Here is a 71369-nt window from a genome sequence, read left to right on the forward strand (position 1 = left end):
GAGGCAGGATTGCAGGTAAAGTACTAACCTGTCTAGGCGCTGGTGAAAAGACAAGGGCGCTTGGGGACAACCCCGGTACCTGTTGACTTCCTAACAGAAACGGAAGGCTTCACCTGATGCAGTACAGGTGTGCTAACTGGCTCGGAGCCCGCCCCCTTGCTCTGATTGGTGAAGACGTCATGTAACTCCGCCTCCCCTGCGCATCAGTGAGTTGACTGCGTCCTTACTGCGGGGCGGAGAGGATGTTGTCACCTCGGCCCCTTTCTCTGCGCCTGCGTGCCATCGCGTTGGGAGACCCGGCGCACTCCAGGTCGGGGAGGGCTGCGAGTTTGGCTTTTTACAGCCCTGGACAGCAGACGTGTTGATGCCAGCTTCTCCCGAACCTGGAGGTCATCGGGCCTTAGGCCACCCGCCTTGCCACGCTCCTGACCGCTGCTGAAGCCCTTCCCACCCGCCCCCAACTCTGTCTTTGCAGAGGTGGGTTCCTAGGCTGTCCAGACTACCCTCACCTGGCCACTGCAGCTCAGGCTAGGCACTTCTCAACTTTGTTCCTCGACTATGAAAGGGCCCGGGATTTTCTCTGAATTTAGCTTTTCTCTCCTTGTTTAATCCCCTAGTCATGCTGACATTCCATAGCTGTCTGCCTAGTTGGGAAGGGTCTTGTGACCTTTAGAGACAGCATGCCCATGGCACTCTACTAAGGGTATTTCTTGAGTGCCTAGTACTGCATTGGATGATGCTGAAAATCCAGAGAAGCCCAGACAGGTGGGAGAATGCACTGCCTCTCAACTCAAAGGGGACATGTCTGTGGGAAGGGTCTGCCTGTTTAGTGCTGCCCAGACACCCTGGACACCTCCCCAGCTGGCCTCTGATTTCTGTAAATAAGAAAGCTGCCTTGGATACAAGGCACCTTAACAACTCACTGAGGCAGTGTAAATAGCTCATTGTTTGGGGGAAGGTTTACCAAAGTGTGGCGCGCACGTGTGTGTGTGTGTGTGTGTGTGTGTGTGTGTGTGTGTGTGTGGTGGAGGAGGGGGAGCTGTGAGACTACATCCATTTGAAATTTGATGAAGCCTGTGAACATCTCTGTTCACTTTCACAATGACGTTAAGCTTGAGTATCAGGGCTAGCAGTTACCGATCTGAAAATAACATGATGAAAATGCTGACTGCCAGGACAGAGAACTTGGGTTTTCCTCTGGGTCAGAGGTCATACAGATTTGTGAGCAATCTCAGGGACATTGAACAGGTGCTTAGAACTGGCAGGATCCTGAGCCAAGAAGTCCAACGCCACTGCATGATTACAGCCTTGCTTCCGATTCTCTCACTTCCATCCAAACCTGCCTGGCCCCAATCCACAAGCATTTTGAAACCATGTTTCTAAAAACCAGCCATTTATATTGCTTAGGTAAAGTTACAGGAGTATGTTGGTGTATTTACAAGTGGGTTTGTCCAGATATACTATAACTTAGTGTCTGTATTTAATATTGACAACCAAAAAATATATAAATATCTTCCATCTATACACAGCAGGGCAGGAGTGTCCGTGTCTTCAGCAGTGAGTTCTCAGCCTCCGAGGCCCTTCTCATGGTGATGTCTGGCCCTCAGTGCACAGGAGACTAGAACCTGGCAGCCCAGTTTGGCCCTTCCCCTCTCCTCCCTGCACTCCAGTGCTTCCAACTGGTCTCAGGCAAGGAAAGATTAATTCAGTGGTTGGGAAGGAAGAGATAGGAATGGGCGAATCCTAAAATGGAGCCCGACCCCTATGTGGGGAGATCCAGGCCTGCGGAAGGGGGCGGCAGCAACCACCTCCTGGGGTAAAGCCTCATAGCTCATAGTTCGATTAGTGTGTCCTTGGTCATAGGTCCAGCCCTACAGATTAGCTTGGTGAAGAAGGCATGTGTCTGGACAGGGCTTGGTCCCCACCCTCAGGCACTGAGCCATTCAAGGTGAAGACTAGGGTGTGAAGATAGGAGAGTGGCTGATAAAAAAAATAACAAAATCAGTAATAAAAAAAAGTATAAAACCTGTTGCTTATCTGAACAGATGTGAGCAACAGTCTTGCTTTCATTAAAATTCTGGAGCCATCCAAGTCCTGAATATTCTTCCGGACATCATCGCTGGCTGAAGAAAGGCTCCCAAGCCCGGCTCGCCTGAGATCTGTCAGTTTGGAAGAGGTCTCATCTAGCTGCCTGTGCTCCAGAGATCCTTGGGGCTGCTGGAAATAGGCCGGGCTGGGTGTGGGGCTCCTCACACTTGGGAGTCAGCCCCCAGAGGGTGGAACAGCTCTTCAGGTGTCTTGTCACTTTGGCTTGCACCCCCCTGCCGGAAGCCAGAAGCGATCTCATCGAAGGTTCGGCCTTTGGTCTCAGGAACTTTGAAGTAGGTGAAGATGAAGAAGAGCACCAGGAGCACCGTGAAGATGATGAAGACATAGGGGCCACACAGTTGCTGGAAAACAAACACCGGTCACCATCTCTGTCCTGGCTAAAAGGACTTGACCTCTGAGCTTTTGATCTGAAGAAGGGGGCTGTTACCACACACCCAGGAGTACTAGCAAAACTAAGAGACTGCTCATATCTGACTTGTGACAAACTCCAGAAAAGGCATGAAAACTAAGGGAAGAGCATGGGCTGGGCAGCGTGTGGCCAGGTGACATGGGCTTCTGAGCCTGCTTGTCAGCATGACGCTTGAATAACAAGAGTGAGCACTTGAGATAGCATGATGGGTCCCTACATACAGCTGGGAAATGGACAGAAGATGTTTTCTCACCTCCACATACTGGAAGCACATGCCCACGATGAAATTCGAGGTCCAGTTGGAGAAGCCAGCCACAGCAATAGCAGCAGGACGGGGTCCCTGGCTGAACAGCTCGGCCACAATGAACCATGGGATGGGACCAGGGCCTACTTCAAAGAAGGCCACAAAGCCAAAGATGGCCACGATGCTCAGATAGGACATCCAGGGCAGCTGTTCCTGTGGAGGGAGATGGGGTCAGGTTAACTTGGGATATGATGGCTTCTCAGAAGGAAGAGAAACTGCTGAAATTTCCAGTCTGGGCTGAAAGGTAGGAGGCTTGGGGTCCCCCAGATTGTTGCAAAATCCAATATGGTGGTTTGAATGAGAATAGCCTCCAGAGGCTAATGATTCAATGCTTGGTCCCCCAGTTGGTGGAACTGTTTGGGAAGGGCAGGGGGCGTGGCCTCTTTGGAGGAGGTGTGTCATGGGGAGGGGGCTTTCAGGTTTCAAAACTGAAGCTATTCTCCCTGCCTCTTACTTGTGGGTAAGGATGCAAGTAAGCTCTCAGTAACTGCTCCAGTAACATGCCTGCCTACCTGCTACCATGTTCCCTGCCATGATGGTCATGGGTGAGTCCCCAAATATAATGCTGTCTTCTCCAAGTTGCCTTGCAATAAATAGTAACTGAGACACCCCAGTAGCCTATGCTGTGTCTCAGTTTCACAAGGATCTACTCTGTGTCTATCTTCTAGTGCTCAGACTATCCCTGGTGCTTTTCCACACTTGGTTTGGACAAAGGAGTGTGTGTGTATGTGTGTGTGCACGTGCACCTGCAGGGTACAGGTTGCCATTAGTGATTAGCGGTAGGCTGAGGACCAGCTGACCTTTGGTCAGTTCTTAGCTTCATTCCCTATCTAACATGGGGCCTTAGTTTGAATAAGGAGGCTGAACATCTCTAATCTGAAAAAACAAAAATGCAAAATGCTTCAAAATCTGAAGTTTTTTGAGCGCTGGTAACATGACCCCAGAAGTGGAAAATTCCACACCTGACCATGTCGGTCATGATTAAAAAATAAATAAATTCACCAGTTATGTGTGGAAGGAGCACATAAAACAGAAAAGAATTTTACATTTAGACTTCAGAATTAGTCTGAAAGTAACTCATTTGTATATGCAGATATTCACATATCTGAAACTTAGGCCTATCTGGCCTGAGCACTTCAGGAAAGGGATGTTCAAGCTACAACATCTAACTGCACAGCTCTTGGTCTGGAGAATGGAGACAGATGTGTTTGTGTACCTCTGTGGCATGGAGAGGACCATTATACTGCTGAGGGTTGCTGTAGAGATGAGTCAAGGCTGTAGGCAAAGGCTTTGCGAGGTTCAGTGTTGGGCAAGGCAGTTTCATATGTGCTGGGGCAGGAAATCCCCAACCAGGGAAGAGAGGAGACAGCCCGAGGAGCACAAGGCCCAGTCCAGAGGCAAGCCCACACGGGGCAGGCTAGGTTGCTATCTAAATCCAGGTGGAATCTACAGCCATGGGTACCTGGGTCTGTGGAAATCCAGGTTCCTACCCTGCCCTGGGCCTTCCAGGGCATGGTCACTCACCAGCAGGGCCAGTGCGATGGTCATGAGTACAGCACAGCCTGCCATGCCAGCCAGGCCAATGAGGTGCAGAGTCCGTCGTCCAGCTCGCTCTACCACGAACAGCTGTAGACAAGGAAAAAGTCATGTTCCCTCTGCCTGGTCTGATGCCTCTTGGAGCCTACCTGCACAGAGGTGCACTTCAGTAGCCAAATACAAGCCCTTGCACACACTAGTGGGGGAAACACTTTTCTCCACCGTGCTGAAGCTTGGAGACCTCACAGGGGATGAGGACAGAAATCTGCTCTCTCAGTCCACCAGTAACAGGGTGGAAGGTGGCATTGGCGCTCAGACAGCAAAGGCACCCTGGCTGCGACCTTGGGAAAGCACTTGCTTTCTCATCTCCCTGGGTGTCGTGTCTGCTGCGCAGAGTGAGTAATGACCCATACAAGTTTACTGACACACAAGCCTGGCTCCCAGGAGAGACTGTCACTCTGTCATAAGGCCCTGAGCTGGACTCTGGCTGCTGACCAAAAGCAAGTGGACTCACCGACACCACAGTGAAGGCTGTGTTGACGATACCGGAGCCAATGGTGGCATACACAGGCTGCTGCACGCCTGCCTTCTCGAAGATGCTCGTTGAGTAATAGAACACCTGCCGGAAAGGGAGACAGTTGGTGATCTGCCATGCTTACGGCTTCTCCTGCCTCTATACTAGTTACCAAAGGGTGTGGGACTCAAGGTGAATAAGAGCGTGTGGTGGTGGTGGGGTTAGCAGGTGGATACTGCCACAGGTTTTGGCTCTGTAGGTATACTACTTTGGCAGAACTTGCTTATAGTTGTGTTTGGGCTTCACTCACGGTACACTTGAGCCCGGACTTGGCTGGGACCACAGGAAGGGTAGGTGGGGTACTCACAGCATTGATGCCCGACAGCTGCTGGGACAGCTGCAGCACCACGGCAATGAGGATGGGCTGGCGGTAGGCGGCGGAGCGGAACAACTCCAGGATGGTGACCTTCTTCTCCCTCATCATCTGCCGACCCTCTTCTTTCATCTCCTGCAGGTCTCGGGTCACATCGGCTGTCCCTCGAAGCTTCTTCAGCACTGGTGGGACCGAAGGGAAGGCGGGGTGGCTCAGAGCGGGGACAAAGGACTGAGCTCAGGGGGGCAGGGAGGAGGGCAGGGCCCAGCCCGTACCACTCTTGGCCCGGTTCTCCTCGTTGCGATTGATGAGCAGGAAGCGGGGGCTCTCGGGGCAGAAGGGCAGCAGGATACACTGTAGCAGGGCTGGGATGAAGATGATACTGAGCAGCAGAGGCCACAAGTCTGCATTGCCCATAATGGAGTCCAGGCCGAACACCTGGAAAAAGAAACCAGGGACCGTGAGTGCCCCTGCCCCAGCCACACTCAAGCACCCATCCCACTCACCAAGCTGCTTTTCCTGCCCACCAGCTGCTAGGAGAGAGGAAGACCTTGATGAGCCTGTTGCTCATCTGTAAAACTAGCTCAAATTACTACAAGGACAAGGCCACACGGAAATGGGTCTAACACAGCTGGTGGGGATTGTTCCTGAGCTACAGGAGGATTAAATGATGGGATGGAGGAGCCTTGAGGAGAAAAGGTACAGCATGCATGAAGGCTTATAGGCCTGGAGGCCCAAGAGTCCAGCACATTGAAGTGGGGCCCCTGTGATGAAAGGCGATGAGAAGGCCAAGGACTATGCTGTTAGGCTGGTGCGGGGTGGAGGCTATGTGTGCTCTGCTCTGCTGGACTGTGACCTGAGGCCAGAGCTATGGGCAGAGGCAGTGCTGGGTGGGCAGACCCAGAGCTGGCTTACCTGGGCTATGAGGATGCCAATGACGATGCCCAGCTGGTGCAGCGTGCCTAGGGCTCCACGAAGAGCTGTGGGAGACACTTCTCCCACATACATGGGCACAAAGCCAGTGGTCAGGCCACAGTACACTCCAATGATGAAGCGGCCCAGGATCAGCATCTCAAAAGACTTGCCCAGTTTGGAGAAGCCCATGAGCACAGCAGACACAAAGGCCAATAGGTTCATCATCAGCATGGAGTTCCGCCTGGGGGCAGGTCACAGGTCAGCCGGTTCCGAGGACCCCCAGACTCCCCAGGGATGAGGCTGGTCAGGCTATCTCTGCCACCCAGCTTCCGCCCAGAACTCCCTGGGCAGGATGGTATGGGTTCCCCAAGGCAGGGCCGGGGCCTTTCCTGCTTACCTGCCAAAGCGATTAACAAAGAGACCCACAGAGAAGGAACCAATCATGCCTCCTACGGAGAAGATGGCCACCGAGAGGGACCAGAGCGTGGTGAGCGTGGTGGGCACGATGGGCTCTCCATAGCGGTGGACCCATGTCTGGTTGTAGAACTCCTCGATTACCTGCAGGGAGAAGGTTCTGGGTGAGTGGCCCCTCCACACAGAGGGGCTGCTCCACAAGACACTAGGGTTTAGCTCTTCTGCAAAGTGTTCTTCACCTGTTTCTTCCCTTTATGCGGGTTCAGTTTTTTTCTTGGAGAAGAGAACTTCTCCCAAGGCGCTCAAGACTTGCTAGGGAAGATGGCCAAGGATGACAGATCCAGTTTGGGCACAGATCAGGAAGGAACAGGGAAAACGCATCTGCCCGTTTGCTCCATTTCAGATGGCTCCCTGTACACTCTAGGCCACAGCTGCAGGCCCCGGGCTCTCTCCCAACCCCCAGTGGGGGAGGAAGCACAGCTGGACAGACAGGTTCTGCCATCCTGAGGGCCTGTGGGAAGTACACACTCACTGACTGCATTTTGAGCCTGGAGGACGAGAGGACATGCTCTAAGGCACACTGTCACATTCTGTCTCCTAGGCCAGCTTCCCTGTGGCTGGCTGGGAATGCCACCTTGAAGGAACCATGGCCTTCTTCCCTTTCTAAGTGCTCAGCTGGGAGGTTCAGGGAATGGCCCTGGGCAAGGAAGTGGTTCCAGGAACTGGAGACATGTGTCCTGCTGTGAGCCTGCTCACTAGCCCTGCCCCCACACCGGGGAGGGCCTAAACTGGTGCCAAGGATGTGGCCGTAGGCAGGTGGCACTGGTTCTGACACACTCACCACACTGTCAGGCAACACTGACAACACCCAGGGCCACCCAGCACACATGCAGCCATTGACAGGCCCCAGTACGTACAGAGAAACAACTTTCTGTGTACACGCCCTGACATGACACACATTATACTTTTTTCTCTTCACTTTCTTTCTCTTTGAAACAGGGTCTCGGGAGCTCATAGTAATCCTCCTGCTTCAGCCTCCTGAATGTTACAATCATAGGTGTGAGTGGCAGTGCCTGGATTGTATTTTATTCACAAGGCTCTCAGTTTTGGGCAGTCACAACCCCTCCTCCACCCTTATCACCTGCAACTCTTACACAATTCCACACCGACACAAGGCATTCCCTGCCCAGGTGCACACTACAAGAGTCTGCACACAGAGCAGCATATACTCTCTCTATAGTCATTGCTTCAAGTCCTGATTCTAAACACTGAAGCATAGCAGAAAGGATGGACAGCGCTCTTGCCAAAGGAAAAGGGTGTGGGGTGGGGCAAGGGTGGGGTACCCACTGGACCCGGGCCCGCCCTGCTGTCATGATTTGTGTGTGCAAGTCCAGAAGCCTGACAGAGCCAGGCTCCAGGGTTTAGGATAGACTGACTGGGAAAAGGATCCAAAGAGCCCACACTTGTCTGTTGTAAAAAAGGGAGGCCAGATGGTGCAGAACCTAGTTTCAAGTGGATACACAATCAAGTTTTGACCCCAGGACTATTCCTTTGCTCCAGGTTGACTGTGGGCAAGTTCCAGCAGCTCTGACTTCTTTCTGCCTCTTCCTCACCACTGACTTCAGCACTGCAATCATGCATCACTTAATGGAGGTACATTCTAAGAAATGTGATCAGGCGATTCCATTATGCAAACATCAGAGTGCATTTAGAATAAACCCAAATGGTGTGGGTTATTCAGGGGCTCTTGATGCAATTGAGATAGCAAACATGAGATACACCAGGATGCTTCTGCACAGCCCAGCAGGCTGTCTCAGGGCAGGCTGTTCTAGCATGTAGAAGGAACTCACTGTGAAATTATGATAAAGGAAAACTAGATAACATAATAGCTACCTCTATTGTCATTTTATCATTTTTAAATGTCTTTTAAATTGTATTTATGTATCTGTATGTGCATATATGTGTGTGTGTGTGTGTGTGTGTGTGTGTGTGTGTGTGTGTGTGTGTGTGTGTACGCGCGTGCGCTTGTGCTTATGTGAGCCAGAAGAGTATCAGATCCCTAGGAGCTGGAGTTACAGGAAGTTGTCAGCTACCTGGTATGGGTGCTGGGAACTAAACTCGGGTTCTCTGTAAGCGCAATTGTGCTCCGTACCACTGAGGCCTCTCTCTAGTTCCTATTGCCATCACTATATATGGTATTGTTCTTTGTACATAACCATGTGTGCTAAATACTTTATTTCTGTGTAGTGAAGACTGAGCATGTGAGGCAAGGGCTCTTCCACGGTGCTACATCCACAGCCCTGGGTTAAACTGGTAGCATGGTGGGTACATTTACAGGCTTGAGAGCAATGATGGTATGCCGATGTTTCTAGACCACAGGAATATTTTCTACATGGCTTTGTTCTGTGGTGCTAGGGATAAACTCAGGGCTTTGTACATGCTGGTCAAGGGCTCTAGCACTGAGCTACTTTCCAGCTGTTATGGTATTACATGACGGCCACTGTGAACACACACAGTCTGTATGTGGCACGTGACTGCCTCCTTTCCAATACTAGGAGAAACTGAGGAAACATACTTATGGTACCTACTGCACACAGTACTGGCCCCAGTTCAGTGAAAGTCATTTTTGACTATACTTTCCTGGTACAATTTAACATCAAGAGTCATGTTCCGTTAATCCAGCCTCCTTTCTGACAGCCATTGTCTACATTTTACGTCCCTCCCTGCTGTGACTCCTGCTTTTGAGATCTAGCCTAGAGATTTCCAGACCCCCAGGAGTTTGTCAGGGGCCACAGCCAGTGGTAGGGATACCTTGGGTCAACAAAAGGGTCTTAGGTTCTCTTCCTAGAAACTCTTGGCCCTACAGGGGCAGAGACCAGGCTGACTCCGAAGAACAAAACAAAGTGCTTGTGCTCTTCAAGGGCTAACACACCCCAGAGAACTGCAGGAATGGCAAGGCCCTGTTTATCAGGCTCTGCAGAGAACAAGGCGTTCTGAGTAAGGGAGTCCTATAGATAAATGACGATTCCTTCTCCAGGGCCCACAACTGGGAATTAGGACTCTTTCCCTTTGGTCATTCAGGGTGACCAAGCAGACCCACAAAGTAGAATTTAAAGCTATTGATGTCCCTGTAGGCAAAACACTCATAAACATTTAAAACAAAAAAAAATCAACTAATAATTTTTTGAGGCAGTTTTTCTATGCAGCCCTGGTTGTCCTGGAATTCTCTATATAGACACCAGACTGTCCTTGAACTCAAAAATCCACCTGCCTCTGCTTCCTGAGTACTGGCATTAAAGGCACAACTAAAAACTAATTTTTGAAGTCAGGTACTGGATCTTATCTGGACTGTGTGGAAACAGTGGATCTGTGCTGAAAAGGGAAGTTAAACTGCCCAGATGGAACTTAAGGATGGGCACCGAGCTTCTCTTCCCACAGCTCAGGCTTTAGCTCACCTCACAGTGCAGGGAGAGGCAACTCTGAGTGATGAGACGCTCGCAAGCTCTCCCACATCCTGGCTGGTCCCTGGCTGGACTGTGAGCTGTGAGCCAAAGTTCACACTACTCTCCCAGCTCTACGCTGCTAAGTCTCTCTGTTGAGCATGAAGAAGTACGGGCAGCCAGCTTCCTATACTTCAAGCACCAGTAGCCCCACAGTCAGGGACAGCAGAGTCTGAACAGTGAGCTTCTGCTCAGAATCAGAAACTGTGTCCCGGGCTTTCTAGTCCTCTGCCGCTGGAGACTCCTTTTGGAGGGGTCCATATGGGGCTCCAAGCTGACACTTGGCTCAGGAAAGAGCGGCCCCAGAGAATCCTAATTCTGTATGAGAAAAACTTCTAAGGTTACCTTCTTTTCCATTCAGCCATTGCCCTCAGGATCACCCTGGGAGAGTGAAGGCGTCCCCCAGAGACAGAGTGCCTGCTCCCCTCATAGGACCCATGGAACAGCCTCCTCAGCCCCAGCCTATGTTTGAGGTGAGGAGCAGCAGCTGCCTGTCCCGAAGGCTCCTAACCCTTGTGCCAATCACAAGCCCAAGAGCCATCTCCAAAGCTGCCACTGCCCCACCCCACCATTCCAGGTCTGCAGAATCCTGTACAGCATCTGCCTCAGGTCTAACCTGTGCTCTGTTACAGGCTAACAAACTAGCACGGCTCTCCACTCCTCCCCGGGAACATTGGAAGCAAACTGGTCTATAGCAGGAACAGGCAACAGTTTAGGTTAAGTAGGCCTATTCAAAAGTGTCTAAAGCCACATATGGCTCATTTGCCTCTCTCTCTTGCCCTTTTTGAGACCGTGTTTTGTTGTGTAACAGCCCTAGCTGTCCTAGAACTCACTCCATAGACCAGGCTGGTCTTGAACTCACAGGAATCCATATCCATATATCTGCCTCTGCCTCCCAGCACCCAATAACAGCCCACAACCATCTGTAATGCCAGTTCTAGGGGATCTAGGCTCCTTTCTAGCCTACATGAGCACATGTTACACAGACATATGGGTAAAATAAAAGCAAACAAAAATAAAATGTGAAACCATTTCTTCATGGGTTCATGTTGAGGAGAAAGGGAGGATCCCAGTCAGTTGAAAGACCTGTCACGGACCTGGCCTGTCACGAGAACTGAAGTCCTAGTGATACTTTTGGTTAGTGTAGACAGCACCCAGGCCCATATGTGCAGTTGGGGTCCTTGGGCTTGGACAGCTTACAAGAAAAAGCTATTCCTCACCAGGCAGCTCCCTAGGGATCAGGGGAAGAAGCTGCACATGCACAAGGGCATATTGGGAATCCCAAGGTCACACTCTTACCAGGCCAGACAACTGTGGGTGAGCATGCCTGCCCTCTATGGAGGAAGTGCTCACTTCCTCTCTCTGGTGGTGGGTGGTGTCAAGGGACGTGAGGCAGAACACGTAGACTACACAGGAGAAACCGTTACTGATGTCACTGTTGCTCCCAAGGAGAGAAGCCACCTTTCAAAGAGAATCTGGAGGGGGCTAGGGTGTGAGACTAGACTGAAGAATACTTACCTACCATACACTAGACCCTAAGGTTCAAGCCCTAGAACAGCAAAAACAAGCAAATCCAACAAAAAAATGAGAACCAAGAGACTCAAACAAATACATAAACTACAGAGGAGCATGTGACTTAGGGCCCCAGCCCACATTGCGAGGGCAGACGACTGTCATGTAACTATACAGGGCAAGAAGAGCCCCAGGAAACACTGACTCAGGGGCCCCAGTGGCTCTGTGGCCCAAGAGGGCAGAAACCCAGGTTCCTAGGTTTCTGAGAAAGAGGCTCCCCACCTCAGGAGTGGAGTTTCTAATTGTGGGGAGCTTGCAAGGCAAATCAATCCAGAGTTGTGAGAGGAAATGTTTATGTAAAGGGTTAGTCTGAAGCCACACACAGCCTCTGTCACTTGCTTCTTTCAATACGTTCAAGGTATGAATCCCATTTTGGCTCACTGGCTACATAAACATGGGTGCTGGCTAGCTTGGTCATCCATCCTGCTGACCTGACCTAGGATTCTAGACTGCTGCAGAGGCCTCTGGCTGCTCTCAGAACCCATCCTTTGGACACTGTACTTTCAGGCCCAAGTCTTCTCCCACATTCTAGCTCTTTCTTCCATGTTCTATGGGAATAAAGGGGATAAGGCCGCAGCCTTCCCACTCTTCTTACAAGGACAGAGAGGTCAGACTGTCCCGCTCAGTCTCTCGGCCTGGCCTTGACCCCCTACTCCCAGCCTCTCATCTTCCCAGAACGATGGCCCTGCATCTCTCCTCCAGTCCCTCAGCCCAGAGCTCGTCTCTGTAACAATGCAGCTACACCCAAAGGTCAGTTGTGAACCCGGGGCCAGATGTTCCAGGTGGGTCTGGACAGGCAGTCAGTCCACCTACTGTATGCCCAGAGGCCCCTCTCTGAAGCCGGGGAGGAAGAGGCTCAGGTTAAAGCTAGAAGCAGAGTCAGACCATGCAGGCTGCTTCAGAAGATCCAGAAGAGGCCTTCCTCCTCGCCAAGGACAGGCCTCTGCCCTTCCCTGCTCCACAGCCCGCAGGACTTCCCATGTAGACACAGCCCTTTGCCTCCCTGTGGCAGCAGCAGCAGGCAGAGCCGTCCCAGGACGAAGTGTCCCTTCACCAGCACTATGACTCACATCCTTTCTGGGCAGTGACCCCACATCTCCAAGTGTTCTTTCCCTTCCATCTGATCACCTTTTGGGGAATTCGAGTCCCCTCTGGGACGTCCTCCTGGCCAGCACCCCTTCTTCCATTAGAGGGGTTTTCAAACCAAGTTAATCTGCCCCTCAGAGAACGTCTGTCATGTCTACAATGCCTGCTGGTATCCTACTGAATACAGCAGAGCCCATCACAATAAACACCAAAGAACTACTCAGTGCAAAGTCCTCATGATGCTAAAGCTGAGGAAACAGGGCCAGCTGCCACCTCTGCCCCGACTGTGCCATCCATGTTTCTCTCGCTGTCTTCAGACAGCTGACTAGAAGGCACTGTGATCTAGAACAAACCAGCATGATCTGACACATGTCACTGGTGCTGGGCACAGGGAACCAAGGGGGCTTGCAATGATGGGCTGTGACGGTGTGAGAGATTGTGTAAGAGCTGTGTGGGAAGTTCTTGAGGTATCTGTACATGACTGAGCTTGACTCAGATCTGAGCTCAGAGCACAGTGGGCCAGTAGTGTGACAACTGTGAGAAAGGGTCCAGAGGCAGAGGCGGGGATCTGTGTGAGTTCAAGGCCAGCCTGGGGGGTGGGAGGAGACAGGGAAAGAGAATATGTTTAGATGCCACCCTTTCTCAGTGCCTGTCTCTCACAAAGGCTGAGCATACAGCAGAACCAGTCTCTCTGGATTCAAACTCCAGCTCTACTGTAGGCTGGCTGTGTGTGTCTTTGGTGTCGTTTCTTCACTTAGAAAATGGGGTTACGGTGCCTACTTGATGAGGTTACGATGAGAACCACACTTCCTCTGCATACCAGGATCCTCCCTTGCCAAACAAGACGCGCTAAGCTGACGTCAGGTCCCTCCCAACAGCCTCTCCGGGTTCCACGGGTGCCTCCTTCTCAGATGTGCTGGGTCTTGGCCCTCATCAAATGGAGAGGCACTGTGTATTCAGTCCAGGGTAGCATTCAGGGTGACACTGTGCAGTCACTGGCTTCCCATGGCCAGGCTCACCTTTTCCACCTCATCTTAGAGAGATTGGCCAGGAGCCCAGCCCCTTCACTCTCTGGGTGCCTTTTCCCAGCCTTGGTTTCCTCATCCACAAAAAGGAAGCCAGCCTTGCCTGCCAGGCTTACAAGGTGCTGGGAGAGGAGGTAATTTGAGGGCAAGTGCTTTATAAACATTTAAGATATAATATCATGATTAATTACCACTTCCGGGTAGAAGCCTTTCAGGTCTGGTTTATGGCAAAGAACAAACTGCTGGTGATGAGTGGAGTAATTTCTACTCACTGTGGGCAAAGCTTCAAGAGCATGGCCACCCAGCCGATCCCTAAGAGAAATACTTGGAACAGACCTGGGAAGCTGGAGTGCCCAGTGCAGATGGACAGATGCACATCAGGGGACCAAGTCCTTACACACGTTTTGCCTGGGGATCTGGCCCTCCTCGCTGCAGGCCCAACCTACCCTTTCCAGGTTTGTGTGCCAAATCCTTCATAAAGTGCCTGTGGTGCTGCCCGCCCCAACCTCTCCTTTTCTTTTGAAATCTGTGGGTTCCACTAGCTGGGGAACATAAATATTTGTAAGGAAAACTGCATCTGTGCTGACTGTATGCAGACTGTTTTGTCATTAATCCCTAAACACTGGCAAACACTGACAACAACATCTATGTGGTCTCAGATGCAGGTAATCCAGGATGAGTGAGTGAGAGTAATGATGTACATGATTTGGGCTGTACGGTGCTATTCCACGTGGGGTCCTGGAACCACCCCTCACAGATCCCCACACCCTCCTTTTCTTAAGGTCTCCCCCATGCCTCTAGATGGGGTGACTTTAGAAACCAGAATGTGTTCTGTGGTGTCATAGCCACGTCTCCTTGCTGCAGAGCGCAGGGTCTGGCAGAGAGGGTTCTGGATAAGTCCTTGTTGAATGCCAGTGCTGGCAGAATCAAATCACTGTGCCTTCCTTGGGCAATGGAATCAAATTTACCCAAGCATGGTGGCTACTCTGTGTGCTACATGCTGGCTGAGCAACCCGTGTGTCCTACTCTTGCATACTTCGATCCTCTGTTCATATGATAAATAACCTGCTTGGAAAAATTTCAGCCTGCCAAGCTGGTGAGAAGTGTCTGCAAAGTGCAGAAAAGGACAGACTAACATCACTATGTTTGGCACAGAATGGCACTCCCCCAAGTCTGGCTCCTAAGGTGACCTTTGGACAACAGGTGTCCCTGACTGCTCTCATGGGTGCAGTTCACTGTCTGGGCCCTCTGTGTGGCTTACCTGTCCTCTGACACCATGGTCACCTCCATCCTAGCACTGGCCTTCCACCGTTTCTTACTAGCTAGGAAGCCTCCAAGGCAGACAAACTAATTCACATCTTCAGAAGTATCTTGTCCCTCCTTGCTAAGAGCAGTCTCCCAGGCTCCTGTTCAACACGGTAGCTGCTACAGGCTCCCTGCACTTACCCCCTTAGCTTTTCCCTCTTCCCCTCTACTGATGCCTTACCTCATGTTTGTAAATGAAATCTGGAATAAAAACAAAAAAATCCCAACACTAGCAACAACCTTCTGTAAGCCTTCCAGCCATGCCGGCCAAGTCTCCTCAAGTCTCAATGCCTGCTGGGAGTCTAGGTGTGCATCACCATGCCCGGCATGCCTCTATGGCTTTAGGTGCCGTGTCCTCTCCCTAGGGCCCTCTCCATCTGTCACTGGAAATAGCCTGATGAGCTAAACCTTTGCTCTCTTTACTTCACAGACCCTCCCCCATGCCCATCTGGATAGCAGGGACCATCGTTCAATCACTCAAGTCTTGTGTCCAAGAAGCCAACTCGGATGCACGCACACCTCTGCACATCTTCAAGGATGGACAGCAAACCAATTCCTGCCACCTCGCACCTACTAGCTCCTCCCTAAACCAGAAATGGGAAAGTCATTTTTGAACCCCTCTCTCCCTCATGTTCTCATATTGAACTGATTTTAACTAAATCCTGTCTATCTCTCCTTCCCAGATTAAAAAAAAATAATATTTTTTTGTGTGTGGGAGGATACGTGTGTTTTCTGACATGTATGTGGTGATCAGAGGACAACTTATAGGAATCTTTTCTTGTCTTCTACCATTTGAGTCCTGGGGACTGAATTCAGGTTGTTAGGCTTGGTGGCAGGCACCTTTTACACTGAGCCATCTCTCCAGTACCCAGCCTTTGTTCTTACGCCACTAATCCATGAAGTGTCTGACCCCAGCTCACTCTCGGATTCATCCCATCACTCCAGGTGCCTGAATACTTCCAAAGATGCAGACCTGATCAGGCCTGTCCTCTATGGGCTTGAAGGCCCTCATGGTAACCTTCATCTGTCCACCTGGCTGTACCATGCCAAGTTGGGGGCTAGCTATGTTGCAGGTCCAATTTACTCATGCAAAGACCTCATGCAAAGACTATAGTGGTTCAGTTCTGGCTTGCTGTGAATATCCAACTTCTCTTCTCCCCTAGTCCATCTTCCTGACATGCCAGAATATCCATCCTTCAGAGGATGTAGCTCTCTGGGCATCCATCTTCCTGCCTCCCCAGCTCACTCCACCCTGTCTGTGTCAGGAAAAACTCCTCCTTATCCTGCCTTTAGAGTTCTAATTACGTCACTGACTCACTGTGACCACAGTTAAGACATTGCTTAACCCAGTACTTCTCATCTTCGGCTACCCATCAGAAACAGTTGAGGAACTTCCTCAGCATTCCAGACCAATTACTTCAGAATCTGGGGGTGTCGAGGGAATCCCAATGTGCAGGAAACTTCCCTGCTTCCTCCTATCTTGTCTCACAGGCCTTCCATCTGCACAGATTCCCAGAAAGAGCCCGCTCCAAAGCACGCACCTTGGTGAGAACTGTTCTGAGCCCTGATTAAAAAGGGGGTTTGGCTTTGTTCTAAGCATGGGCTCACAGTCACCATGTCAGATCCTGGAAAAATCCCATCAGTGCTGCTACAACTCAGTATGACTCAGCAGCCAAGCTTCCTAGTGACCTAGCACCAGGCGTGGACCCTATAGCCAAGCTCCACCTACTTGGAAGAAGTCCACACAGTCTGGTGCCCCAGCTGGGCCCCGGGTCTTGGGAGCCGCTCACACTCACTGTCTAGCCTCATCAGCCCGGCTAGTGAGCATGAGCCCGGCAGGAGGACTGTCTACTCTATTTCACCATCCCTGAGAAAGTCTGAACTGTTAAACGACAAGAGAGTGGGTTAGGAAGGTAGCCTGAGGCTTTGGAAACAAAGAGCTTGGCCTCAGATGCCACCATTCACTAGTATATGACCTTGTTCCCATAGGTCATTTCATCAGCCCGGGCCTCATTTTCCGGGTCTATAAAATAGAAATCACCACCCCGCCTTATAAACACATGCGAAATGCCCAGTGTAGAGGAAGGACTGTGGCAATCTCCATTTCTGTTCCTAACCCCTTTTCCTCCTCTCCTTCCAGAACAAGTAGGTAACTGCCTGAGTCCTTTCCAGTCTAGACACCTGGAGAGCAAGTGGGGACAGATTTGTGATATGCAAGGGGGAGAAGGAAGCCAGGTCTCTAGCTCCTGCAGCGCCTCAGGGCAAGGTGCCATGTTTGCTTAAATTGACATGGGACCTCCAGGGGGAGGAAGCAGTTTCAGTCTGGAACTGGACTGTGCTGTATCTGGATGGGGTGTGAGAACATAAAGACTGACTCTGGACACCAGCTCTGTTTGACCACCTCAGTGGCACCGGGGGACATTCCTACACTGACCATTTTCCCCACCGCCTGCCCGTCCGCCCTGCAGCTGGTGTGGAGCCCTCAGGAGCAACTTTACTGATCACTGTAAATGTCTGTGCTGGCTGGGAAACTAGTCAAGATGGCCTACCAAGATCCCAGCATTCTGTGTCCCTGCGATTGCAGGATCTCAGCTGCTGTTAATGATAGACACCCAGGAGGTACCATGAGTATGTGTGGATGTGGGGGGATGTATGGGTGGGATGGCAAAGTACTTACCTTCTGGGGCGCATTGATGACGCCAGTGTTATAGCCAAACTGCAGGGATCCGAGCACTGCTCCTCCCACAGCCAGCAGGAGGCGGCCCGTCACTTTCTGCAGAGGAAGAAATCACAGGGTTACAGGCATGTCTGGGCCCAGAGTACTACAGAGCAAAGCCAATGCTGGCAGGGTCTCATGTTCAGATGTCTTGCCTGGCTCCTGGCAACACACCTACCCTTCTCCCAGGAAACTTGGCTACTTCCTGGTCTCGGGTGCCCAAACCTGCCCAGCTGACTTCTAGACTTTTGTCCGAGAATAGAGGAATCAGGGTCTTCTCTACGCAGTTGGAGAGGCCTTGACTTTCCAAGGTTTCATTCCCCAGGCAGAGTGATGCCTGCACTTCAGGTGGCTCCAGACTCTGGGAGGACAGGAACCAACCTTCCCTCTTATGCCAAGGAGGCCAAACTAAATGAAAGGAACAGTACAAATGGGGGAAAATGGCTCTGGATTCGAAGCTAAAAGCAATGGCCTGAGTCTAGCCCATGGAAACTCCCAGCAGGTTGGGTCTCTCTGCTTCACTGTGTCCCTACCTTCTATGTGCCTATCTGCAAAATGGGAACAATCACATTGTTCAGCAATGGAGATATGACCCTGCCCTTCCCTGCCCTTCCCGCCCTTCCCGGGGCAGGGGAAATAAAATCTCAGAGCAAGGAGCCAAAGCTTCAGTCTACTCAGGGGTCTTCAGCAGCATCAGGATTGGAACTCAGGGCCCTAAAGATGTTATTCAGTGCTTCTCACACCAACATCCCCCACCCCAGACCATGAGGCTCAGACGTGTGTCTGAATGAAATACCAGCCAGAAATACGATTCAAGTAGTACATGACCCAAGGTGACTAAGTGTGAATTCTAAGGGTTGTAGGCAGCAGGTAGGGAAGAGGCCAGCAGGTGAAAGGGCCTGCTTACACAGAGAGGAAAGGCCAGGGAGGTGTCCACCTGGACAGACAAAAGTAAGGGACTCTTTCCAGCTTTTCAAATGAGGAAGCCAAGAAATGTGACGTGAAGCAGGTCGTTAACTGACTGTGGTAAAAGAGCTGGAGAAACATGCCAAAATTAAAAAAAAAAAAAACACAAACAAACATAGAGCAGACAGGCACTACTGACATAGTAGCACCTGCACCCTGCTGGGCTGGGCACTGCAGGGCCAGGAGTAGAGCCTGGGACTCTGAGTCATGTGAGGGTTTTGGCTTGTGTGGGTCTCTGGGTTTCTTTCCCCACAGCACACAGAAGCGGTATTGACTTCTGGGTTGTTAGACTGAGCTGGGTGTAGCTGTTAAGCAGACATGTTCCTAGGTCTTCTCATTTCCAGAAGTCCATAGAACAAGGATTGCCAAAGTGACAGTTGTCACATCAAGGCTGAGAAAGAGGAAGGTCTGTGTCTGCCCCCATGTGCAGCATGTTGAAGCCTGCCTTCTAATGGCCTGTTTGCCTGTTTCCCCTTGGCTGACCTTGTAAACCCATCCTTTACTGCAGCCCCCCAATTCCCAACCTCTATGGACTAAAGGGAAGGCATGGTCCCTCAAAGCTCCTTCCTGCCTCCCAGCTCTGTAGCGAGCCTCCAAACCCATGGCTGCTGGTTGAGTGGGCAGAGCACATGACAAGTTTCTGGTGAGCTACAGTCAAGCCAAGAGTCATCAGGTGACTACTGGGACTTAAGAGACTGGTAAACGGTCAGCGGCAGGGCTCAATGGTGACAGCTGGGCCTTACCGTGTTCCGGGCTGTCTGGTGAGGGACATGCTAAGAGTTGTTCTCAGGTGTCTTAAGGCATGCAAATATTCATTTTTCTAGTACACACTAGAACAGAAATGAAATTAGAACACACCTCTCTAAGGGGCTTTGCCACTGGCAGGTCAAGGTCAAACTCCATTGTAGACGACCCGCCTGCCAAGCATGGGACTACATCTACTTAGGCAGTCTGCCTTATTAGAACTTACTAAAACACAGTGACCAGGTCCAGTTGCCATGTGCAAGATCTGGCTCAGGACCCAGTAGGCCCATGCCTGAGCACCCGTGTGGGGAGACAGACCCAGTGACCATCCATGGCATCTGGATTTCAGGAGAGGTGCTCTGGGGGCAGAGGAAGATCAAACTGAATTCCAATAGGTGACATTGGAATCAGTTTGAAGGGCAAGCACCCAGTCTGCCAAGTGGGAAAGCAGTAGCAGAACTACATTCCAGGTAGACAGAACAGTATGTGCAGGGGCAGAAACAGGGACAGCTGACATAGCCAGCTTAAGAAAATGAGTGTTTAGCAAAGTTCAGTGTACGTTGAAGGGGAGGAATGGAGTTCCTGCCCCTTGGTAGGCACACGGCCCTGGGATCTGCTCCCTGCCCCCTTCCGGAACCCTTCCTCACTTTCCACACCCTGTTTGATCACTGACTTATAATTATGAGGAATAAAGCTTGGATGCACTTCATTTTACCTTGTTAGGATTTGAGGCAGGCTCTACCTCTGAGCCTTGATTTTCTAGGGCCTGGGAAATCTCAATCAACAAGTGTTTGCTGAATGAGGTCAGAGCAGGAAGCCAGCCTCAAATGGGCCACCATTGTCCATCTGCTTCCCATTAGTCTGCAGATGAAATTGAAATCTACTCACTCAACGTGTTTATGTTCACCAGGCTGTGACGGTGGTGTCTTAGGGAAGGGATGCAAACCGCACCTGAGAATGAGGCTACCTTTTAGAACAGTCCACGTCCAAGTCTTTCCCTTGGTGTGTACTCACAGCTGCTAGCTTAACATACCCATCTGCCATCAACTGGGGACTCTGCAAAGGGACCCTAGCTTTGCTGTCTCTGCAACAGAATAATGCCAGGGGTGAGAAGTGAAGACACCCACAAAGGCCCATCTCTCAATTTATTATTTGGGTAAAACTAATTCCATGTATGTTTTTGTCAGAATGAAATCCTAATGAACGCTGGAACATCAGAGCTCTGCAAAGTGGAAAAGGCTGATGTCCTCTGAGGCATGCCCATGGAGATACAGGAGACCATCGAGTCAGGTGAGAGTTCAAATCCCTCAGGTGCTCCATGGCTCTCAGTTCACCTGAGCTCAGGTACGAGCACACAAGAGGGTCTTCCATGTCCCCCTCCTCCCTATGCCAGGAAAAAACTGATGGAAGTGTTAGCTTCAGGGACCTTTATTCCCTTTAGCTGGGATGATGAGTGAAGGCCTTTTAAGCCCACTTGTGTGCCCTTCCAGCCTGCCTTGTACTGTAGCAGCCTCTCCGTCAATATTGGCAGAGGGTGCTGCTTTCTACATGGTCTTCGGGAGTGCTGGAGCACGAATCACCCAGCTCTTTAGCCCTATGGGGCAGGGAGGAGGCTCAGCTCCCTTTATCCATTTGCTTATTATACATATATTTCTTATATTTTTGGTTGTGAGCCTAGCCTTTAACGGCTGAGCCATCTCTCCAGCCCTGTACATATATTTCTAAAAATGCATTTGAGCAAAGTTCTGGGTATTTTTCCAAAAAAAACTCCTGAGATATTGTAGACCCATGTGCAATCTTCACTTGATAGACAAGGAAACTGAGGTTGTAGAGCAGGGACCCTGGTTTCTCAGTAAACAAGAAGGCCAGGGGTAGGACTTGAGTTCTCTGGACTCCTAGAACAGTGATGGTCTAAATCCAGAAGGCTGACCTTCAGGTGACCTTAGGTTCTGATTCCTCTTGAATAAGTTTCCTTAAAGCCTTCTAGTGATGGTAAGACTTGCATGACTGACTCCTGGGCACTCTGTGGTGGCACCGGAGGCAGGCGGTGCTTTTCGGTCTTTGGGGGGGTGAGTGGGAACTGGGTACATATCAGCAACACCAGTAAGGTACCAGGCACCCTGCCAGGGGCTGCTCACATCCTGGCTTGACCACCAGGAACCCACTCTCTCTACTCGAGAAGAGACTGCACCTACTTTCCCAGAGAATGGAAGGCTCAGAGGCCAAAGCTCCTACCAGGGTTGGGGTTCAGTGACTTCTCTGAAGCTTCAGAAGGGGGGTGGGTAGGTGGAGCCTCTGGTACATGCTCTGTCCTTCCTGGTCAGGTTCTCTACTTCCCAGTACTGGTTCCTGACAGAAGCAAGGTTTCTACCTGGCGCTTTCTATGTAGGTCAGACTCCATTCCAGCAGCTTTCTAGGCCTTGTCAATTCTGAAGCCAGCAGCCAGGGTCTGGGAACCTTCTGGCCATCTTTACTGGAGTTTACTCTAAGCCAAGGTTGGCTGACAATCACTGTTGGGCTAAGGGACCACATTCCACCTACCAGCTAAGAATAGGCTTTACATTTCTAAGGGGTGGGGTTGAGTTACATTAAATTAGAATTTCCATGACCTTTAACAAAATCACACTCATCTACGTATCTATTTGTGGCTTCTTTCTGTGCCACAGTGGCTCAGCTGTAGCTGAGGCAGACACATCTTGTGGCCCACAAAGCTAACAATGTTTACTACCCTGCCCTTTATAGAAAATCTGTCTTCCTGAAATGTAGGTCCTTGAGCTGCTGGATGAAAAGTCAATGCCTGAACTGTGTGGGATTTTCAAAGCCTTTTCAGGCAAAATTTGCACCACCCTCCTTAAGGAGCTGAAAGGGTACTCCTGTGAGGAGCAAACAAACACCTCCATGGCCTGTGGGAATGAACCTTCAGTGAATAAAGGGACCCTGAAGAAGCTGACACCCCTAAGGTGCATTCAGTGGTGCGCTGGCACCAATTCAGCAGATAAAAAATTCATTTTTAAATATATAATCTATTTTTATTTTATGTTCATTGGTGTTTTGCCTACATGTATGTCTGTGTGAGCTTGTCAGAAGCCCTGGAACTGGAGTTTCAAATAGTTGTGAGCTACCTACCATGTGGGTGCTGGGAACTGAATCCTGGCCTTCTGGAAGAACAGTCAGTGCTCTTAACTGCTGAGCCATCTCTCCAGTCCAGATAAAATTAATTAAAGACTGGGCATAGATAGAGGTTACTGTCACTCGCTTAGCAAGTATAAGTCCCAGCTCTTCCACTTTTGAAAATCCTTTCCCCTACAGCTTCTATCCTCTGTGAGGGTTTCCTAAAACATTACTGAGTGAAGCCTGTGCCTGAACACGTGCTTCCCGTTACCTGAGTGAATGGGATCCAGTTATAAATGGAATCAAATCCCTGTCTATGCAACTTCATATTTTAGTTGACAGGCAGAGCAGAAAACATATATATATATGTTAGTGCAGGGCACTGCTTCTTAGTCACAGAGAAAGAAGTATGTCTGTGATAGAATATTATGCAGCTGCTGGAAAGAATGCAAAACATCTGTATGTGCCTGAAATGAAAAGATTCACCCCCCAAAGAAAAACCAAAACAAAAGCCCAAGACACAATTACATTGTGTGAGGAAGAAAGAGTTAATGATCTAATGATCTGTGCAAGGACATCTGCTGTGTAGACCTTAATCCCAAAGTCCCCTGGGCTGCTAGATATAAAGTCAGTGCCTTAACTGAGTAGGACACTGAAGTATTTACCTTGGGCTGGTGAATGGATGGGGTTGCACAACAAAGTGTGAACCATCAGCAATGCTGCACTCAAGGGCATGAATATATACATACACAAGAGGGGTCATGGGAATAAACACCAATCGTGAAGACCGGGAGAAAAGATACCCTTGCCTTTTTACTTTTATGGTTCTCTTTAGTTTGCCCCATTACTTCTGTGTTATTTTTTAAACCCAATTTTATTCTCCAGTCACATCTGGGAATTTTACTGGACACAGTGCCAGAGCCAGGGTCTAGCAGGCCCAGCACACTGTCTTCAGAAGTATTGGGGGCATGGTAATCCCCTGAGGTTTTACATAGCTGGGAGACAACTGCTCCTGGCTGTTTGAACAGATCAGCTCTTACAAGTAAATGTTTAGTGGAGAGAGAAGTGCCCATTATGGTGGGGTAACCCCCTGGTCAGGCAAGAGGAGGGCCAATAGAGCAGACTAACTCACAAGACCCAGTACTGAAAGGCAACTGCCTGTGGTCATGACACACGATTTCTGCTGGAGTGAAGATATCCTGGAATCATACTCTGGCTGTTGGGGTCAGAGAGGAGCTCTTTACGGAGAAGACAATAGTGGTCCTGAGACCAGAGTCCAAGTGTCTGGGTGAGGTTGAAGATGGTCACTACGGCCACACAGTACAATGCTAGCCCAACGGATACAGCCCACAGTACGGATAGCAAGCTGCCTAACAGGTCACTAAGGCCCACACGCAGGCCAGAGCCTAACTGAAGGAAATTTCCTCAGCAGCTAGCACTATTATCCAGGGAGCTGGTGCTGAGGACTGCCATACCACGCCAGCCTTATGGCTGACATGGGTACCAGAGGCAGTACCCAAAGCTGTAGTAAGGAGGTGAGGTGAACCTAGAGCATCATGGACATGGGTTAGGACCCAGAAGAGTCACTCTGGTACACTGAAGGGCCACTCAGAGCCACATACCAGGAGAGCTGAGCAGGAAGTCACGGCTCAGGTCAGGAGGACAGTCACAGCTTGATGCTCAAGGAAAGCTAAGAGGCACTGTTTCTTTCTTCCTTTTAGCCAGGCTCTCTATCCCAAGAAAGCCCGCCCCCTCCAGCAGAGGGGCCTTCCAGCCACCTGACCCAACACATACTCTGCTGTGAAAACACCTGAGATCTGGAACTCCTCAAGCCTGCTGCACAAGGTGGCTTACACCTAACCAACTTGAGTGTAGCTGACCCACAAAGTGAGCATAGGCTGGGGACATATGACAGGGCAATAAAGCAGTTTCGGAGTGGTCCTTCCCTGGACACTCCTAATTTCAGGACAGGGGACATGAGCTGTGGATTACACAGCTTGGACAGATGTTCTGTCCAGCAAATGCAGACACAGTCAAACCCTTCACTGGCTGGGGCCTGGCAAGAATGTTCTGCCTTTTCTGGGTATGGAAACCTTGGGGTAAGCAAAAGACAGGTTCGAGGCCCATGAGCCTCTGGCTCAAGTTACTGCAAGAGCTCAAGTTTATGCATAAGCTACTGCCAGGCTTGATGGCTGAATGACAGAGCCTCAGGCTCCACTCCACCCCTCCCTGGGAGGGAGGTAACAATTAGAGATTTGTTTTGGGCTAGGCCAGCCTGGACACAACCTCTCTCAGCCCTTGGGTTCGCCAGAAGCTTTCCTGGCCTTCACCATCCTGGGACAGTGGTTGCTAGACTGAATTGCTTTGTCACTTCTGTACCCAGGAGAGAGGTGAGGGGTGAGGCTGCAGGCCCCAAGCCAATGCTGTACACTTTCCCCTTTGTTCCAGACCTCCTAGCTCTGCCAGTCTGTTGGGGGGAGGGGGGCTTGATGTTTATACCCTTGGTGCTAGAGCAGATCTCTGGCTCCGATGCCCTGTGACCAGGCGGCACAGGGCAAAGCTGCCACTGTCACAAGCTGATTAGTGGGGGATTTGGGGCTGACACAGCCATGGGGAAGGTAAGGCAGAACCCAAGGGTAGTTCAACACTGGACAAGGATGGTCTTGGGGCTGTTTACATTGTTTGTGGATCTTAGCTGGCCCAAAAAAAAATTCTTTCCACTTATAATAGCTAACACCCTGATTGAGGACATGGGGACAGTCTTATCCACAATTACCAAAGAAACGGAGGCTCCGGGAAAGCTACTTCCCTTCACAGAAGCGTCCATTTATATCTAAAGCCACCCAGAAATGGCTGTGAAGGCCTGAAGCTCCAGGACTTCTGCTCACTTGGGATGGGTGGGAGAGGATACAACATGGGATCAGAGGGGGGAAATCTGTGAACCCCACAGATCACAAATCTCCACAGTCTTGGAATTCACTGGCCTCAGTTTCTCCTCTGTAAAAGAGAGGGCTAAACCATAGTCAGAAGGTCTCTTCTTGATGAGTTTCCTTTATCTTCACACTACCTGCAAAGGTTAGCAGCATGTTTCTGTGGGGTAGGCTCAGCACATAACCCTGACGAAGTCACGTTTCTCTGAACTTTAACGTCATCATGGACTCCCATTTCCCCCATGGTGCAGTTGTGACGACCTCAAGAGAAAATCGACAATAAAGCAGTTGTGTCTACTACTTTCACATCACAGGGATGGAACCCAGGGCTTCACACATGTTAGGCAAAGTCTCTACCACGGAGCTGCGCATGCCCAGCTCTGTGAGATGCTTTCCTAACTACCCAGTGCTCAGCAGATAGCTGAAACAGAAGCCCAAAGCAGGGCAGGCAGCCACACTAGATGGCTTAGCTCTGGGCCTGGCACCCTGAGCAACACACACACACCCAGCTATCTCCACACAGCAGATTCCAGACCAGTGGGAGCTTTAATGGCTTCCCGAGTAATACAACTCAGCATCCCAGTCCCCCCAAAGCACATGCTGCTAGGATGCAGGCTGAAGGTTACTGAAGGTTACTCAGGGCCCAGCATGTCATGGAAATTCAAGGAAACAAGGACGGCTTAATCTATAGGGACTGGCACACATATTTTGGATTTGTGACCCCTGCCCCAAACTCTATTTATTTATTTATTGGGGGGCCATAAACAAATAAAATATATTTATTACTGTGGCCTTAGCTACTGGCTGAGAACTCACCATACAGACAAGGCCAGCATCAAGCTCAGAGACCCGCTGGCAGGCCTGCCAGATCTTTTTCTATTTACTTATTTGTGTAGGGTGGGGAGAGACACGACACATGCCAGTGTGCTTATGGAGGTCAGAGAACAAGACCCTCAAGCCCGGCAGCAAAGTGCCTTTACTGTTGAGCCATCTCTCCAGGCTTCCCCACCACTAAGTTCTAACCATCTCATGATTAAAACTGCTGTGACTCTGCAGGTAAGGCAACTAAGCTCCATGAGGATTCGAAACCTCACGGTGAGCCTCAGGTAACCGTGTTCTTCTACCACTGGATCCTGAAGAACTCTTGTGATATTTTTTAGTCTTCCATTGAATGAAGAGAGTGACCAGTAAAGCAAAGGGCATCAGGGACTAGCCTATGGGCTAGCCTCGCCAGGATGGCCAAACGGTGAAGTGAGACTTGGTGAAGGTGAACTCCTGCTGGCCAAGAGCGGCCACCCACCCCTCTCTGCTTCCTACTCAGTGAGGCAGCACAACTCCTGGAGTGCACCAGAGACAGGCTGGACTTTTAACAGCGCTCCAGGATTCAGCTTTAATACACAGCACAAAAGGCTTTAGCTCTGATTGAGAAGTCAACACTCTCCAAAGGAAAGGACTTTTACCCAGAATGTACACAAGATAATTAAAACAAACCTAAACTGGGCAAATGCAACACCTTTAATCCCAGCACTGGGAGGCAGAGGCTGTTGGATCTCAATGAGTTCAAGGCCAGTCTGGTCTACTGGTCTATACAGTGAGTTCCAGGACAGCCAGAGCTATGTGGAGACCCTGTCTCAAAAAAAGCAAAGTATTACAATTGTTCTGTTGTGCTTTCAGCATTGTTTTATTTAAGCACAAAATCTATTGGTATAACCGTTCAAGTACGTGAACTCATCAGTACAGATACAAACCACAGGGAAGGAGGCATCCCAAGATTTACAGATCGAGCCAGTAGGGAGAAGTTTGGGAAGCACCTTGGAATGAAAGCATTTGCTCCAGATGCCACAAGGGCTGTCTAGAAGTTAAGCAAACTCTCCCTGCTGCTCACAATTCAAGAAATACCAGTGAAAAGGGACAGTGAAAACAGCCCAGATCTTAGGATCTGAGCGACTTTAGGAAACTTACTTCCCGTCTGTGTGCTCCTGGTGAGGAAGCACAGAACGACATGGAAAAGGCAGTTTAGCCATGAGCCAACGGCGGCCGATTTTCCCCTTCACTCTTCTGCATTCATGGAATCCACTCAGAAAATAAATATTTAGCCAAGTATGTGGTAGTGCCCAGGAGGCAGAAGCAGGCAGATCTCTGTGAGTTCGAGGCCAACCTGGTCTACATAAAGAGTTCTAGGACAGCCAGGGCTGCATAGTAAGACTCTTTCTCCAAAACAAAACAAAAATCCAGGGAAGAAAGGTAGACAGACCGAACCAGATCTGGTAATTTAGAGTTTAAGACTGCTTTCTTTTGAAGAAGTGGGAGAAAAAAACTCTTTATGTGGAGAAAACTGAAGTTCGATGTTTAAGTGGCCTCTGAAAGACTCTGGGCCTCAGTCCTTCGTTTTTTTTTTTCTCCTTTTTTGTATTTTTATTAAGTTACACCCTATCATCGTGGTCAAGGAACAAGTCACAGGAGCTCATCAGGCATGGGGAAGCCTGGGCTCACACTACTGGGTCCCATCACACACACACCTCCACTGCCCATAGTAAGGGCAGCCCGGGATTTAGCCCGTGTTCGCTCCGTACTTAGCTTTACAAAGGGAATGGGGCGGGGGAGGGGGGGCGTGAAGGTGCGCATCCTTGTGCCTCCCTACTATTCTAAGACCGGAAAATCCAAAAGTTTAAAAATTTAAAAAGCGACTAAAACAAACTACACAAAGCAAAGGCGCGGCAGGAAAGAAACAATGTCGCACATCCTGGAGGGGTTCAAGTAAATCGGCCCCCTGCAGGGCAAGCCTGTTCACAGGTGATGAGAGATCCTGTCTAGGCAGTGGCTACCCTAGAGGAAAGGCCCCACATCCCCGGAGGACAGCGCAGCGTGCCGTCCCCAGACCCAGGCCTGGAGGAAGTGCCTTCTCCTCCTGGCCACCCCCCAAGGCCTGGGTTCCGGGCGCGGCGAGGGCTCCGGGCGCGTCCCGCCTCCTCCGCGCTCTGCCGGGGCCCGGCCGGGGGCTCGGCCTTCTTAGCCAATGGGCGCCGCGCTCAGGCCCCCTCCCCCGCGCGGGAGGAGCCGCCGAGGTCGTGCGCGACGTGCGGCTCCAGAGCCCCTGATCCGCGGCCCCCGCCCCGGCCGCGTGAAGAGCGCGGTGGCCGCGTGAGGAAGCGGGGCCTCGGACGGGCACCCAGCCCGGCGCTCGGCAGCATGTCCCCGCCCGGGGCGCACAGCCCCGTTACTCACCTTGCTGCTGGGCTCCATGGCCGCGCTGCGATCGTGGCTCTAGTTGTGCCGGCTGCGACAAAAGGAACGGGCGTGCTCTGACTCTGCGTCTCCCGCCGGATCTCCACGCCTAGGCACTCTTGAGACCCAGTAACCTAAACCAGCACTCTACGAGCGGCTTGCGGGAGAGCGCGCGGAGCAAGCCTTTTTATAGGACCGCCGCCATTGGTTGGCGCCGCTGGGGGGGTGTAGGTGGGCCAGGAGGCGGAGCCTGAGCGCTACGTCCGGGGCGGTGCTCTGACGGGGCGTGGTTCTATTGGGAGGGGTTGAGGGTCCTGACCAGAGCGTGGCTCTAGATGCTCAACTTCACAAATCTCAGGAGCTCCCGTTGGGGGCGCTCGCTGTGTGACTCTGGGCTGATGCGCGTACCTCTCTGAGTCTCAGCGGCCGCTAGCAAAATGGTAGCGCTTGGTGCCTCGATGTAATGCCAGCGCTGGGACTCCGGCTTCCTCTCTCGGCTGCCGGATAACTTTGGTAAACTGGGAATAATAATAGTACAACCTCCTGGGTTGTTAGGAAGATTAAGCGAGTTAATATTAGGAGCATGTTTACAATCGCGTCTATTACGGGTAAAGTGGTATTGAATTTATTACAGAGACCGCCCACTGGAGGTCTGGCTCCGAGGTAGGGTTCTCCCTCTCCATGCTCTGTATTTCTGTTCCCAAGCCCAAGCTCCTCTTTTGCTCCTAGAAACCATGCCCATGGTTTCTCTAGGATATAAAACCATCACCTCCCTCTATAGTGACACCTAAGTGTGAGGACTGTAAAGGCTGGGTGCCTAAATGGTTAAGGATACAGAACACCTTGTTACTGAACGAGCTTACCTATAAACCAGCTCTAGCTGATCCTGGACAAACTCCAGGACAGTGAGTTACCGTTTTCTTTTGGGTAAAATGGAATTCTTATCAAACCCTGTGCTCAGAATTACAGGTGAGCTCCTGAGCATGACAGCCCACAGCCTCTATAATGGTGGTACTGTGGTCATCGGAGTTCACTCTGTTTTCTTTTGTGGAGGCCATGGAGGGAAGGCCCTCCAGTCCCAGCTTCTCGCTTAGGTTCAGCTGAGGGCGTGATCGGGAGAAGTTGGTTTCTGTTAGGAGGCTGAGCTTTGTGCCTGTTGCTGGCCTAGGGGGCACCCTGGTTGGGCAGGGGTCTCTGAAAGGGAAAGCATGGGATGTGGGCCTGGTCAGTTCAGAGTCCCCCCCCCCCCCCCCTTTGCATCACCTCACCCTCTTTTCTCCCCTGCTGTCTGTAAAACATGTCTCTGCTCTTACTCCCTCCGATCTGGACCCTGTTTCTTTCCCTCTGTACATCTGATGTCAGGGCTGCAGCAAGGCCCAGGCCTGGTCACCCAGGCTCTTCCTTAGGGTACCAGTTCACAAACTCCACCTCACCCATCGTAAAAGCACAGTCTCTCAGCCAAGTCACACTCACCAATCAGTTACTTTTTTCCCCCCCTGCAATGGTCCTGTGCTAGTCAATTTCCCAGGAAGAGAGGCATAAGAACATATTGCTAGCTTCAGGGAGTCCCTAAACTGGAGGGACAAGAGCAGGGCCATGTAAACCAACACCAAGGGAGAATGCAGGGTGAGTCTCCAGAGAAGATGGGGGCTGGGCAGGAAGTAGCTTTTTGGGAAGGGGGAGGTGAGGCAGAGCAGGGTTTGGGAAGTAGGAGTTCAATAGTTGGCTAGGTGGGAAGGCCTTTCTTAGCAGAGGCGAGAGCAGATACAAAGGCAGCAGTGATTTCAGAAAGAAAGCATATCCCTAGACAGTACCCTGAACCACAAGTTTCAGACTTTGGAATCCCAGCTTTGCAATTTAATATGACAGCACATCTTCCTTCCTCAGCTTCAAAACGCATATCTCTAAAATGGGTCTAACAGTCTCCTGGGATGGATATGGGTCTGTCAACATAATTGCAATAATTCTTTGTGTGTGTGTGTGTGTGTGTGTGTGTGTGACAGAGAGAGAGAGAGAGAGAGAGAGAGACAGAGAGAGAGAGACAGAGAGAGAGACAGAGAGAGAGAGAGAGAGAGAACAGAGAGAGAGTACTGGCTGTCCTGGAACTCTCTATGTAGATCAGGACAACTTCAAATTCACAGAGATCCACTTGCCTACCAAGTACTGGGATTAAAGACTTGAGCTACCAGACCCCTGCTCAAACTGCACTAATTGTTGGTGTCAGCATTTCAGCCCAGTCCCATGGTCCCGTGGCACTCAAGGAAAAGCAGAGTAGCCAGGAAAACAGCTTTACTTTTCCCCATTTCACCGTACCTGCCCAGACACAGACCCCATTGTCTGCTTGGAATTCCACTTCTCTGTCCTCCTCTGTAAATGTTTTATGGCCCGTGGAGGCTACTCTTTAGAGGCAAATTCACTGGGAGCCATGGACACTGGCTCAGAGGTTAGATTCTTAGGTGGACTATTGTCTTGGAGACCGAGTCCTTGAAAACAGAATTTAACCCTGTCTAGGGGGAGAGCACCCGAGAAAGCCTTTAAGATGTAAATAAAGCCTTAGCTAGAAAGGTGTGCCACAAAGGGAGGGATGTGGGCAGAAGCCAAAAGTAGCTCCTTGTAGATTGGTTCCTAGGAATTGGGGCGGGGGGGGGGGCAGGGAGACGAGACAGAAGAGGTAGTTATAAAGACTCCTGGATGCCATCTAGGCAGAGGCCAGAGCTTTATTTATTGGGTGGGCAGTGGGTAGCCAGAGGGTTTCAGAAAGAGCCCGAGAGGCTGAAGAGGTAGTTATAAAGACTCCTGGATGCCATCTAGGTAGAGGCCAGAGCTTTATTTATTGGGTGGGCAGTGGGTAGCCAGAGGGTTTCAGAAAGAGCCCGATGATATCTTGGCATTCCCAAATCCTTCCCTACCTGAGGCTCCTAAAGGGGGATGTGAGAAGGAGGTGGGGTCCCATAGCGCTACCCCCCCCGCCCCGACCTAGTGAGACTCTCAGTCTGTGCCTACACTGGCAGCTTTGTTCCCTGGAGGCTGACTCCAGCCCTTAAAGGAACGCAGTCTTCTGGGTTGCTTCCAGCCCCAACCAGTTTGGAAGAAAAAAAAGCTCTCGGGACTGGAGGGGAGTTGCCAGGTGCACAGGATGATGCGGGCAAGTGCCTGCCTGGTGCGTGTCTGCTAGCACGCCTCTGGGCCCGGAGTCTTAGAAATGGGGCGGTGCTTTGCGGGGCGGGTCCTAGCCGCTACCGAGTAAGAGTGAGTAAGACAGCCCGGAAAAGGCTCTGTTGCCTTTAAAGGCAAGTGTCCCCGGTAGGGCGAAAAGGCTTTGCTGAATCAGTGGCAGCTGATGCAAGGGGCACAGGTGGGGGCTGGGATGGGGAACCCCTAATCCGAAGGTTGTTTTGCAACTCAAGTCCTCCTGTACTGGAGGTAAACATAGTATCGGACTCCGTGAGGGCGTGCTGGGTCAAGCAGGACACTTCTGTATGTTTAATATTTGCTCTGATTTGCACACCTGCTCCAACCACCTGCTCCCAGCTCATTGGTCGTCCCTTCCTTATTCTTTTGTGTGTCCCTCTGCAAGTGCCACCACTTATTCATTGATCTGGGGGATGCTGAAGGAAATACCCCCTCCTCCATTTTGAGCTGTTTGAACTGTTTCTTGAGCTCCAGAGTTGACTCCAGGACAGTGTTCTGGGTATCCCACAGGTTGGAACACTCACCATGCTTAAATCTATAGACTCATCACTGCACCCCTACTCTCCCAAGTACCCAAAAGATGGTACCTCCAAACTATCCTGCCCTGCCCCCTAGACTCCCCAACCTGATTACCCTAGCCCAGCCAATTATGTGGCTTTTGCTATTCAAAGGGCTATGGGCCTCCCTCACTTCCTCTCCACCCCCACCCCACCCCCATCAGATAGAGCCATTTCTCAGGCATCTTCCCACTTGCCATGACCTCTGTCTCTCAGAAAACGTCACTCCCTGCTTTTAGCATCTTTCCGTGGTGTGTGTCAACATGGCTAATTCTCACAGACATCACATGAAGGGCCATATGCAAAAGTGTGTGCTTACACACACATAACATGCAAAGCATTCGTGAGCTCAGAAGTCTGGGGAACAGTTCTGTCTGGAAGGGAGGGGCTCCCCTGCGAGGGGGGCTGCTGGGTAATCAGGGCGAGGCAGCTGGAGAACTAATCAGCTGTCTTGGTGTTTTTCTCTTTGCCCTAAGTTTTTATATGACTCAGCACCTCCCAGTAACTAATCCCATCTTTATTGAAAATGGTGATACTTTGTCATCATGGGTTTTCTTTTTTTTTTCTCTAGTATTAGTTTTGATTTCTCAAAAATATGTTATTAAGGACTGGGTAAAGTGTTTGCTGAACCTGGATTTGATTCCCCAGCATTAGAATGGAAAATTGCATTATCTATCTTCACAACTGGGTTTTGGGGCACCCCTGCCCACCCCTGCCTTGAACTTTACTTGGGAGGGAGGGCCTGTGTCACCACACCCGATTCCTGACCCTGTTGTAATGTAATTCATGGGGATGCTGGTTACACAGGTGTGTTCCATTTGTGAAAATATTGAGCTGTGTGTGTTTCTGTGTGTCTGCATTTGTCAGACTGCCCATCAGGCTTCTGTTCGTTTTCACTCAAAATCTTTACGTGGCTCTAGGGAAATGTCCCTTGCTGGTGTCTTCCAGTGTCCCAAGCCCCCAGCCAGTAATAGCTGTTACACACTGCATCTCTTAAGATGTTTCTGTTTTATTTGGAATCTTTTTCTCTTGTTTGTTTTCCAGACAGAGTTGTACTCTGTCAAACTCGCATTCTTCCTGCCTCAGCCTCCAAGTGAACCACTACCTCTTCCTTGCTTTTTGTAAGTTTGTTAAGTGAAACAGCACAATAATCCAGTTGATTTCATGTCCTCGGGAATTCTATGAGATGAATGTTGATTTCATGTCCTCAGGAATTCTATGAGATGAATGTTTGTCTCTCCGTTTTTTTTGTTTGTTTGTTTGTTTTGTTTTTGTTTTTTGGTTTTTTGGTTTTTACGAGACAGGGTTTCTCTGTATTGTTTCGGAGGCTATCGGTCCAGCCCGGCCTCGAACTCACAGAGATCCGCCTGCCTCTGCCTCCCGAGTGCTGGGATTAAAGGCGTGCACCACCAATGCCTGGCTGTCTCTCCGTTTTTTAAAGGAGAAAAAGAAAGGCTCTACACAGCAAAGAAATTTGCCCAAATCATATAGATAGTAAATGTGAGTTTTTAGTACCTAGATTTTAAAAGCATGGAGCCAGTGAGATGGTTCACTGGAGGAAAGTGCTTGCTGTGCAGGCCTTTGCTTGAGTTCAACCTTAGAACCTATATAAAAAGCCAGAGGCTTCATCTATAAACCCAGCACAGTCAAATTGAGGGGAAGTGGAGACAGAAGCTTCCATTGGCAAGACAGCAGCAGAAACGAAAGACCCTGCCTCAAAAGCAGGTTAAAGGGAGAGAAAGTAACAAACTTCATTAGAGAGAGAGAGAGAGTCTCTCACAGAAACACACATACACACAGAAAGAAACATAAAATTTAAAAACAAGATAGAAGAGAACAGACTGCTGAAAAGTTGCCCTTTGACCTCTACATGCTGTAATTCCCACACTCACACACAAATCATTAATATAAATAAAGACTGGACCAGGGGATGGAGAGATGGCTCAGAAGTTAAGAGCACTGGCTGCTCTTCCAGAGGTCCTGAGTTCAATTCCCAGCAACCACATGTTGGCTCACAACCATCTGTAATGAGATCTGGTGCCCTCTTCTGTCGTGCAAGCAGGCATGCAGACCGAACACTGTATACCTAATAAGTAAATAAATCTTTAAAAAAATACAAATAAAATAAAGACTGGACCAGCGGCATTTGTCTAGGCTGCCAACCCAGTACCAGCCAAGCACCTGGCCTGGTTCTAACCATTTAGATTACAGTTATTTGGCCCTTATCTTCCCCTGAGATAATTATCTCTCCAGGGCAATCTATCATTCCCATCTTTCCTCCGTCCAGCAAGTTAGTTGGTCCTGTAAATAACCTGTAAATGCTTAATGAGTGACAGATAAAGGAGGAGGTGACGAGATGTGGAAGGCTGTAAGGATTCGGAGAGACAGACCTGCTTCATGGTGTGCCTTGGGTGTGTGACCTAACCTGAGTCTCCCCAACACATCATGGGAAGACCTCCACCTACAGAACTGATTGTGAATATGGATTGAATATGGATTCAGAAAGTGGCTGTTGGGTGATAAATAGTCTCCACACCCAAGTACTTGGAGAATGGTAGCTGTTATATCCAGGTTTTTACATCCTAAAAGCCCTGTTTACTCCCAGGTTGCAGGCTTCTGTCTTTTGCAATTTCTATATGTTGTTTCCCCACCCCCCAAGGGCCTCTGAGATTGGAGAGAGGGTTGGATGTGGCCCCAACACCACTGTCCCTCAAGCCTCCAGGAAGGGCAGAGTGCTAGGAGTCAGAAGTTTGGTGTTATTGCTGGAGGTGTTGTCTTAGGCCTGTTACTCCTTCCCTGGGGACTATATTGTTCTCTCTCTAAAATGGGTCCTGAATACTCTTGAAGTTGCCAAGCTCTGAGGTGACTTCTATGTCTTGCTCAGGGTCTAGCACACAGTAGGCCTTCTATGGACCTAGCACACAGTAGGCCTCGCATGAAGATTGGGTGTGAGGAGCAGTGAGGAAGAGACCCTGAGGAGCTCAGAGCCGATGGGAAAATACAGCCAGACTTGACTACCTTGCTCTGAGAACTGATTTCCTCAGAGGTGTGGACTGGGCATGTGTTTCATGCCGACATAACTAACAAGACACCTTCCCACAAGGCTCTCCCCCTTCCCCCTTACAGGGAAGCAAGACAGGCTGAGGAAACTGTAGTGTGGACATTAAGCTGCTGCTGGAGGCCATGGTGAGGGAGGAATTTAGTAGCAAATGGAAGACACGAAATGTGGGCATCTTCACTTCTAGACTCTACCATGCAGCAACTTAGACCCAAAAGAAACACAAAGGTCACCCATGAAGGAGCAGGCTACCCTGTGTCTATCCTTCCTGGTTGTCCCCAGAGACCCCCACCTGGATGTCTCCTGGCAGTCAGAGGCTTGCACGTTCATCAGGAAGAGCTGGGTGACTCACCCTGATGCTGGAGCTGACTCATATTTTATAAGAGGGAGAGTGAGATCCCATCTTTATGGAAGTTTGAAAAGAGTGTTGCCGATCCAGGACAGTTTAGTGCCTAAGACAGGGTGAATACTGTGGCTGGGAACTCAAGAGGAGGGAACTTTGCTTGGATGACAAGTTGGCTGGGTGACTTCAGGCTAGTCATTGTCCTTCAGACTCTTCAGCTTTATAATGAAAGTGTTACCACAGGTGACCCCCTGTACCAGCCACAAACAAAGCAGATGGGGCCCTCCCTGCGTGGGGACCTGGTGACTCATGTCACACAGGCACATGTGTACTGGCTTAAAATGGCCAATTGATATCAATCAGTTACCATGGAAAGGAAGTCAAAATATTCTGGAGTGGGAAAAGCAAGTTACAAAACTGTCAGTTTGCCATAATTTCAATCGTAAATCATCCAAGCCAGGCAGTGGTGGTGCACACCTTTAGTCCTAGCACTCAGGAGTCAGAGGCAGAAGAATCTCTGAGTCCAAGGACAGCCTGGTCTACAGAATGAGTTCCAGAACAGCCAGAGCTACACAGAGAAACCCTGCCTCGAAAACAATAACAACCAAAAAAACCATAAATAATCTAGGTGTAGTGATTTGCCTGTAATCTCAGAAGTTGGGAGACTGAGGCAGGAGGATTGTCCTTAGTTTGAGGCCAGCTTGGGTTACGGGGTGAAGCTATACTTGTACCTCATAGTTAGAGTTCTATAGAAACAAACTAAATGTCAACTGAAGTTATCTATGGGTAGTAAACTAGGGATCATTTTTGTTTTCTTCTTTTTAAAATAATTTTTCTGTTTTTTTTTCTATCAAGAATGAGTAGCCATGGAGTAATTTTTTTTCTCACAGGAAAATGAAGACACACACACTACATATATATGAATGTTTATTATTATGTTCACCATATATATGAATGTTTATTACTGTGTTCACACTGGTGTTAGTGAAAGCTGGGGTTGCTCAGAGCTCTGTCTCCCTGGAGCTCACAAGGGTGAGGACTTACACAGAAGCTATTTCAGGAGAGGTCTGTATGTGCTCTGAAAACTAGATGTGAGAACAGCAGCATGCTTCAGCCACATGGCAGGAGAGGACGAACCTCCAAATTTAGTGGTTTTAAACAGCAAGGATTTGTGGCTTTGGGACCCACTGAGCTATTGCACATGATATCAGCTGAGGTCACTCACGCAGCTGTATTTGTAGACACATGGTTGGGTCCATCTTTCCACAGGTATTGTATCCTTCTCTGTCTGTTGCATGATAGCCCAGCTTCCCTCCAGGCTGGCAGCTGCATGCTAGGAAGACAAGCCCCAATGTAACAAGCTTATTGGTTCATTGACCAGTTATATCAATGTTGATTGTTCTGGGTTTAGATAGCTGTCACTTGACCAATAATGAACATGTCTCTGCAAGTAGAAATTTCCCAAATATATATATTTGAGACAATATCTTATGTTGCCCAGGCTGGCCTTAAATTCTGTGTAGCCAAGGATGACGTTGGATTCCTGGCCCTCTGGCCTCTAGCTCCCACGTGCTAGGATTATTACTGTGCGCCACTGCATCAGGCCTACCACAGTTTTAAACAACTGACAGTCTATTGTAGATGGAATTGAGGCGTCACTGGAATACTTTAGGTAGTTTTCATCTTGAGGCAATTATGAATAACTTTATAAAGGAAAATATAAAATCCCAGCAACAATTTTTATAGGAGAGGAATTACAAAGTGAAAATATATAATGTAATTTTAAAGATTTTGACTTGTTATGCTTCAAGGACTATCCATTTTTCAGGGTGTGGTGGCTTGTACCTGTAATCCTAATACTCAAGAGGGTGAGGCAGGAGGATTATAGAAAGCTTGAGGTTGGGCCAGGGCTACAGTTAAAACCTTGTCTCAAAAAATATCTTTTTTAAATATCTTGTTCTTCTGCCTGCTGAAGTTTGAGCTATATGTTTTCCTTCAGATCTGACATGCTGCATGGTGAATTTGCACGCTAGAGTTATCTGGGAAGGGGACTCTACGTTGAGAAAATGTCTTCACAAAGCCTGGAATATAGGCAAGTCTCCAGAGCTGTTTTTAGACAGGTTCTTTCTATGTAGCCCTGGTTGTTCTGGGGACTCACTCTATAGGCCAGACTGGCCTTGAAACCTTAGCGATCTGCCTGCCTGCCTCTGCCTCCAGATTGCTGGGATTAAAGGGGTGTACTACTATGACCATCCTGCATTTTCCTTTTCTTTTTCTTTTCTTTCTTTCTTTCTTTCTTTTTTTTTTTGAGACAGGGTTTCTTTGTATTGTTTTGGGAGCTGTCCTGGAACTCACTCTGTAGACCAGGCTGGCCTCAAACTCACAGAGATCCGCCTGCCTCTGCCTCCCGAGTGCTGGGATTAAAGGTGTGCGCCACCAACACCTGGCTTGTCCTGCATTTTCTTGATCAATGATTGATATGGAAAGGCCACAGCCCACCTGAGTGGTACCGTCCCTGGACAGGTGGCCCTAAGGTATGTAAGGAAGCAGGCTGAGCAAGTCATAGGGAGCAAGCCAGTGAACAGTATTCCTCCATGGCTTCAGTTTCTACGTTCAGACTCCTGCCTTGAGTTCCTGCCTGACTTTCCTCAGTGATGGAGTGTGACCTGAGAGATGGTAGAATAAGCAGACCCTTTTCCTCCCAAGTCGCTTTTGGTCATGGTCAGTTACCCTGCATGGCTTGGTCCTGGAAACCTGACTGGGGTGATGAGGGGATAAAGAAAGGACAGACACACATTCAGAAAATCTGGGTTGGGGGGGATTGTGGGCTCTGATGGAATCATATTACCACTAGCAGCAACAACCCAGAAGCTTGACACTTTTATTTTATCCCTCTGAATCCAGGAGGTAGGTTTCTGGTATTCAACTGAACTAGGAGGTGGGTTTCTGTAGGAGGTCTCGGTTTTGGTACCATCTCAGGCTGCAGTTGTCCTGGAGGAGGAAGCTGTGACTGATAACAGTTTATACACACTGGTCAATTGTCCATAAGCACTCATACTTGGGCCAGGGGAAGGCTTTGCTGTCCCTCTGAGCCTCACTCACGGACAACTTTGCCACTCCCATGAAGCACTGGGGCCTTTGTCATGGCTGTGCTTATGTCAGTAACATTCACGCAGGACTTCATCTGTTCATTATACATGGTGTTTTATCACAGTAACAGAAACCCTAAGACACCTCCCTTTCACAATCCTTATCAGCATTAAGTGTCCTTTGTGTTTTCAGTCTTTGACAGTTGGATTCATGAGAAATGGAGTCTTATTATTCTTAAAAGAGAGACGATTCAAAGTGGCTCTGAGCCAGACACAGGTTGGTGAGTTGGTGATGCAGCTCTGTGGCAGAGGGTTTGCCAATCCCCAGCTGGATAGGCAAGCTGGAAACAAACAAACAAGAGCACATGAGTTTTTTAGTTAGAGACCACAAGACCAAGTACGTGACACACAGGAACAGACTGGGAAATCAGTGCTCAGTGCTGACAGCCGAGCTACAGGCAGTGGGTCTAAGGTCACTGTCTTAACTGTACCAGCTATTGGGACCAGCCCACTGATTTCCTGTCCTGTGTCTGTGGGCTTTCCGGTGGGAGCAGGGCATGTGGCCTTACCTGCCACACCTCTCTTGCTGTGACTGCTCCTGCTGAGTCAGTCTGGAGGACCTGGGCTGCAGCTGGGCTTCGATGGCCATTACAAAGGAGAGTGTAACAAGGGGCATACAAGGCGGAGCCCTGGAATAAGTCTTGTCCTCAGAAACCTGTGGACTCTCTGAAGATGTGGCTGGATGGCAGATGTTCATTGAATGAGAGGAACCCTGGTACCACAAAAACAAAATGACAAACACCTCCCGCCCTGAGGACTGCCTTCCTGAGTGCAAGCAGAACTCCTGAACTCTGCCTGCTTTTTCCGGACTGTGGAACAAACCATGGGACTGAGGCCAGCGAGGTGGCCCTTCAGTCAAGACTGATGACCTGAGTACAGTCCCCAGGACCCAACAGTGGAAGAAACCAAATCCCGAACATTGTCCTCTAAATGCCATATGAGTGTATACACACACACACACACACACACACACACACACACACACACAGACACACACACACACACAGAGAGAGAGAGAGAGAGAGAGAGAGAGAGAGAGAGATGACAGATAGGCAGATGAAAAAAATCATCAAAAACAAAAGATGAGCCTCAGTGTCTTCATCTAGAGAAGAAGGGACAAGAGTTTCAAGGTCTGAGATGTGCTTCCTCATAGGAACCCTTGACGGCTGGGAACGTCCTGTCCACTTTACATTTGAGCCAAATGAGAACCAGAAAAGCCAAGTGGCTTGCCTGAGCTCCCTTGGGAATGATCAGCAGAGCTAGCTGGTGATGAACTCAGACTTATCGGGAAAACTCATCTGGCCCTGTGTTGATTGGCTGGTCAAGGGAGAAAGTGAAGAAACTGGCGATGCATGGCTCGTCCAACACTCGGGAGGCAAAAGCAGGAATCCAAGGTCATCCTCAGCTATGCAGTGAGTTCACAGCCCCATGGTGACTTGAAACACCACCTCAAAACACAAACAAAAAACAGAGGAGACTCAGAGGTAGGGGATGGGCTCTGAACCTTCTCAGAATTCAAGAGCATCTTTGGAATGACATTTGGAAGCCTGCTGTCACTCACTGGGTGAAGTAGCATTACCCATGTCTTTCTCAGCCGGTAAGGCATGATGGCTGGACTGGGAGCCCACCATGGAGACCAGACAAACATCTCTGATAAACTACCCCATGGGGGCCTTGCATTCCACAGAGGGAGGCAAGGCCACATCAGTTGCTAATGGAGATCCTGCCCAGTGCTAGTGACCTTTAACGGCATGGCCTCCTTTCCACCCTTCAGGCCTTGCAGTATGTTATGGTTCCTCTTCACTGGATGAGGTCCAGGAAGGCCCCAGCAAGGTTAGATAAATGTCCAGCACTACCTGGCTGACGCGGGACCCCCTTCTTTCTAAACCATTGCCCAAGAATGAGGCAGTTAGAGTGGGACCATCAGTATGTAGCCCACCCTCACCCAGTATCTCATCAGGTTCTCTCAAAGCCCTGGCGGGTGCCATAGCAGAGCTATTCTCCACCTTTCTATCGGAGAGATTGAGGCCTGGGGAGGTGAAGAGGCAGGTACCTTCCCTTGCCTCCGAGGGCTCAGTATGGAATGCAGGCTAGGGGACTCAGGGAAGAGCTTGAGCATTTCTGGATCCCTGCCTGCCTGGGAAGCAGTGACCTCTCGCCAGGCCTGGCTGGCCTCGCTTCCAAGGAATCAAGGTGGGGCAGGATGAGTAGGGAGTGAGGTCAGAGGGGAAGCAGGCATGGAAGACAAGAAGGCAAGTCCCTGGGGTTTGTGGGGGGAGAGCGGAAGGGAGCCTGGCTAGGCAAGGAATTGGGGGTCAGCCCAAAGTAACTTAGCAAGGGGACTGTGGGGGAGTGTGTAACCCCTGGGTCAGAGGTTCTTAAATGAAAATGTTCAGTTTGGGCTAATGATCTCCATGCACTTCATTGTTTCCATCCATAAAAGAATGGAAACCCAGTGGGGTACCTGGACTGTGGCCTGGGTTAGATCCTGGCTTTCCTACCTGCCATGTGACCTAGGACAGATGAGTTCACCCTTTTGGATCTCAGTGTCCTTATCTGATAATAAAAATCATCCAATATCAAAGCAGTGTTGTGAGGATGGGGGGTCTGGCAGACTCTTTACCTAGTACTTACTGCCCTCCTCCCCATCACCACCACTTGTCACTGTCATCACTATTGTAGTCATTGTTGCCATCCATCTCAAGGGCTTCTAGGGAGGCTTATGCAAAGCAGCTTGTGCTAGTTGTCTAGCACTGGTGGTATTAAATAATCACAGGCAGAGTGGCAGAGGCCATATGATCAGGGTGATGGGAAGAGACTCACAGTGACAGGAAGAGTTCTGCCTGGTAGGATGATGGGGAAGGCTGCCCGGAGAAGGCAGCTCTGTGGCTAGGCCTCGAACCTGTGGAAGGGTGAGAGGCAGACAGACTACTTATGTGACACATTGGTAAGAAGAGAACCTGAAGCAAGGCAGTGGTGGCACTCACCGTTAATCCCAGTACTCAGGAGGCAGAGGCAAGCAGATCTTTGAGTTTGTGGTCAACCTGGTCTGCAGGGTGAATTCTAGGACAGCCTGGGCCACACAGACAAACCCTGTCTTAAGAAAACAAAAACAGGGGCTGGAGAGATGGCTCAGAGGTTAAGAGCACTGACTGCTCTTCCAGAGGTCCTGAGTTCAATTCCCAGCAACCACATGGTGGCTCACAACCATCTGTAATGTGATCTGGTATCCTCTTCTGACCTGGAGGCAGAACACTGTATACATAATAAATAAATTTAAAAAAAAGAAAACAAAAAGAGGGCTAGAGAGATGGCTCAGTGGTTAAGAGCACTGACTGCTTCTTCCAGAGGACCTGCTTCAATTCCTAGCACCCACATGGCAGCTCACACCTGTAACTTCAGTTCCAGGGAATTTGGCACCCCACACAGACACATGAAGGCAAAACACCAATGCACATAAAATAAAAATACATCGTGAAAAAAAAAACAAGTGGGGCGTTGGTGACGCGTGCCTTTAATCCCAGCATTCAGGAGGCAGAGGCAGGCGGATCTCTGGGAGTTCGAGACCAGCCTGGTCTGCAGAGTGAATACCAGGACAGCCTCCAAAGCAATACAGAGAAACCTGTCTTGAAAAAACAAACAAAAACCCCAAAAAACAACAAAAAAAAAAAAACAAATCAAACAAACCAAGCCCCCGCCCCACCCCAAGTGGAGGGAACCTGAATGGGTTTCGTGGAACAAGGAGCTGTTTCATGAGACAGCGAAGGGCAAGGCTTCACCTAGCTACTCGGGCCAAATCTCCAGGGGACTGAATGCCGTGCTGAGAGTGCAGCTATGAGCTCTCAATATAGCAGTGTTGCTTGGGCCACTGGCAAACAAGACCAGTCCCCGGTCCAAACCATCGACTTTGGAACCAGCAGTTCTCAGGTGAGACCGAGGACTTCTTGTTGTGGAAAGCCTATGTCCCCTAGGTTGAGGTCTGCTTTTCCTCTGTTCCAGTTGTTTCTGTGTCCCAGCAGGTGCCAGGCCTCTCTTAGGCCTTGTAATAAGGTGCAAACAGGTAGTAGGTCTCTTTCTGCCCACCCCAGGACTTTCAGTCCCTTTCCTTCAGCTCCTATAAACTTGAAATGCTTTGTCACCTGGAGTATGACTAAGAAGGAGAGGACTGAGACAGGAAACTCACCCTGGAAGTCAAACATCTGCTTCAGGGCCCACGGGTCCTGCCTCAAGTCCCTGAGGCTTCTTGGTCCCTCTTTTCCCTATCTCTTCTACCTGGCTCTAGCCTCCCCGTGGGACTCCCATACCCCGGCCTTCCAAGGTCCTGGTGCTCAGGGCGGCAGCAAACTGTGCAGCCCACTCTCCATCCCCAGCACACCCAGAAGACAATTGTCTTGGGCAAGGTCCGAGTTGCTCTTCCCAAGGACAGGGTCAGAGATCACTTCCTCACAGGATAGCAGAAGCAACAAACATGAGGAAATGACAAGGATTCCGGGGATTTTAGAGCACAGAGCTCAGGTACGGGATGGACCCCTGCAGAGAGCTGAGGCTAAAGCCCCTCGTGGCAGCTTCCTTGCCTCCCTCCTGGAGCCGGCTCCATGTCTTCAAGCTTTGTCTGTTCTTTTATCAGGGTCCCTTGCCCACTCCAACCCCCAAGTCCGTTCCTGCCTCCAGTCACCTGCTATCACCGATTGCCTTTCATTCATTCCTCCTCTCTCCATCAGACACTTAGTGACGAATAGAGATAAGAGCCAGACTTAATTACAACTAGCAGGACAATATGTCCTCACCTGGAGAAACAGCATAGCCAAACAGCTCTAATCCACCGTTATTACTGACACCATCATGTTTCATGTATAGTTTTATAAAACCAGGGTGTGGTCAATGGAAGACTGATTGAAGAATGAGCAGGGACTTGAAGGACAGGGAAGGCAAAGGCCCAAAGGTGTGAGCGGCTGTTTGCCGTGGAGGGAACACAGGTGAGGTTCAAGAGTGCACAGGGAGTGGAGGTTGAGTCACCAAGGGTAGCTGGTGAAGGGCCTTGCATGCCAGACTGAGGAGCTGGCAGTGGGTAGCCATTGGAGGAGCTGGCTGCCGTGTGTGTGTGTGTGTGTGTGTGTGTGTGTGTGTGTGTGTGTGTGTCCAGCTTTTCAGTTTGGAACAGTCAGGTGGAAGTCGGGTGGAGAAAGGGTGAGATGCATCAGCAGTGTGGGGTCTGTCTCAGTAGAGAGGGCTGTTGCTGGAGCGGGTGCATGGGCTGTAGAGCTGGCTTCACTGAGGCCGGGGGATTACCTGCCTGTGGCTGGGGCAAGCAGGAACTCCTGAACTTTGGGTTTGAAGATGCTGGGAGGGAGATGCCGCTGTATCTGTGGACCATCCCCAGAAGCCCACCTGGGAACAAGGCTAAAGGTCAGGCCTGGAGCTTTCACAGTCATGAAGGATGTCAGCTGGGTCACTGAAGTGAGAATCTCAGGCACGGGGCTGAGGACACCTGACTTTTACACACGTATGCACTGACCTCTGCGTTTTTTTCTTTTCTTTTTTTTCTTTTTCTGGATGCTTGCAAAGATGAGTCACTTATACCTGGGACATTTCAGGAGCATTTTTTTGCTCTGTGGCCTCCCTCATAAACTCCCCTCAGGCTCCTCATTTGGATTCCAGTTGCCATCTGCTCCAGACTGGAACTTAAAGTCTGTCTTACTCTTGGCTCTAGGTTCATGTGAGGATAAACTCTGGCTAGGCTTTACCTGCTTGGGTGACTTTAGGAACATGCCCACTTTGCCAACCCCAGGAAGATGGTCTAGGAGGACACCAGAGCTCACTCCCTGAAGCTCATTGGCTAACTGGTTATCCACACTATAAACCCACCTTGTGAGCTTGCCTGACTTTTGGGTTCAGGGACTGAGAGCTACGTCCCGTCCATAGGTTGACTCCAGTTTCATCTGTGCTAGAGGAATTCCAAGTTAAAGGAGACAAACATTCAACACAGCAAGCCTATTTATTACAGAACAACACAACCAGCACAGCTGCCATGTGTCCTCTGACCTCCACCAACACCGCGCGTGCGAGCACGCACGTGTACACACACACACACACACACACACACACACACACACACACACACACACACTTTTTTAAAAACGGAAGGACCTAGCCTCGGGAAGATGCTTCTTTGGAATGTCAGCAGTTAGAGGGGAAAGGTGGTGTTACATGTGAATCGCCTGCTTCGTTCCTGCCTCTGGAATGGACACAGGAACAATAGTGTGTATCTCTATTTGAAGGACCAAAAATTAAAATCAATAAAAGTTTAAAAACCTGGGCTGCTGAACCTATACAGAGAAAAAGGGAACTTCTGATGGCAGAAAGAATTTGACCCCCTAACAGGGAGCCTAAACCCAGCTCTCAGAGAAAGGGAGTTACCCCACCACCATCTGTGTCAACATTTCTTTGTTCTAAAGAAAACCAGATAACCACTAATTGTCAGTTGTAAAAATCCTCAGGCCGAGGGGTAATTGGCAAACTCATGCCCCTACGACCCTATGTCCCTGCCCTATCTTGCTCAAATGTATCTTGGTAAAATATATAGTTTTTGCTTTACTTTGTACTTTGTATGACCTTGAGTAACCTTGGAATCTTGTGGCCTTATAGTCTTGTCCTATAAAAACTCCCTTCAGTTATTGTTAGGGACCCCTACCTCTTCTGAACAATAAAGAAACCTTTGCTTTTGCATCGGGATAGTTGGCTCCTTGTGGAGGTCTGTTTGGAGTTCCATGAACCTGGCATAACAGCTTACGTAAGACTAAAATTTATAAAGAGCCTAGCACAGTGCCAGGATGTGACTGGAAATGACAGTAGTTGGATGCTTACTCTTGGATTCTTTTTTTTTTTTTTTTTTTTTTTGATAAGGTTTTACTATGTAGCCTTGGCTGTCCTAGAACTCACTAAAACTTTGTAGACCAGGCTGGCCTTGAACTCACAGAGATCTGCCTGCCTCTGCCTCCTGAGTGTTGGGATTAAAGGTGTACACCACAATGGACCCGGCTAACCCTCAGATTCTTAAAGTCAGAGAACTGAAGAATTACGAACTCTAGACCTTTAAAAACTTAAAAATAGGACCTAACTAAAAAACCATTAGTGCCTACAATTTTTAAAAATCATAATAAAAGTAGACTGGGAGTAGTGGCATACCTTTCATCGCAGCATCGGGAGGCAGAGGCAGAGGCAGAGGCAGAGGCAGAGGCAGAGGCAGAGGCAGAGGCAGAGGCAGAGGCAGAGGCAGAGGCAGAGGCAGAGGCAGAGGCAGAGGCAGAAGCAGAGGAGGCAGAGGCAGAGGAGGCAGAGGCAGAGGAGGCAGAGGCAGAGGCAGAGGCAGAGGCAGAGGCAGAGGCAGAGGCAGAGGCAGAGGCAGAGGCAGAGGAGGCAGAGGCAGAGGCAGAGGCAGAGGCAGAGGAGATCATTGAGGAGAAGCTTTTACTGTCCCTGTAGATGGAAGTGAAATTTCCTTTCCTGCCTCGGGGTCCACGGTGGCTGTGTTCAGTTGTTTGAGTTTGTACTCTATGCCTCTGGAGAAGGCTTCTCACTCAGACTCATGTGAATAGAGTCTCTTGAAACCAAAGACATGTTAACATGAAAGAAGACCCTCCTGTCTGCAAGAGAGGCCTGTTAAATCTCTAGAGGCTCAGCTTCATCCACATATAGTCTTCATCCAACAGAACATATTCACTGTATCCTGGACCACGATGACCCGAGTGGGATGAAATTAAATCTTGGGTTTCATACAGAAATATCACTCCCCCAAGCATTCTTTTTTGTTTGTTTGTTCGTTTGTTTTTTCCAAGCAAGATTTCTCTGTGTAGCCCTGGCTGTCCTGGAACTTTATTTGTAGACCAGACTGTCCTTGAACTCAGAGATACACCTGTCTCTGCCTCCTGAGTGCTGAGATTTCAAGTGTGTGACACTAAATCCAACTTCCCCCAAGCATTCTTTTTGGGTTTTTTTGTTTTGTTTTTGTGTTTTTGTTTTGTTTGTTTTTTTGTTTTTTTTTTACCCCCAACCATTCTTAAGAGTAGACTACAAAGGTTTTAGAATGTTCTAGAGATCCTGCCATCTAGATGGTCGATGGGATATGTTCCTTTTCTCTCCATCTTAATCCTTCTCTTCTCTCATCTCAGTTTGTTCCTCAGGAGCTCAAATATACTCAGGCTTTAACTTGAGCTGTGAGATATCTACTCAAAAACCTTTACCAAAGCACTGTTCCCCCCAAATGAAGCCCCTTCTTTTAAAGCCATATATCTAAATGTTAATTTAAAATTTTCTCATTCCATTATTTGTTTCGTTTGCTTTTCCAGACAGGGTCTTTGTGTGTGTAGCCCTAGCTGTCCTGGAACTTGCTCTGTAAACCAGGCCAGCTTCCAACTCTTAAAGATCCATCTGACTCTCCCTCCTAAGTGCTGAGATTAAAGGCATGTGCCACCACCACCCCGGCTGAGTCAAAAATACTGGTATAATTGGGGATAACCTTAGACTTCTTATCTTTCTGCCTCTACCTCCTCCACCATTTTTGAAGGAAACTATGCCAGACATAGAAAACGAGGTTGGAGGGGCTGTCCTGGAACTCACTCTGTAGACCAGGCTAACCTTGAACTCACAGAGATCCACCTGCTTCTGCCTTCTGAATGCTGGGATTAAAGATGTGTGCCACCACCGCCTGACTTTTTAATTTACTTTTGAGGTAGGGTCTTGCTTATATGATGAAGACTGACCTGGAACTCTATGTAACCCTTACTAGCCTTGAAGTCATGATCTTCCTACCTCTATCTCCCGGGTGCTTATGATTACAGGCATGCTCTACCATGCCTGGCTTCTTACTCTTTCTTTAACTTCTATCTTAGCATTTCCATCACTCTGCTTACCTTGCCAGTTTGTTGTTATATGATGTCTACTTTTCCATGACTGCCCTGAGTCTATTAATTAACTGTTTTGAGTTCCCAGTCTGATACTTCCAGCATTTTGTCACATCTGACTCTGGTTCCAATACTTGTGTTTCTCCAAATTTATTTGGTCTTTGGTGTGTGTTAGGATTTGCTGCTCCTGAAAATTGTCAAGTGTACTTGATAAAAGGAATGTAGTATACTAAAATAGGTCTTGAGAGTGTGGCAGCGAGGTGTAAGGCAAAGGGAGGTATTGTACAGCTGTGTCTTAGCCTAGGGTGAGGCTGAGCTCCTGGCTGAACTCTCCTTTTGTTTTCAGGGATTCCCCTCCTTTAGGTGAGATGGGGTGATGAGAGAAGGCTGAAACTCTTGTCTCCTTCTCCCGAATGGAAGGATAGGAGAGGCTGATGTTGGATGTTTCTTTTCCCCCAGGCCGACTAGGCTTTGCCGCAATCCCTAAAGATGCACTCTGACAAAATAGTTTCTCTTGAATTCAGGTCCCAGAAGGGCAGCATTCTCTGAGATATTTCCAAATATCGCTCTTTCCAGGATGAAAACGATGCTTCCAAGTCCTGCCTCTCTTCTTTATATTATTTTATGTGTGGGGATTTTGCTTACATGTGTGTTTGTGCACCTTATGTGTGCCTGGTACCCAGGAAGGCCAGAAAAGGCCATTTGGGCCTCTAGAAATAGAATTACAGATGCCATGCACTGCCTCATGGGTGCTAAACGAGCACTGGCTCTCTGGAAGAGCAGCCAGTGTTTTTAACTGCAGGACCATCTCTCCATCTCTAGCCTCATATTTATCCCCCTTTGAGGCAGGGTCTTAAATAGCTCTGGCTGGCCTCCAACTGATATGTAGTTGAGGAGTGATCTTGAACTCCTGATCTGCCAGCCTCCAGCTCGCAAATGCTTAGTTGGGTTACTGGCTTGTACCATTACTCTCGATTTATACAGTACTGGGGATTGAACTTGGATTTTTATGTATTTTAGACAAGCATTCTATCACCTGAGCCTATTTCCAGCTCCCAAACTCCTTCTAATGGGACATCTGAAATCTTGCTATGGAGTGTTGAACACTGATGTGGAAGTAAACACTTTAAATATTATCTTACTCATTAATCCCACAAAGTAATGCCACTACCCAATCTATGGAATTTATTCTTACAGCTCAGTAAGAACTAAGCGATTTGCTACAAGTCATATAGTTAGAAAGTAGGATTTGATCCCAACACTTGGGAAGCAAAGGCAGACAGCTAGATCTCTGTGATTTCAGGGCCAGCCTGATCCACAGAGTGAGTTCCAGGACAGGTCAGCCAGGGCTATACAGAAAAACCCTGTCTCAAAACAAAACAAAAACAAAAAATAAAAACAAAAGCAAAACCAACAACAACAAAACAGAATTTGAACTTGGGTCTGTCTGCTTACAAAACCTACACCTGTCCTGCACACCTAGCAGACTCAGGATAGGGTTTCAGGGCCAGAGGCAAACACATGCCAGATTTGAAATCTGAATTCCAGACTGAAGTGAAGGGAGAGAAGCAGAGGCTAAGAAGGTTCCCAGGTCTCATTCTTAGCCTGCCAGCCACAGGACTCTGGAGGTTAAGTGTCTAATCCTCCCAGTTCTTCCCCTTTGTAACCCATCACTGGGCAAGCTTCATTACCTCTCCTAGCCCCAAATTCTTAGCAGGTAACTCAGAGTCTGGCAAATGGCAACTGCTTTATAAAAAAAGTTGTTTTCCTTGTTGGCGGTAGGTGATGAGGTCAAAGCTGAGAACACCCTGAGCAAAGGAGGGCGCTGGGGAGGAACTGGGCAGGCCTCTAGATCATTCTAGTGACATCATGAGAAGTGATAGGCCTGGCTTCCCATGGCCGTGCTGACGGTCTCCTTTCTCAGACTACTGACCTGTTAGCACTCAGTGCCTGACAGCTTCAGAGCACAGTGGGGCTATAATCCCTTTGGTCCTTGGAGTCAAGTGTCCCAACTGCTGAGAAGCAAAACAAAAAACCAAAACCACAAAACCCAAAAATCCTCATGGCTGTAGCTCAGAGCCAACCCTGACACTTGTCAACCAAAGTTGGGGGCCATGAACCTCTGGCCAGGGTGGCATAAGACAGCAGGCTCACACTCCTATCTGAAACTGTTTAAACAACAAAACAGGCCGAAAGAGTGGCACTGCAGGCAATCCCAATTAGGCAACGATGAACAGTGATCAACAGCAGAAAGGAAGGAAAACAAGTGAGTCCCAGGACTGACTTATTGGGAAACCCATCTAAGGTTACGGGTCTCCTTACGTAAGACGTGCCTGGGAGTCAGGGAAGCCCATGATGGAGAGTCTAAGGGCAGTGCATTGGGGAAAGGAGAGCTACAGAGAGAGACTAGAGATGCACAGGAAGAGGAGAAGGTCGGGTGTTCAGTTGAGAATTGTCAATGGATACTGCCCAAGGCCAGGAAAGGCCCGCCCAAAAAGACAACAGGGACGCTCTTAGAACTCACACGATGCTGGGAAGCAGAGCTTGCTTTTGAGAGGCAGAGAGAAAGCTTCTTAGCTCAAGGGGCAAGGGTGAGAATTCCTAAAAAGGGCCTTGGCTGAGAGGTGGGGATAACTGGCACATGTGGTTGTTCCATGGTATGGTTAAGGGGAAGGCTTTTGTTGTAGGTATGCCAGGGAGGACAGTCAGAGGTATCTGAAAGACTCCAGAGCAGAGAGAGAAAGTAGACTGGACGTGGCCAGGGCTGTCAGTGAGAGAGGGGGGAGTGATGGGGAATGGAGAATAGAGAAAACACAGAAAGAAGCTAGAGCAGAGCACAGAGAGAAGGGGGAAGGAGGGAGGGAGGGAGGGAGGGAGGGAGGGAGGGAGGGAGGGAGGGAGGGAGGGAGGGAGCAACACAGATGGAGACAGGAAACACAGCAAGAATAGCAGGGTTATAAGGAGAATGGGTAGCTGCATGAGGGAAGCTGTGAGCTAGAGGGAGTTTAGGGGAGGGAAGGAGGTGAGAAGGGCTAGGAGGTGAGCAAGGATTTTGAAATAATATAACAGGAACTTGTGATATTGAGGGAGCCCAGAGGCCAGCATAAGCTTTGATATGCTAATAGGCACCACAGGTAGCATAGCACCTTCTGCCAGAGGTAAGGGAAATGACTTCCTTTGGTCTAGAGAACCAGTTTCACAAGTTCTTGGGGGGGGGAATACTGGCTTTTATTTAACCACTGGGAATCCTCTTATAGTCCAAGTTAAACTTATACCTGGATATTTGGACTGTCTTTTAGAGTTTAGGGAATTGGAGTTTCCTTTGGACATGGCAGGAAGTAGCTTTATGCAAATTCAGCTCCATCCCCATTTAACCAAAAGATCAAACTGTCTCCAAGTAACGTTATCCTCAGAATGAAACTCAATATTCTTTATAGAAACACAAAAACACACGTAGCACCCAATGTATTAAAGTGAACAAGTGTCTGGCTTCCAATCAGCAGCTCCCAAGAGTAAAGAGTCAAAGAGAACACTGCCCACAACCTTGAGATGGCTCAATGGAAAAGGCACTTTCTATGCAAACCTGGGACCTCAGGGGGGACACAGAACTGACTTCACAGAGTTGTATTCTGATCCATACACACACATGCGAAGAGAAAAGCACTCTGCCCAAGGTGAAAATATCCATCAATTCATAGATACTGCCCTAGAAATGACACAGAGGGTAGAACCAGTAGACAGGGATCTTTGGGAGGTGCAGAGATTACTTGGTGCTTAAGAGAACTGACTGCTCTTCCAGAAGACCTGTGTTCAGTTCCCAGCACCCACACCAGGTGACTCACAACTGTAACTGCAACTCCAAGGGTCTGGCATCTGTGGGCACCTACACATACCCGCATGTAGACACACACACTTATACACAATTTAAAAATTAAAAAATATATCTGAAAGTCAGGCAGTGGTGGCACACGCCTTTAATCCCAGTACTCGGGAGGCAGAGGCAGTCGGATCTCTGTGAGTTCGAGACCAGCCTGGTCTACAAGAGCTAGTTGCAGGACAGCCTCCAAAACAATACAGAGAAACCCTGTCTCAAAAAAAAAGTATCTGAAAAATGAAGTATTTAGGGGTTATTAGGTAAAGTGCTTACCCTGCAAATATGAGGATCTGAGTTCAAATCCCTAGCACCCACAGGAAAGCCAGGTTCAGTAGAGCACAAATCCTGGTACCTCTACTGGAATGGGAAGTAAAGAAAGGAGAATCTATGGAAGCTTTCGGGCTAGCCTGGTACACAAAACAGTGAGCAACAGAGTCCCTACCTCACACAAAGTAGAAACTAAAGACACCGGAGTTTGTCCTCTGACTACCAGCCATGAAGGCAGGTGCTGTCATTCTCACATATAAACCTACCCACATATCACATACAGCACACACACACACACACACACACACACACACACACACACACACACACACACACACACACACGCATGCACGCACCATGGTCAAAATGTAATATTTAGGAATAAATCTGATAAAATAGGTGTAAGATCTAAATATCAAAGGGATGAAATTGCTGAGATAACAGCACACCCAGAAAGATAGAAATCAATAAATTTAATTTCATAAAAATTAAAACTTGTTGCTTTCAAGAACATATTGCTAAGAATGAGAAAAAGATGACTCACAAATAGAAAATAGAATCATCTGGCAAGAGATTTGTTTCAAAATATAAAAAGAGTCATTACAAGTTGGTACAAAGAAAGCAAACAATGTAATTAAAATACAGGCAAAGATTCGAACATACACTTCACCAAGAAAATAGATGGATTCTGAGCCAAACCGGGAGAACTGTGACTCCAGCATTTGGGAAGATGAAGAGCTCGAAGTTCAAAATCATCCTTGACTTTATAGTTAATTCAAGGTCAGCCTGGGCTACAAGAGACAACATCTCAAAAAAAAAATCAGTCAATTGATCAACCAACAACAAATAAATTAATGCTAACAGCTGGAGAGACGGCTCAGAGGTTAAGAGTGTTATTGCAAAAGACCTAGATTTGATTCTCAGCACCTGCATGGTGATGCACAACCATATGTAACTCCAGTTCCAGAGGATCCAACACTTTCTTCTGGCCTCCATGGGCACCAGGCACATATGTGGTGCCCAGACATACATATAGGCAAGACATTCAGACATATAAGATAAAAAGGGGGCTGGAGAGATGGCTCTGTAGCTAAGACTACTCATTTCTCTTTCAGAGGACCTAGGTTTGATTTCCACCACCCACATGGAGGCTCACAACTCTTTGTGACCCCGGTTGTAGGGAATCTGATGCTCTCTTCTGACCTCCACAGACACCAGGAACACAAGAGATATACAGCTTACATGCAGACAAAACACACATATACATTAAATAAATAGTAAAAAAAAATCAAGCGACGTTAATTGTACACGCCTTTAATTCCAGCACTTGGAGCCAGAGGCTGGTGCAGCCTGGTATATATATTGAGTTCTAGGCCAGCCAAGCTACGTAGTATGAACTGGTCTCAAATAAAAACCAACAAACAAAAGGATGCTAATAAGATATAAAAGAAGCCCAATATCACAGCCCTTAAGGAAACGTAATTTAAACAGGTGATGGTGGCTTGTGACTTTAATCTCAGCACTGGGGAGGCAGAGTCAGTTGAATCTCTGTAAATTCAAGGCCATCCTGGTCTAAAAAGCAAGCCCCAGGACAGCCAGAACAGTAATACAAAGAAATCTTGTCTCAAAAAAAAAAAAAAAAGAAAAGAAAAGAAAATGTAATTTAAAGCTAGAATTTTGGCCAGGCGTTGGTTGGGGTCCACTTTAATCCCTGCACTCTGGAGGCAGAGGCAGGTGGATTTCTGTCAGTTCGAGGCCAGCCTGGTCTACAGAGTGAGTTCTAGGACAGCCTCCAAAACAATACAGAGAAACCCTGTCTTGAAAAACCAAACAAAACAACACAACAACAACAGCAACAAAAACACCCTAGAATTTGGGACTGGGAGGGATCAGTGGGTAAAGTGTTTGCTTTGCAAACATGAGATTCTAAGTTTGGATCCCTGCACCCATGGGAATACATGGTGCATGTATCCCAGGTCTGAAGGGATGGGATCTCCGGAGCTTGCTGGACAGCCAGCTTATCTGCAATAGTAAGCTCCAGGCTTAGCGAGAGATCCTGGTTTAAAAAAGTAGGTGCGGAGTCATTGAGGGTGACAATGATGTCCATTTCAGTACTCTACACTCATGTACCTACATACATGCAGACATACACCACACACATGCATACACACCACACACATACACAATTTTGCACACGCATGAGCACCACACCCACACATACTAGAATGTGATGACATTGCACCTTCATTAGAATGCCCAAAAGTAAAAACAGTGACCATGTCAATTGCTAAAGAACATGTGGGGGCAACTGGAGTTTTCATGGATGCTGGTGTTTATGATCTGACACATGCACTCTCTAAATCTGAAGGTTCCTTTAAAAGTTAAACATAGACGGCTGTCTACTCTTTCAAAGGATTGGAGTTTAATTTCCAACACTCATGTGGTGGCTTACAACCATCTGTAACTCCAGTTCTGGGGAATCTGATGTCTTCTTCTGGCCTCGGTGGGCACTAGGCAGGCATGTGGTGTAAAGATATGCATATAGGCAAAATACTCTGTGTGTGTGTGTGTGTATGTATGATCTATCTAGTTATATATACATATAACTATATATACATACATATGTATATATAGTTAAATACACACCTATCTCATGATGCAGCCATTCCACTCTTAGCTAATTGTTCAAGGGAAGTTGAAGCATTACACAAGCTCCTATATGAATATTTATAGTAACTTTATTTGTAATAGCTAAAAACTGGAAGCAACCCAGATCCTAAGGCCATGGAAACAGGAGACCGGCTTGGCTAGGGATTACTTAGGAAGGTTTGAGCAGGGACTATGTGGGAGTGTGCAGTTCTGAAGTCAGAGGCTTTGCAAACTATGCAAATCAGGAGAATGGCGAGTTTAGGCATCAGAGCCCGGGATCTCCAGGCTTCTCACTGGAAAGGACCTTACATCAACAGAGCTGAGTGCACAGACTGCTGTGAGGACCTCCAAGTGTGGTTGCACAGGAAGGGGCACGGAGTGGACCTCGCCCTGGACATGTTTTCCACCACCATCCTTGTCATCACTCCTGTCCATTGGTCAATACCACCTTTGTCGTCATCATCACGACCTTTGTCACCATTGTGATTGTCTACCTCAAAGGTTTCTGCAAAGGTGTGTACAAAGCAGCATATAGACATAAGCTTGTAAAATGCTTATGGGCTGCATGGCAGATGCTGGGGGACTTACAGCAAAGTGTCCCACCTGCTTTGGGGGAAGATGATAGGGGAGGCTGCCCACAGAAAGCAGCATTTAGTTGGGCCTTGCAGGGTGTGTAGAAGTACTCTGAGTAGAGGAGGGAGAAGATAGAGTAGGACATGCTTTTGCAAAGACTTGGTCATGAGTGACTTGTGTGTGCCTGAAGACATGGAGGAGTTTCACAAGGCCATGTGTTTGGGGTTAGCAGTGAGGCTGCATAGGGCCCTGAAACCAGGTCACAGGGGGCTGGGAATTCCTTATTGGGGGCTTAAATTGCTATGAGTGTGTGTGTGTGTGTGTGTGTGTGTGTGTGTGTGTGTGTGTGTATGTATGTATGTGTTTGTATGTGTGTGTATTCTAGTAAGTGTAGAGTTCCCACTTATCAGTATGGCATACTCATTTGGGGCTGTATACTATGTATTGTGTGTGTTTGCACAAACACTGCACCACACTGTGCATGTAGAAATCAGAGGACAACCTGTGGAAGTTGACTCTTCTCCTTCTACCATGTGGATCCCAGGGCTTGAACTCAGAATTAATTGACAAATTGGATTTTTGAGACAGGGTCTCACTAGGTAACTTTGGTTGTCCTGGAACTCATTATGTAGATCAGGCTGGCCTGGATAGAACTCACAGAGCTCCACCTCCATAAATTCTGGGATTTAAGGTGTGTACCCCCATGCCCAGTGATTTATTTATTTGTAAGTACATGGATGTTTTGTCTGCATGTTTATCTGTGCACCACATGCATGCCTGATTCCCAAAGAGGTCAGAAGACTGCATTGAATTCCTTGGAAGTGGATTTATAGATGGCTGTGAGACAACATGTGGGTGCTGAGAATTGAACCTAGGACCTCTACAAGAGCTCTGTGAGTTCTATCCAGGCCAGCCTGATCTACATAATGGGTTCCAGGACAACCAGAGTTACCTAGTGTTCTTTTTTTTTTTTTTTTTTTTTTTTTTTTGAGACAGGGTTTCTCTGTGGCTTTGGAGGCTGTCCTGGAACTCGCTCTGTAGACCAGGCTGGTCTCAAACTCACAGAGATCCACCTGCCTCTGCCTCCTAAGTCCTGGGATTAAAGGCGTGCGCAACAAGTACTTTTAACCGCTGAGCCATCTCTCCAGTACCCCCATCACACACACACACACACACACACACACACACACACACACACACACACACATATGTATATATGAAACACTTTAAAACAATACCATTCCATGGCCCCATCAATGATATTCTGAACCAGTGATTCTGAAACATTCCTCTAGGACAGTGATTCTCAACCTTCCTAATGCTGTGATCCTTTAATACAGTTCCTCACGTTGTGGTGACCCCAACCATAAAATTATTTTTGTTGCTACGTCATAACTGTAAATTTACTACTGTTATGAATTGTAATGTAAATATATGTGTTGTCCAATGGACTTATACAACTTCTGTGAAAGGGTCATTTGACCCCCCTCAAAGGTATCCTGACCCACAGATTGAAACTGCTGCTCTGGGAAGTAGCCCACTCTACAGAACCAGGAACAGAGTTGATGGATTTTGTCCAGTCAAACTTTTGGCCCTGAACCAAATTAGAACCAAGGAAAAGCAAGAAGAAGTTGTAACATTTGAGAGAAAGAGAAGTGGGCTCTTGTTTTCCCCAGGCTGTTGTCAGGGAGACCCTGGCTGTGCAGTGATACAGAGGATAAAAAGCCCTTGTTTGATGGGTGGCAGGAAGCCTGAGCATGGTCCTACAGAGGTCAGGAGATTCAGGAGAGACCCACTTCCCCATTCCTGATAACACCTGTTGAACCACCTGAAGCTAAGAATAGACTCCTCTTGTTTAAGCCAGTTTCCAATTATTTCTTTATTTGACAGCACATCCTGACCACTTACCCATGGGTATTACACATAATCTGAGGAGTAGTTGGAGTTACATCTTCTGTGGCCAGGATCCTAAGTCTCATTTTAGCCTTACCCTTAGTCATGAACTTGAACTCTGACCATTTCTAGTGAGAAGCTGTTAGTTGGCAAGAAACAAATGTCCAGCCATTCATGCTGACTCAGTCAGAGAGCATTAATATAAGCATATGTATGGGGTACAAAGAGAAATCCCAGAGGCATTATGAAGACCATACTCATAATGGACCTCATGGATGAAAGGAGTCTAATGTTGGGGAATTCAATCCCTCCCTAACCAGGAAGTTGGACATATCCGGGACCTAATATGGCAAGTTCTAAATAGCAGAAGTCCTAACTAATACCAAACAATTATCTTTATCTTTTTCCCAGGATAAGATTCGTGACCATGTTCAGAAATGGGTGGTAGGCAGTTTCCAGCTAGATAGATGTGCTAACCCATATACGATTCCTAAATGTTTGATTAGATAAATACAGTAAACACTTTCAAACGTGTAGTGTTAGGGCTTTAAAAACATTACCAGTTTAAAGTGCTGAGTTTATTTTCCACTTCCTGGTTGAACTCAAGGACGGTCTTTGTTTTGTGGCCATTCCATAGATACATGGTGTGGTGGTGTTTCATTGTGATTTAAGTCTACAGTTTTCTAATGAGTATTAATGTCAAGAATCTTTTTTTAAACTCTTTTTTTAAGGACTGGGATGATGGCTCTGTGGTTAAGACACTCATTGCTCTTACAAAGGGGCCAGGTTCAGTTCCCATCATCCCAATGATGACTCACAACCATCCATAGCTCCAACATCCAGGGGAACAACATCCTCTTCGGATCTCTATGACACTGCACACATGGTACAGCTACATACTCATGCATATAAAATGAATATATCTAATAATATAGGTAAATTTTCAAGAGATATATATTTTCTGAAAAATTCATTTATTTTATGTGTGTGAGTGTCTTGCCTGCATGTATGTCTATGAATCATGTGCATGCCTGGTGCCTCAGAAGCCAAAAGAAGGAATCAGATCTCCTGAAATTGGAGTTTCAAATGGTTGTGAGCTACCATGTGAGTGCTGAGAATAAAACCCAGGTCTTCTAGAAGAGCAGTCAGTGCTCTTAACCATGGAGATATCTTTCTAGCTCCCTAAAAAGATACTTTAAAATTGTGTTTAGGCCAGGTGTGGTGGCATATGTCTTTAATTCCAGAACTTGGGAGGCAGAGGCAGGAAGATCTCTGTGAACTCAAGATCAGCTTGGTTCACACAGTGAGTTCCAGGACAGCTAGGGCTATGTAGAGAGGGATATTGTCTCAAAGCAACACAAAAACAAACAGACAAATGTGTTAGATGAGGTGAGGGACCAGAGGAGATGAGGGGGTAAGTTAATCAAAGCTAAGGATGTATGAAAAACCCTTATAGAAACTCCCTACATTGTAAGCTAATTAAAAAATATCATTAAGAAGAAAAGGAATGTGAACACAGGTACCTACATGGGTGAACAGTGCTTCCCCAAGAAGACATAGGTTTTTTTTTTAAAGACTTATTTATTTATTTATTTATTATGTATGCAGACAGGCCAGAAGAGGACACCAGATCTCATTACAGATGGTTGTGAGCCACCATGTGGTTGCTGGGAATTGAACTCAGGACCTCTGGAAGAACAGCCGGTGCTCCTAACCACTGAGCCATCTCTCCAGCCCAAGACATAGGTTTTTAAATGAAAATCTTAGTGCCAGGGTTGGGATACCTCCCCAACAAATTATTGATCAGTGAGGACCCAGAGGGCACCAAAACAATGCAAGCTATTGTCATTGCTATGGTTGTTCATGTGGTAAGATCCTATTGCTAAAGACACTTTGGTTTCAGAACAGAGAAATCAAACTGGAACTGACCAGAAAATACCCTCCCTGCTGGGTAGCTATCATACCACCTGAAGGTGCTTTGTGGATCCTGGGATTAGAAAAACCATCAATGCCATTACCCCATAGTGAAACCTTCATGCTACAACACTGACCTGACTGGCAAGATGTGCCCATGGTGCAATAGTGGCATGGAAGTTATAGGGGTAACCAACTGTTTTGGGCTTGATTTAAGACCTTGTTCCATAGCAGGGTATTCACACCTAATACTGTAAATCCAGGGCTAAGGAGATCATGGATGTGGGATGGAGATAGAGAAGGCAAGACCTACTATTGCTGTCTTACTAAATGGACATGTGGCCAAACAACCTTCTAACTATTTGTTTTATACAGAAATTATGGAGGTTCTCAACCTTGGCCAGAGAAGCCTCTCTCTGCAGTGGTCAGCGGTTAACGCAGAAACTCATAACTGTTCAGAATGCTGAGAATAAGTGACTGCTGAGTGTTCAGGGACATCTAGATCACCCTTCTCCCCAAGGCTCATGGAACTTCGCAGTGGAGAGAATGTAGGAGCATGGGGAGGTGTGCTGTGATATACTGTCTTCTGAATATGACATGGCTATGGTACCCAGGGACTCACGTAGCTATGGTTGTTACCTGCACAAGGTCAAGCCAACACAATCAGCCAACTTCCCGACACTCCAGCAAGCAACACTAATTATACTCACTGGGTTAGCTCTCAAAAGAAAGAAGGAAGGATGGAAGGAAAGAAGGGAGAAAGCATGAATGCAAGAGAGGGACTTTTAGCTATGCTTGGGAAGTTGGAAGTGTATATGATCAAAGTACACGGATTTTTGTCAAATAATAAATAAAAGGTATTCTAGTAATCACTTATTTCTCCTTTGACAACTTCATATGTATATACGTTTTTGATCATATGTATCCCATTATCATCTCTTATACTCCAATTCCCCTGAGCTACTGCTTCTCAACAAGTTCCTCTTTCCCCTGCTGCTTTTTTCTTGTTTCAAGACAGGATTTCTCTGTGTAGCCCCAGCTGTCCTGGAACTCTAACTATATAAACCACACCAGCCTTGAACTCAACAGAGATCCTCTTGCTTCTGCCTCTGAGGTCCTAGGTCTAAAGGTGTACACCACTATGCCTGACTTCATATTTCTTTCTTGTGTGTGCGACCTACCGAGTTTAATTAGGGCTGATGGCATGTGTGTGAGTATAGGCATAGTTACTAGATTATATATGGAGCATTGGCAACTGACCAGTGGCTACATCTCAGGAGAAAATGGCTCCCCTATCTCACCACCATTACCTGACCATTAGCTGCCAATAGTGGAGTCTCCCTAAGAGTATTTCTGGGTACCTACCAGACATTCAGAGTCTTCCCTGATACAGTATCTGTTCAAATATTTTAATTGTTTTCTTGTTATTAAGTTGCACGAGTTCTTTACATATTCTAGATGAAAAGTCCTGTATCCGACACTGTCTTCCCTTCTGTCTCCACCCATCTGCTTGCCTCATCAAATTCACTGATGCTAACTCTTCCTTTGGTTTCTCTGCTTGGTCACTAGCTGCACAGGCTCAGTCTCTGGACTCTCCATGATATGGCTTCTCTGCCTCCATGTTCCCATCATACTTTCTCAGTTCAAGTTCCCGTCTAATCTAGCCCAGCTCACCTTCGCTTCCATCATTGTTTGTCAGGCAGTCCTTGGATAGGTCCCCATTGGTCTAACTGTTATGTCTGCATTGGATACTTAGCCCATTTGAACTGTTTGACTAAATGGCTTGTATATAACAGAAACTGTTGATAGTTCTGGAGGCTGGGACAGTCACGATCCAGGCATAGAGCAGAATGTGTCTAGTTTGAGCTTCTTCCCCAGTCATAGATAACACCTTCTTGGCAACGTCCTCACAATACTGTCCCTAGCTAACTAGCATTCTGGAGTCTCTAAGAGCTTGGATCCCAGTTATGTCCCCATGCTGGCTCCAGGGGCTATTGTCAACCCTTGGGGCCAGCAGTTCAATGTCTGAATTTTAGATATAAACACTCAGACAAAAGCAGAGGACAAAGGTCCATGTATCAAATGTGCACGTTGGGAAGTAGAAGTTGTGAACAGACCTAGCTATCTCTCTTGATGAGACGGACCCTGTGATGTGCGACAAACCCTGTGATGAGCGCGTCTAACTTCAACCTCACCCACAGCTCTCATTCTTCCCAATCTCTGAGATTTGCTGTTTCTTCATCCAGTTTGAAAGAGTCAAATCTGCTTTTAGGACTAAACACTTTTTACCATTTGGTATTAATGATCTTCATCTTTTTTTCTAAACCTTCACCCTTCCCTTGTTCATTCACATTTAGAACCAACGGGCTGCAAAATTCACACCAGACAGTCTGGGCCTTTGGCAGTGGAGAAGATACATCTAGAAAGGCTAAGTGGCTTTGCTGAGTCGATTAGCACAGAAACTCAATGCAGCAGTGAAATGAAATAAAGGCCTCCTGATTTCCCCGTGAGTGGTTTTCCCCACTAGCCGGTACTCAGTACCAGTTGGCAGGGCCTGCTCTCACCTCCTGCTGGGGTCTGCGGGGGGGGGGGGGGGCGGGCGGGGGAGGGGGCCCTAAGGAAACTAGTGCTCCATTCCAGATGAGGCAGGCAGGCACAGAGCAGACGGCAACTATAATGCAAAGTAAGTAGTCCTTGGGCAGAAGATTGCTCCAAAGTCTGGCACTTTGATGTTCTCAGAGGTCTCAGAATGAACCCCAAGTCAAGGCTCTTCTCCCTTTCAGCACAGAGAGAAGCTGTCTAAAATTCTCTTATCTAACTGCCCAGATCCACCAAAAGGGAAACACAGTTGCCTTCAGTCTTCTGGGCTCGCACTAGCTAGAGCAGGCCCATAAATGCCTATCTGCAGGAAGAAAGCCTGAAGTCTGTCAACACCGTACGATGGACTTTTGTTGTATACCATTGTCCTCTATTTTGGTCCCAAACAGAATAATTTACAATCCATTACCTGCTCTCTCACCTAGAGCTCATAAGAACTGTATGTTCTCACGCTCCTGTGGGTTCCTCCCAAATTCATTTACCAGGCCTCTAAAACTGTGTTCTCAACCTGTGGGTCTCAACCCCTTGGGGGCTGGGTAGGGATGTTGAACAACCCTTTCACAGGGGTTGCGTATCAGATACCCTGCATATCAAATATCTTCATTACAATTCATAGCAGTAACAAAATTACAGTTATGAAGTAGCAATGAAAGAATTTTATATTTGGGGCTTACCACAACATGAGGAACTGTATTAAAGGGTCACAGCATTAAGAGCATTGAGAACCACTGGACTAAAAGCCCTCGTTTGTCCTTCCCACCTTCCCTGTAGGGAAAAGAGCCTGTAGGAATCAGGTTGGACTACTGGGTAGTCACACGCCTGTGATTTCCCCCACGCTGGAATGTGTCCCTTCGTGCATATTAATAAGTTTGTATACCTTCCTGTTTCCGGCTGTCTTTGACAATTTATTCCAGCCAATCTTTGGAGGGTAGAGGAGAAACCTCCCTTTGCCCTGACACAGACATTCCACCCCACCAGGACCTGACTTCAGAACTTAGTGACTGGATGAGTGCCTGCTTGGGTCCAGTTTGGCTTGGCAGGGCAGGAGGCTACTGGCTGATTTCTGCTGGAATCTCTAGACCTATCTTAGTGTGCCCTGGCTGCTGGAACCAGTTGCCCCGCTGGGTGCCCAACAACAGCAGGAATGCACTTTCCCACAGAGAAGGAAGTCTGAAAGCAAGTGGCAGCAGGCTCGCTCGCCCTTCCACACCTCTGTGGGAGAGACTTCTCTCTGCTTCTTCCAGCTTCTGGTAGCTGCAGATGTTCCATGGCTTGTGGCCACATCGCTCAATCTCTGCTTGTCTTCACACCACCCTCTCCTCTGCGTACACTTGTTTTCTTCTCTCTTCTTTCTTTCACATATGCTTGTGATGGCCTTCAGGGCTTGCATAGACAATTCAGGGAAAGATACCTTTTGTCCTGGAAGGTGATGCTCAGAGGATTCAGAAATTCGTTATGAGCACTGTCTGTCCTAGATACCTCTTTTGGCTTCCCATGGCATTTCACAATAGACCAGTGTTGTGGTTGCTTTTGTTTTGAGGTAGGGTCTCACCACGTGGCTCTGTCTGGCCTGGAACTTGCTGTATAGATCAGGCTGGCCTCAGACTCACATAGATCCATCTGCCTCTGCTTCTTCCTTCAGTGCTGGGATTAAAAGTCTGTGCCGTTATACCTAGCCCAGAGTTCTTTCTTTCGTTTTGGGAGTACAAGGGGAACTAGGAGTGGGGAAGAAAGAGGAGAGGAAGGAAAGGAGAGAGGGACGGAGTTTGGGAAGACACAACTTTGCCTCCTCTATGCTGGATTCAGACACTTGCTTCTGTTCTCATTGAATCAGGTAAGGAAACTGAGGCTCACAGAGGGGCCAACTTGCCTAAACAGTTCATCTGACTGGATCATGTCAGATGTTTGGCTTCTGATTTAACTCCTCTAGGCTCTGGGGGTAAGTTCAGAGCCAAGTGGCTAGTGTAGCCCTGCATGCACAGCTCTGCCTTCGAAGTACATACACATTCAGGGTGCCTCTACAGCAGCACCTGACTCTGGCCCTCAGCCGCCTTTGTGTGCTCACGGCTCTCAGGTCCCCTGCAGAAGGCAGTCACCGGAGGGAAGAGAAGGGGATCCACATGCTGGACTTTGTTGCTTTGTGATGGCTGAAGCCATAGGAGGAAGAGGCAGGCATGCTCTGATAGGAATGTCAGACTTGATGGTGAGGGAGGCGTACACGAATTTTTCTTTGAGCTACCAGCTCACAAAAAAATGACACAGAGACTTATAAATTATGAAAGCTTGGCCTATAACATAGGCTTGTCCCATTAGCTCTTATGACTTAAACTAATCAGTTTACATTAACCTATGTTTTGTCGGGTAGCTTCCATCTTGCACCTGCTGTTTCCTCTCTGTGTCCTCTGGCATCTCTCCCGTGACTAAATTCATCTCTTTTCTTTCTCTATTCTGCCTGGAAGTCCCACTTAATCTCTTCCTGCCTAGCTATTGGCCATTCAGCAAAGATACATTTTCACAGTATGCAAAAAGATTATTTGACAACATTTCCCACTTTTTGTCTAAATAAAAAGGAAAGGTTTTAACTCTAACGTAATAAAACTATAAGCAATAAAAAACAATTATCAGGTAAGAATTACATTCACAATGTCTAGTTTATTTGCATTTGTCAAATTCAGAGAAAATATTTCATTATCTATCTTATCTTGGCGAGTCCAAAGTTTTGTAGCTAATTTACTTTTTATCCTAACTCGTAACTTGTATTACCAACCCAAAACAATTTTATTTATTTATTTTTAGATTTCAAAACATTTTCTTAGATAAGCAATTTAAATTTTTAATGTTTCTCAACTTTATACATTTGCACCTCTTTTGTGACTTTCTTTTTTGAATTTGGTAACAAGGAAAACTGTAACTATGACTATCTAGTCATTAGCTCCATCAGAGATCTGAGAAGGATATAGTATAACCTGAGTAATCAGGAAGTGCAGAGAAAGCAACTTTCAAAATGTATAGAAATGACAGAAGTAAGTGGCTGCCTGGACAGTCATCCAAGGCTCCTCTGCAAAGTTGGGGCATCCATCTTCAACCTATGAGCCTAGACTATCTGACAGACTTTTTCTGTCAAGCAGGAATTTAAAGCATTTCCTGCCTTGTCTTGGCAAAGTTCAGCAGGTACTTTCTTTTGTGTCCTGCTTGTCCAATTTGGACAGCATACTGTCAGCAGTTGAGGCAAGGGTAGCTTCTTGCCCAGTTTAAGATACAATACCTTAAACAAGAGTCGAAATATATGTAAAATATATTCTAACAAAAATAACCTTAAATTTGCATCAATATAGAAAAATCCATACCAATGTAAGATATTTGAGACTAGTGGTTGTTCAAAAGTAGACTCAATAATCCACCTTTTCATTCCATCATTTCTGCGCTATATCCCCATCTTTCCCTTCAGAAAGAGAACCCTGGATCTCATCTTTGTTTGGCTTTTTCTTTGACCATGACCAGTAATAACTTTTAACCAAGCTCCCTAAATGGTAAACATCTATAACCCACTGAATGACCAAAAGCCACCCACCCCACCACTTGTGAATGTGGGTGTTGTGTTCTCTAGTCTGCTTCCTGTTGTCTGGGGGCATCTCTAGGGAACCTGAGAACATTGAGATAATGATCGAGTCCTGGGAAAACCAGCCATAACATTTGTTATTCAGTCTCTGTGCAATGGGACGGTGCAAGGCTTATCTGCAGTCCTGGCTAGAATAGTCTGTGAGGCTGGACCATCTCAGCCAGCAGCCTTGAAGCTGTTCTGGATGCAGAAATCTGTGGAGACTGCAACAGAGGCATGCTGAGAGGCTGTATCATTTGGGCCACCTTTTTTTATTGGTGTCTGGTCCCCTTGCTCTGAAAACACACAAACTTTCAAAGGTAACATACTATCTGCATTAACACAAGTATGGACCGTGTGTTTGTGTATAAGCCAGTCAAAGATGATTTTTTGGTCTGGTATCTTATGGTTTTTCCTAGGTTTATTTCTTTATGTTTATAGCCAGTTTTTCCAGGTGTCTTTCCCGATCAAACCTGATCTCTGTCAACCTTGAAGGAATTCACAGCCTTTTATTTTCTGTAGAAACAAAAGCACAACCTCTTTTCCAAAGCAATACATTTTCTGACTTCTATTTTAAAGTTAAGGCGTTCATAAAGTAGTTAGGCTGGTTTGATTCAGCAGTCCCTCTTACAATCCTATGTCTCTCAGCAGCGGCTGTTCACTCACCTCAATCACAAATTCAAAGTCAACAAAACACCATATAGGATCCAGACTCCTGCGTATTCTCCATCTTTATGTGGCTTATCCTTTTATATTATTTTCTTCCTGAAAGATTTTTCTTATTATTTATAAACTATTTTCTATGATTATGCCCATTTTCTTGTCTTTTTTAAGCCTATGCACATTAAAAAAAAACACATTGTAAACTGTTTAGAGTGTTTTCTGTCTGGATCTGTATTTACTGAACACATGTAGTATTCTCTGACTGCTTGAGACAAATTTTAAACTGCCAGGTTAGTCGCCTCGCAGCTCAGCTTAGGACATGGCACTGGTGCATGGTGCTGGCAGCTGGCTCCAGCCTGAAGGTAGCGGGCCGGTACCTCTGTATGCTGAGCATTGGCCCACCTGAGAGACTGCAGAACTGGAAAACTACATCCAGGTCCTTGTCCAGAACTTTCCTTAGCTTTCTCAGGCCCTATGTTTAGATATTTGAGCCCCCACATCGGATGCCAGAGAGGCATGCTGGCCTGAATTATGATGAGACCCCCCCCCAACACACACAGAGGCACATGCACTCGCACGCACATACACTTCTCAATAAACAAACAAGCAAAACAAATAAGGCCTCAAGAAAGGGTATGGGAGTCCTCTTTCACTGGAAGTTAGGAGACTTCAGCTGGGGTTCAGCTGGGCATTTGTGTCACATGCTGGCGCTCACTTTCCTCATCTGCCAAATGGGCAATTTACAGTTTGTAAGGTAACAATCAAGTCCTGAGCCTCTGTGATTAAAATGTTCTAATGAATAAAGCCCTTGGATTTGCCTTCTGGTTAAGAAAATATTTTCTCACTGGGCAGTGGTGGTGCACGCCTTTAAACCAGCACTTGGGAGGCAGAGGCAGGCAGATCTCTGAGTTCCAGGAAAACCTGGACTACAGAGCGAGTTCCAGGACAGACAGAGCTGCACAGAGAAACCCTGTCGGGGGGTGGGGGGGTGGGGGTGGGTTGGGGATTGTGGATTCATTCCTTAGCATTTGGTGAACGTTGCTTTCTGCCACTGACCCTGAGCTAGATGATCCTGGGTGACAGTGGTCACAGAGATAAAGGAAAGCAGCTCCTGTGGACTGGAACGTGCTAGTGAAGGTACACAGGCTTGGAACCAGGAGAGCAGGGAGGAGGGCACTGAGGAGAAGGACAGTGCTGTGCAAGACCCCAGTGTTCTAAAGCAACTAAGACGCTCTTTGTCTCTTTTGCAGATAACAAAACCAAGGTCCAGGGAAAGAAATGGCTGTCCAAGAATGTGTAACCAGGAGGTGTCCAGGTCTGCCTTCAAGCAGGCTTTTGTCTTCCATAGGGGTGGCTAAGATGGGGGCAGGCCTGAGTACCATAGCACCTGTGCTGAGTGAGGGCTCACTGCCCAGAGAACACAGCATGGCTACTTCTGTGTGTCCTGTCTTGGGCCAGGAGCTGAACTCAAGGGCTTCCTGCTTCTAAGGGAGATGCTGCCTGGCCACACCAGGGTCAGAACAGTGACATTCTGCCACAAGTCCCAGCTTGCATGTGCAGCAACTTTCTCTCCAAATGCCTCCCTGGTCTGAGACATTTATTCACTCATCTACATCCCCCACCTTGACTCTGCGTGTGGGAGCTTTCCTCTTTCTTAAATGCTGAGCCCTGAGCACTGGGGCTGCAGCCTTCATCTTGATCTGTGCGCGGCATCCCCAGTACCTCTCTAGCTCACCCACAGGCTACTGCAGCAGGCTGTGTGGTACCTCAGAGCTTCTGTCTCCTGCTCTCCATGATCTTCTAAGAGTGAGAGCCCCAGGCCAGGTTGCAAGGATGGGGGTAAGACCAGGTGTTGGGGCTCCTCTCCCCAGGGGAATGGTGAACTCGAAAGCAGTCCTGAAGAGCAGGACCCCACATCACAGCCACAGGGGTCACCTACTGTACCACCATACTGATGAGGAACCTTGGGTAGTCACCATCTCCTGGCACCCTCACTCCCATCTGTTGGGACCCTGTCAGTGCCAATCAGCTTCCTTTTCTCTTGTGCCCTCAAAGCCTATCCTGGGTGGTCTGCTGACCCACATTGGGTGGCTTTGGTGGAGGATAGGAGGTCACTCTGCAATGAAGTGAGCTGTGAGGCCCTGAGAGGACAGCTGCTTGGGAGAAAAAGACTTTTCCCTCCCCAGTTACCTTTGTTCTCCTCAGTCAGCCTCTGGGTTGTTCACACACCAACAAAAAGCCAGGAGGTGGACAGGAGGGGGGAGGGATATGACCCCAAAAGGTCATTCTGAGTTCAGTTCTGCTTGGCTAATTAATGCTGGCTAATGGGAAATAGCTGACCCACCTGCTTGTGTGTGTGTTGTCAGGTGCGGACACAGCCTGGAAATCTAACCGTGCCCTGTGTGCGCGCCTACAGAGGCATCCTATGGAGACTTGCGGCGGTGTCATGGGTAGCTTGGGAAAGCCTGGGTCTCTTTTAACCTCATCTGCGCCATCCCTCCCCCATCCTTTGTTTGGGACAAGACTTGAGAACCTTGTGCTACTTGGAAACCCGTTCATCCAGGTAGACTAATGGCCTCTCCGATAAGGCATTCCACAGTGAGCACCAGAATGTACACATCAATCCAATTCCGCCCAGAGGCCTGGGGCGGTCCCTGTCCTCGCACCGAAGAGAGGGTGCAGACAGGACCACCACGAGTTCACCCCTTCTCTGACCGACCTAACCCAGGGCTGTGAGGTACGGGGCTCCCCTGGAGACGCGTGCCCAGTCCCTTTTTGTGTCTGGGCTTGGGCCATACCGCCAGAATGCAAGGATCCTGGCGCCTTCCTCGGGTAGAGGACAGAGCCCTGGCGCGACAGATCCCTCCTGGGCCCCGCTCCCCACCCCCATCCCCCTGCCTCCTCCTCCTTGCCCAGCCCTGGCGCCCTCCCCACACTAGCTGCTTTGTTACCTGCCCCGACGCGCGGAGCCTACGAGCGCTACGTGCGGTCCCTGCCAGGGCGGAGACCCGGCATGAGGGGACTTAGGGGCGCGGGCCTCGGCTGCTTCCCCGCCCCCTCTTCACACCGACCAGCCCTGGGCTGCTGCCATCTCCAGTCGGATCTTGGTGAAACCGGGTTCTGGCATGCCTCACCACAAGTCTGGGGGTCCAGGCCTCGGGGTCCCTCACTTCCTTTGTGCGCCACCCTCGTGAACAGCTCTTCAGGCTCAAAGCCATACTTTATGCTCCGCTCTGTGTTTAGACGACCCTCCCTCTGCACGCTATGCCTTCTTTTCTTACCCTCCCTGTCAGTCTGATAAGTCTGCGCCCCAGGCCCAGCTGCTTCTCTCCCGGCTTCGGTCACGCTCTGAGAGTACCCTTTGCTCGGATTTCTCTCAGGTCCATGCTTGTCTCCCCAAAATCCAGGCCGGGCAGCAGCATTGGCGGAGGTTGGCCCGCCATAAAGATGATTTCAATAGGTGACGGAGTGGAGTTGAGACCACGAATCTTGTCCACTGCATGGATCATAGGGCAAGCAACCCGGGTGTCCCCAAATCGCGCTCAGTTGCGCTGTCCACCAGGGCCTCTGGCCTTCCAGCCTCACCCAGGCTGTTCTTTCTGCCTCTCTCTAAACAAGTGAAAACCTGCCCTTCCCAGGGCCCACCTCGCCTGGAGAAGCCAGGTCTGACCCTAGGAGGTTTGTGCTGCCCCGTGCACCTGTTAGTGACGGAGGATCTACTGGCAATGTTGCTCTTGTCCCCCCTCACAACCCCGTAAGATGATGTGAGAGCCTATACCAAGAGGATGTGGGATGCGAGCTCTCTTCTAGAAAGGCTTCACAGGTCAAACAGACAGCAGGCAGGTTCTTTTCCCCACCGCACACTCTTGCCTCTCCCAGGCCATCCCCTGGGGACCACGCTGTTCCTTTGAACCTCTCCCCGCCTTTCTTCTCCCTTCTCCTGTCAGCCAGGAGCAGGGTGGGGCGGGATTCCCGCTCTTGATTACTGAGGGTCCCCTGTGGCTTAGAGCCTCCGAGAAGAATTTCGAGGGAGGACGTGCAGGGCGTGGAGAGAGGTGGGGAGGACTACAAGAATGTGGGGCTCCGGAGGCGAAGGAGAAAAAGGTGGAGAGGGCGGTGAGAGATGACTTTCCCAGGGCCCTGGGAAGCAGGGGCCAGTTTGGATGACAAAGGTTCCCTGGAGAGCAAAGGAAAGCTCTGGCGGGATGGGAAAGGAGGAGGAGGAGGGTCAGAAGGGCGGGGAGGAAGCTGCCGCGGGCGCCCATCTGCAGCTGCCCTTTCAAGTCCGCTAAATCCCTAACAATGAGAGGAACTGACCAGTGGACAAAAACGGGCAGAGGATGATTAACGTAGTTCACTGAAGAAATACAAAAACCTTGTAAAAACATTAGAAGCCCAAAGTGCAAATGAAAAGGAGATTCTGGGGTTTCCTCTCTATACAACTGGTCAAAACAATAGCAGGCAAAACAGCAGATGTTGGAGGTGTGGGGAAGTGAGCCCCTGTCTGACTACAGGAGAAGGTAGATTGCAGTCTCTTAGCGGGGTCGCCAAAGTCGGTACCAAAGCTTCACACCGCTATGCTTTGATTTGGACGCTCAGGTTTAGCAACTCTGCTTAGTAAACCGAATCAAAGATCTATTCTGGCCTTATGTGTGCTGGACAAAGCTGGTGATTGCCACGAAAGGGCTCTGGGTAAGGGCATCAAGCCACATTCAGAGACGGAGGTCCATACAGAAGTGAAAAAGCTTGATGTGGAAGAACATTGGATATAGGAGGAAATACTCAAGATAAGCCAGGGGAAAAAGGAAGTCATCAAGCAGCATGGCTCATTTTATACAATGTCTACATAAATCTGCGCAGCATCCACTATGCACAGGGTTGGGTCAGACCTGAGAACTGTACCCAGGCTCTCATCCAAGCCCTGAGACAGCCCTTGGAGAAAGATTCTAGCACAGAGGAAGGATAACCCAAACTGAAACTAACTACAAGTAAATTCAAAATATGGGCAGTGACCTGAAGAGCATGTTCGCTTTTAGTGTCCCGTTTACTTTTTAATTGCCTCCCAATTTTCTTTGGTAAAAGCACAGTAAAACAGACAAAAATTGAGATAACAAAATCCATTTTTTCCATATATCTTCAGTAGACTGCTTTGGGGTTGATGGAGGGCAATTTTCTCATCTACTGGGGACCAAGCACCGCATACCTGGTGGCTTAAGCCACAGAAAACTCATTCTCAAGGCTGTGGAGGCGGCAGGAGGCTCTTCCGGGCCCCAGGAGGACGTGCCCAGGTCTCTCCTCCTGCTGGCAGCCCCTGGGCTTCTCTGTCTTGTTGCTTCTTGCGCGACTTCACGTCTTCCCTTTCTGCTGGTCTCTTTCCGTGTCTAGTC

General features: G+C 48.4%; 1 protein-coding gene and 1 long non-coding RNA gene across 2 annotated transcripts; one reads left to right on the forward strand and one right to left on the reverse strand.

The window, feature by feature from the left end:
* Nucleotides 1-1376: 1376 nt before the first annotated feature.
* Nucleotides 1377-28960, reverse strand: Slc2a1 (solute carrier family 2 member 1). The gene is made up of 10 exons (XM_005083859.4): nucleotides 28755-28960; nucleotides 17740-17835; nucleotides 6558-6718; nucleotides 6161-6401; nucleotides 5521-5683; nucleotides 5240-5427; nucleotides 4873-4977; nucleotides 4347-4448; nucleotides 2772-2975; nucleotides 1377-2450 (listed from the first exon to the last, which is right to left on the reverse strand). The coding sequence occupies exons 1-10, from the start codon at nucleotides 28770-28772 to the stop codon at nucleotides 2250-2252; spliced, it is 1479 nt and encodes a 492-aa protein (XP_005083916.1). The 5' UTR covers nucleotides 28773-28960; the 3' UTR covers nucleotides 1377-2249.
* LOC121143963 lies at nucleotides 10358-15779 on the forward strand. The gene is made up of 2 exons (XR_005881283.1): nucleotides 10358-10547; nucleotides 15493-15779. It is a non-coding gene; the product is annotated as an uncharacterized LOC121143963 (long non-coding RNA).
* Nucleotides 28961-71369: the final 42409 nt, after the last annotated feature.

This window comes from Mesocricetus auratus, unplaced genomic scaffold (assembly GCF_017639785.1).
Source record: "Mesocricetus auratus isolate SY011 unplaced genomic scaffold, BCM_Maur_2.0 Super-Scaffold_100014, whole genome shotgun sequence".
In the NCBI taxonomy this organism is placed as follows: Eukaryota; Metazoa; Chordata; class Mammalia; order Rodentia; family Cricetidae; genus Mesocricetus; species Mesocricetus auratus.

What these genes read in the sequence shown, in the direction of transcription:
- Slc2a1 (XM_005083859.4), bottom strand. An exon ending in TTGGCATCCTCATAGCCCAG is followed by an intron (nt 5,684 to 6,160) that starts GTAAGCCAGCTC and finishes TTCTTTTTCCAG; the next exon opens with GTGTTCGGCCTGGACTCCAT. An exon ending in AGCTGTCGGGCATCAATGCT is followed by an intron (nt 4,978 to 5,239) that starts GTGAGTACCCCA and finishes CCTTTCCGGCAG; the next exon opens with GTGTTCTATTACTCAACGAG.